Consider the following 70,872-nt stretch of genomic DNA (forward strand, 5'->3'; position numbering starts at 1 on the left):
ATTCCTGCAGTGCCACAATGGCAAGTAGAGGATCCAAGGATAAAGGTCCTGCGGCCACACACGACCAAATTGTTAAACGAGAACCTGTCTCCCCAGGAGACATTGCTAACCGTCTTACCACTTTAGGATCAATCCCTAAACCTAATTATTCATCTGTTCTGGTTTCTGCCTATGACCCTTATGCTTTAACTCCTGTTAACCAGCCTGTCCGAACTATTTACCCAAGAAAACCCAATGCTTCCCAATATGTTAAAAAACAATACTTCCAAAACCTATTTTTTGTTGAACCAAACCGAGCAGCAATTATGAACCCTCTTCAGATTGCAAAAAGCTATTTCACTCTTTTATGTCACTGGGTTCCTGAACATGGTGCTAAAAAGTTAGAATTTTATTATGACATTTTACGCCAAGAAGATGCTACTGTTATTAAAACTATTTTTGATTTAGATGATAAATCCAAAATTATTTACCACAGTGTTTACCTAAAAAATATTGCTACTGAAGCTAGCTGGGGACATTCCCCTACTTCTACAAAAAATCTCCCTAAGCACTCTGTTCCATATTCATACCATGATTATATTGACGCTTGGTTCAAATTTATGCTTCACCAAAATGAGACAATGACTCATTCATGGTTTATTAACTTTGATAAAGAGTTTGACAACAATGCTGATTTGCCTCTTTGGTTCATCCGTTGGTGGAATCAATTTGGTTCTGATATTGAGATCTTCCCCAAACCTCTTGTTGACTGTTTCAATTTTTGGAAGCAAGGTTTTAAGGTAAATGCTCATAATGCCAAATTTCCTGCCCTTCTCCACTTTGTTAAATGTTTTAGGGTCCCCTGGATTCTAAAGTGGCAATATGAGAAAGAAGGTGATATTCTTACTAGACATTGGTATATTAAATGGTGGGACAAATTTGGATATGTTTCACAAATAATGGATATTGTTTACCGGAGACCACCTCCCAAGCATCTAATCTCTAGTGCCTAGTCTACTTCAAAGCCTCCCTCTACTTCACAAGCCTCAAATATTGATAATTTAAGCAAAGATGATTTATATGCCCTTCTCAAGAAAAAGATTGAAGAAGAGAATGAGGCTGAGAACAGAAATTCTGAAGAAGAAGGATCTGTTGCTGAAAGCCCTGTTGCCGAAAGCCCTTACTACCCTTATCCTCAACCTTATCCAAAAGATTGGTTTGCACATGATGAAAATACTCCTGACCTAGGAGCCTAATTTGTTCAAAGACTACTGATGTTACAATATTCACTCAAGAGTAAAAATATTTACTGAAGCTACCATGATTATATTGTTGACCACTTTTGGCACTACCAGCCAAACTACTTTCGGTCTCAAAAGCTGATCTGATTCCTTCCGGATATTGCTCCTAATGCCCCTCATGGGTCTTCCTTCCGGATATTGCTCCTAATGCCCCTCACGGGTCCTGATGTGAATAGTAAAATGTCACTATTTGCTTTGTACTATTTACTGCTTTGTACTATTTACTACTTTATTCACTTATATAAGGGGGGTTGTCCCTTATTGTTAAACTCAGAATCTTTTCTAGGATTTCCCTTAGAACTCTCTCTAGGACTTCCTTAGATCAAGATATCTCACTTATTACACAAAGCTTGTAACTAGGAACCAGGACTAGCTTTCAAGCCTTGTACCGTTTACCCAACCTGTTGATCACTGTAATCTTGTTGCTTCTACTACTGTAAGTATTTTGATGTATATTCAATAAACACTGCTGTTTTCAATATTTTGAATTATTTTGATATAACAACTGCTTGGCTGGTTCTACCGCCTTACTTTCAATTATAATTTACTTTGAATTATTCTATATATCTGCTATCTGTTGTGCTTCCGCCTTCTGTGCTGTCGTCCTTCCCCTAATATTTTTTCTTTGACTGGGTAAATCAATCAAAGGTTTCTCAGGTTTTGAAACAGTAGGTTTTTCAACAATTTTTTCTTCAATACAGTCAAGCTGTTGACCAATAATGTGCAAAGATTCATTAGTAAAATTGTTTTGTTCAATAATGGCAAAAACATGAGTTTTATCATCAGCAATTTTGAAAGGGGAGGCTTTCACCTCAGTGTTTTCTTTATCATTTTTGCAAGTAATCAAAACAGTTTCAAGGGGTGGATGACTGGATTTAACAACAGTTTTGTCATGTTTAACAAAAGCAGATTATTTTATTACGTTCAAGCAATTGGTATGAACCTCATTTCTTGAAACATAATAATTCTCAAGATAATCAAAAAACAAAATATGTTGCTTTAACAAATTCATTTTTTCTCTCCATTTCCTTTTGATTCTGTCTTTTTCAGTCTGAGCAAAAGTACTTTGGTAATACTTTCTTTTATCACGGTTTGCTTTAGAACATAATTCATTACTTAAAGCAACCATATCAATTTGAAAAGCAGGGGTTTCAACATCCATATCCATCAAATTTATCACACGCAGATGCTTAAAAGGAGGAGGAGGTTCAATAGGTGGAAAATCAGATCTAGAAGGAGCCTCAGATTTTGCATCTTCTTCTTCTTCTTGATCATATTTTGGGAGAAATTTAGGTTTAGTTGAATAATAAGTATTGCTAACCTGGGAATTGTTGCTAGCAACTCCTTTTAGCTTTAAATCAAGTGGTTCAAAATTCTTTTTCAAAAATTCGTCAACATCAGCATTTCTTTTAGCAACACTTTCAGACCCAACAAAGGACTTTCTTCCTTCATTGATTCTTAAAGGTTTGTGAGTGGGAAAACATTTGGTATCAAAAAATATTTTAACAATTCCATCAGTGTATTGTGCAATTTTAGTAAGATCAAGTTCATCAAAAACAAGTATAGCAGGTGGTGCTACTTGTTCCAAAGTCCATTCTTTGGGAAGAGTAATATCTTGCCATTGAATCATTTTAGGAATTTGGATCTTAGCATCAGGGGTGGAACATTGAATTAACATAGTTTTTCCAGCAGGATCACGTCCTCTAGACCGAGGAGTTAGCTGGGAATCAAGCAATCTATAAAAAATTCGGTAAATAAGAGTAAAAGGTCTACTACCATCATCCATATCATAACCAGAAGTCAATATATTCAAAGTTAAAGCTTTAATAATATTAGGATCGTCAAGAGCAAGAGCAAGATCAGGATAACAATCAAAGTAAACAGGACCATCATACAAAGAAGCAGTAATCATGCCAAGAATGCTATCATTAAATTTCTTAAATCTAGCATCACATAAACACATAAGCACAGAAGCATCAATTCCTTTTCTTGTTAAAGGTTTAACAGCAACTTGAACCAAACCAATGTGTAAATACTTAAGATTTTTCTTGGATAAAAACTCGTTAATATTTTTCTTGGAAAATAAACAACATTTTTCATGAGTTTTAGAAATAGAAAAGGTATAAATATATATATTATACCGTTCACACTCCCATCCTCCTTTTTCTCTATGAAAAGCATTGAAGTGTTCAAATTTGTTTCAGTCTTTTTCTTCTTTTTTTATGCCACCACTACATGCATTATAGAGAAGATTGACGAAAATAAATGAATGTTGAAACTGAAGATTATTTGAAATTAGATGATTAAGAGTGTGTTTGGCAAAAACTTCTACTTGTCTTGCTCGTTAAGTTTCTTAAAAAAAACTAAACTAGTATTTTTTTTTTCTTAAGTTAGTTTTTAACTTTTTATCACACATTTAACATAAAAACTGTTTGTTTCTCCAAAAAAAAAAACTATATATAAAAAAATGATCTTTTGTGTCATATTTAACAAATAAGCTACTGAATCTAGGAAATGGCCAAACAGATGCTGATATAGATATATGTTTGTCTAATTAGCTTAGGGAAAAACTTTGTGAATAATTGGGATAGCATATTTTTAATTATTGGTTTACTTTGTAAACTTTAAAATATTTTATGTTGTTCAGCATTCAATAACTGCTTTAACTTCAGGATTTAGAACTATCATAGATTTCACACTCATACGAATTATAAAACAAAATTAAATAGCCATGAGACTTACCTGGATCTGTTGATGCAATTCTCGTGCAATCCAATGAATAATAATAATTCTCTGTTGGATTGCTTTCTCTCTCTTTACCCTTTTTGCTTTATACGCTCAATTCAGTCAGATTCAGTCTATGATGGGAAAATTGAATGCCTTAATGGATAGAGAGAGGACAAATTTCCTAGTTTACTTTAATCTCTACTTCACCATCAAAGTTGGAGTCACTCTAGGAAACTACTTCTCTAATTAACCAATCAGATAAGACACTAACGGATATGCCTTTATATCTCCATTAAATCTCTACCTTATCACATGTGCCTTGTCATATGGGCCATCAATTTTTTTTTTTTTTTGATGAACATGTGGGCCACCAAATTAATTAATAAATTAATTTAGTCTTTCATATTTTACCCCACCAATAAGTTTGCAAAAAAAAAAAAAAAAATGCAACTCTACCTAAAGAAAATGAGAATTTAAAATATTTTACATAATTCATCAATGTGTGTGTGTGTGTGTTGGGGGGGGGGGGAGCAAATGTTCCGAAGACATTCAAAAGCCCATAGGCCCTGCCCAAGGAGGATCAAAGGCCCACACGTGTCAACCCAAGTCTGACACGTGGGCTAAGACCGAGGAGGGAAGACGTCAAGACCACTCAAAACCAGATTAAAACTTACAATAAGAGGTCCGAGGAAAGGAGGCCAACTGGTCCGTCGTCCAAGGAGCAAATGCACCTCGGGAGTACCTTATGTAGCTCCCTGCGCCAGTAAGAAAAGCACTGTGGAAGACAGCAGAGTCGTATGAGCAATGAAAAGGGGAAATATTTGGGAAGGTGGCTATCACCTCCACATTTAATGCACTGCACCAACTAAACTGGTCGCATTTATGAGGAAAAGACACTTGAACAATGACTCTACAGCTCACAACTCTCTCTACCACCTTCAGAAGGATCCTAATGGGACAAATATCCAAATTATTCCCTTGAGACGTACAGATGGAGGACTGAGATGCAATGCAAAGGACTATATAAGGAAATGAACCCCTCTAGAAAAAGGGGATGAGAAATTTTACAAAGGAAGGAGAGAGAAAGAGAAAAAAAGACCCTATTGTAAAAATATCAGCTTTGGCTGTTAATGAACAACTTCTCCTCGGGCCTGCCCGATGAACAATTTATGCTGAATTTGTGTATTTGGCTCTCACTTATGTGGTAAAGTGACATTTCTATATGCCTCGCATAGCTTCTCATAAATGTAATAATTTTAAGAATCCACTATGATAAAATTGCCATGCCCTTCAATACTACTAAATTGAGTATATAAGTGTTCATGTTTATCGGTTAGATAGAACATAATATGTCACCAATTTTGAGAAATTGAATCTATCATCATAATGATGCAATGCACCCAATCAGGGGCAGAGGGCGGGGAGAGGTTAGGAGGGTCATGGCCTAACTTTCAAAAATCCTCCCTCCCTTTTGTATCTTTGGTAAAAACAATTTATATATTTAGCTTGGTCCCAATAAGTACATAACTTAATTGAGTTCCTTGTTAGTGTTCATTGAGCTATTGACTTGCGATGTGCTACATGTTTCAAAGTAATTGGAAAAACTATCACACATCCTTGGTGCGATGTTCACTCCATAAGTATAAGTGCTCATGAGGTGTGGAGGGCAAGAAACGGGGTTCAAGTCTCCAAGAGAGAGTTTTACATACATATACATTTAGATTAAGCTAGAGTAGAATTTCTATCTTATATAAAAATAAAAATAAAGTAATTGGAAAAATTAGATCTTTTTAAAATGACGGCTAAAGTACTTGAATTTTATGTCCCATTTTCAATATACAATTAGTAAAATTATGGAGTAATGCTACACACACAACCATCTTGACAACAAATTTCACGTGTTGAATTAGCAGATTCCTTATAAGGCATTTTTTTTTGGGTCTAATGTCATAATTTTTTTTAAAAAAAATTTGGATAAGTTTTTTTTGATTGAAGACATGGATTAGTAAGAAAGTGCTTGGTTTTAAAAACCGGTATGGTCAAAAAACAGAAAAAGTGATTGGTTACTGATTTTTTGGTCCAACCGGGGTCGAACCGATAGTCCGACCGGTGACTTCATAAATATTTATTTTATAATTATAAAATCAAAAATATGATAAGTTTATTACTAATAATATGTAGGTAAAAATTTGCAAAAAAATTATGTGAGTTTTTACATCTTATATTTAGAAAATAAAAATAGCAAAATGTAAAAACATAACATTTAGTGATACTTTTCATTTAGATTTAATTATTTTTCTTCAAAATGGACCATCACATATGGTTAATTGTAATCTTAAAAATAAAATTTTATTATTCATTTGTATGTATGTGTGTGTGTGTGTGTGTATATATATATATTAATGAATTAATGTTAGAGAAAAATTAAGTACTTTTTAAGTTTATTCATTTAATTAATTAAAACTACTATTTTTTCTAATCATAATTATCATAAGAAGAAGAAAAAAAACTAAATTCCATGAATATCAGAAGCTAATTCATAATTATCAAGTAGTAATATATAGGAGTATTATATACAGAGACAAAGCCAGGACTCCGAGTTAAGGGAGGCTAAAGTATAAAAAAAATTATTATGAAACTCCTTTTTTTTTTTTGATTGAATATTATGAAACTCCAATTAGTATTAATAGATCAAGGTAGTCAATTTGACTAAAGAAACAAAATATGTCTATACTAATTAATGCCCGTATGTCGTTTTGGAATTACCATTACTTTAATTTAATATATATATTTATTGCACATTATATAATATCAATATATTAACCTAATACATAGTAATATAAAAATATATTATATTTGAACTAGAATTATATTATCTTTACTTGAGTCTTCCGTTTCCCACCCACTGACCCGCCTACAAGTCAAGCTTTTTGTTTTTGTTTTCATATGATTTATTCTTCTCCACCCGATCCTTATCTTTTAGACATTTCTTTTTCTTTTCTTTTCTTTTTTTTCTACCTTTTCCATATCCACATAATTAATCATTTTTACTTCTCCCCTCTCTTTCTTCAGCTTGTTTCTCTCTCTTTGTTTCATCTTCTTCATTTTTTTTTTAAATTTCATCCACTGTAAACCCTCTCTCTCAAGTGTCCTTCAAAACATCAATTATGCATGTATATGAATGCTCAATCTGTTATTGTGTTGTGTTGTAACGACTCTACCTCTTTGTCTTTCTTTTCAGTTCAATATCTCTCACTCTCTCTGAGTAAGGGATTTTTATTTATTTTTTCCTTTGGGAATTTGATGGAAGGATCAAAACTTTAAATTTGTAGATTAGTTTTGTTTCAAAAATTTTAAAGGGTTGATTTTTTTTTTTTTGTTGGTAAAATTGGTAGATTGGCTTAATTATTTTTGTAACTTTGCTATGGGTGATTTTGTTATTGGGCTTATTTTTTGTGCAGCTTGCTATTTTTAAGGGAGCCTAAGTGTAATTTTGTTGAAAAGAATACTAAATTAGTACCTCTCTCTCTCTCTCTCTCTCTCTCTCTATATAAAGAGTCATGCTAACGAGTGCCCTTAGAGTATTAGTTAACAATTAATTTTAGAAAAATTTTGACATCACTTTTATGAGAAATAAAAAAAATTGTCAAAATATTAATTATTTTTCATTTTTTCTCATAAAAATATTTTTTAAATAGATTATTAAACAATCCACTAAGTCATTCATTAACATTTCTTATATATATATATATATATATACTATTTTTTTTGTCCAAATTCTAGGTAGCTGTTGCCCCAAGCCAAAGCATGGCTCCATCCCGATTATATAATTTAATGTTTTTGAGAAAAATCAAGTCCAAGGTATTGTCAAGTAAAACAAAAACTACAAAAACTAAAAGTCAAGGCTTAAAAGAATATCAAAATTATGTGGCTCTCATTGATTCCAAATTAAAAACTTAAAAACAAAGGTGTGCCTCTCATTGCTTGTCGTGTATACAGCTAGAGCTATCAGGCTAGCAGAGCAAACGGTTTGTAAAAGTAGAAGTTCAGTTGTTTTGTTTATTAATCTCTCTTCCTGTTTCTGAAGAAGCAGCTCATTTCAAGAAATTCAAGCAATACCGTGTTCGCGTTTTGCTTAGTGTCCTCTCCAGCTCTCCTCTCCCAAATCCAAAAAATAATTTTCAACCTCTCTTTCTATGAATATCTGAAAATCTCTCACTCTTTTTGTGTGTGAAGATCTGTGTTTCCAACCATGGTTTGAAATCTTGATTGCTCCAAGAGGCTATGCCATACTTTACTTCAGTCATCACAGACGCAAATCTAAGAAAAAAAGCAACTAGATTTTTCTGCAAAACACACGGGCTCTATGTGAGCGTTTGGATCCGTATGAATTTTGCTGCGTTTTGCGTTTTCTTCTTTTTCTTTTTCCTTTTTTTTTTCTTTTCTGCACTCTTTACGAGCCGTCAATATTGACTTTCTGTGTAAACAGTATACATGTACTGTTTACGGGTCAGTTCACGGGTCCCGAGCCGTGAATATTGACTTTCTCTCTGAAAAGTATATCTATACTGTCCGTCGACAGTCCATAGCTCCATAAATATTATTTTTCAACTAAAAAATTGTCAAGCTATTTATATATTTAAAAATTATTTTATTATAATATTTTTAATTTTCAGGTATCCAAACGGACTTATATATGTTTCATTGATTTAGCAAAACCGGTTCAATCATTCTGATTTTCGATTTAACCGACAGTTATATGCTTTTTCTTATTTTTGGTTTTACTGAATAATCGGACCGGATTAATGTCAAGTTCTCGATTGGACCGGCTGGTTCGAATTTTAAAATAGTGAAAGAATATCTTATTTTATAGGTATTTTAAGATATATTTTTATCCAGTCGTTTAAGATTTTTTATTTATTAAACTTAAGGTTTAGGGCATTTGTGAAGCAAATAAAAGTCAAGATAAATCTTCCTCTTAATAGTATGGAGGATAGACTAACAGCTTGTAATCTTTGTGTGTCTGAAGACTTACTAAAAATTATATATATCCATTTTAACTTCACATATCTAAAAATAGTATTAAAATTTTAAAAAAATATATATATTAGTCATGTTTAATTTGAATAGTTGTTGTAGATTCCGACAAAACAGCCCATATTATATAATAGGACATCCTAATCAGCTGTCATCTCAATTTTGAGTCATCAATCTAATCCAATCAAAGTCCGGATTAGCCGAAGGAGAACTACCTTCAAACAAATATGATCCAAAAATAGATCATCGCTTAGCCATATCCAGCCCCATAATCTTCAACCCCCCTCCCCAACATCTATAAATATCTAATTGGAGAGGTCAAGGGAAACTCGCCCATGCGAAGCTCTGAAACTCAATTACGCCTCTTATCATTTGGTCTGGCTTCCCTTATTCTCTACAGCAGATGAGACATTTGGAGGCTAAAACTCACTGTTAATCCCTCTTGCCTTGTCTCTCCATCTCCAACCATTTAACTTTGAAAGGATGACGATGACGATGGCGGAGGGTAAGGTGCAAGATGTGAAATCGTATAACAGCTATTCTCTTTCCTGTACAATAGTGATCTCTATGATCACTGTTATTTTCGGCTATGGTAAGTTCTCTCTGCACTGTACGTGTGTTTGTTTATGGGGAACCATGAGAAAATAAAAGTCATTGATTAGTGATCTTAATATTAAGTGCTAAGACTGCTTCACATATTCGTGCTTAGATCATAACTATATGCATCTTTTTCTTCACATTAAGATTTTTTTTTTTTTTTTAATTCATATTTCAACTTTACATGATAAGGAGCATGCATGAATGGTGACTTTTACTCAAAATACGACCTTTACGTGCAACGACTTTATCATTTAAAAAAAAAAAAATTCTAATGAATAATAGGGACTGGATATTGCCTCGTCCTTAAATCACTGCCAGCATGATGAGCCTGATAAATACAAGTCGCATCTTGTGTAGCTATAATCTAGCACCTAAAAAAGTGTACTGAAATTTAATCCTTTATAATTTTCAAAAATTAAAAAAATTAATCTCTTTTTTATTATTATTACTAACTTGAAATTTCATCTATATGTATGGATACATTTAAACATATACAATAAAATAAATAAAATAATCTCTATATATATAATTTAAATATTATTGATAGTCATTTTTATATTTTGTTAACTCTTTAAAAAATATGTAAGGATATTATTAGGTATAAAATGTAAATTGTCTATTTTTTTTAAATTATTGCGAAACACAAATTTTTTTATAATTCATTTATTCTAGACTCTTTGATTTTTTGTACATAATAACTCACTTTGATGAATATTTATAATGTGGTCCCACATTTGATTCTAAAATTAAGAAATAAAACTCTTTAAGAATATATAATTTAGGATACATGACGCAAAATTTAAACTTTAATTTAAAATTTTATTTTGAGCTTCAAGCTTCACCTATTATTGTGTGTGTATATATATATATATATATAAATTATTATTATTATTATTATTATTATTATTATTATTATTATGATAAAGTTTAATTAGAAAATTAGTTGTAACCTAAAGTTACAACTTAATTCAATATCTTCTAATTGAATGTGGATTTTAACAAATCTACCATTAAATTAATTTTTTTTCTTATATTCTCCATACTTGCAAAAATTTTGGAAAATAAAAAATCAATATTTATGTCATCAATCAATTATTTAAATTACAAGTTTTTATAGTCTATGGGTCCGTTTGGATAGAACTTATTTTGCTGAAACTGAAAACTGAAAATACTGTAGCAAAATAATTTTTAAATGTGTGAATAGTACTATGAGACCCATTTTTAATGAAAAAGTTGTTGAAAAGTGAAATTTGTGGGACCCGTGAACAGTGCATTTGTGCACTGTTCATCACTGAAAAGTCCATCTATGCGGCTGGGTTAAAAAAAAAAAAAACCAAAAACGTGGACGTAGACGCCAGACTTGGATCCAAACGCCCTCTATATTATGCATAAAAAATAAGTTTATAAATCATATAATAAATAATATCTTATTGACACAAAATTTGATATATATATATGTTAAAAATATAAAGAACATGCAATCTAACAGTCAGCTTTTCAAAATATGTAGCAATATTGATTTTTTTTAAGAAGTTGTAATATTAAACTACAACTAATTTTGTAGTCAAACTTTACCATTATATTATTATTACTATTAGATTTTAATATATATATATATATATACACACACACACAAACACACACATATATTAACTCTTGTCCTTAATTATTCAGATACTGGTGTTATGAGTGGTGCCATGATATTTATCGAAGATGATCTAAAAATCAGTGACTTCCAAGTATCAGTCCTGGCTGGAATCCTCAACATATGTGCTTTGTTTGGCTCTCTTATAGCTGGGAAAATTTCAGATTATATTGGTCGTCGTTATACGATTGTAGTGGCCTCCATTATTTTCTTGATTGGCTCAGTTCTAATGGGTTGGGGCCCAAACTATGCTGTACTTCTTGCCGGAAGGTGCACTGCTGGCGTTGGCGTGGGCTTCGCTCTTATGATTGCACCAGTTTACACTGCGGAGATTTCTCCTGCTGGCCATCGAGGCGCTCTCACTTCTCTACCAGACGTTGCCATAAGCTTTGGCATCTTAATTGGCTATGTATCAAACTACTTCTTTGGCAAATTGAGTTTGAAACTTGGATGGAGGCTGATGCTTGGAATAGCAGCGCTCCCTTCGCTTGCCTTAGCTATAGGCATCCTAAAAATGCCAGAGTCACCAAGGTGGCTTGCATTTCAAGGCCGTCTAGCTGAATCCAAGAAAATGTTGTTGAAAGTTTCTCAAAGCGAAAAAGAAGCCGAAATGAGGTTCCGGGACATCAAAATTGCAGCTGGGATCGATGAAAATTGCACCGACGATGTTGTTAAAATTTCAAAAACTGGTAAAAACGAACAGGTTTGGAAAGAGCTGTTTTTGAAGCCTACCCCTGCTGTACGAAGAATTTTATTCACAGCAATTGGACTCCATTTCTTCGACCATGCAACAGGTATTGAGGCAGTCTTGTTATTTGGTCCAAGAATTTTCAAGAAAGCTGGAGTGCATAAGAAGAGCAAGCTGTTGCTAGCCACTGTTGGGACTGGGATTATAAAGACCGTGTTTATATTTATAGCTACGTTTCTTATTGACAAACGTGGAAGGAGGCCACTCTTGATGATAAGCGCAGTGGGTATGGTTTCAGCCCTAGGAGTAGTAGCAACTGCACTCACCATAGCTGAACAACATGACGAACCGCTGTGGGCACTGGTCGTTAGCCTTGTTGCAGTCTATACATTTGTGGCTTTCTTTTCAATGGGGATGGGTCCTATTGCATGGATCTATCTCTCAGAGATGTTCCCCTTGAGGGTCAGAGGACTTGGTGTTGGAATTGGGGTTGCTGTGAATAGACTTATGAATGCTACAGTTTCTATAAGTTTCATTTCACTCACCAAAGCACTCACGATTGGCGGGGCCTTCTTTCTGTATTGTGGTTTTGGTTTGTTATCTTTGCTGTTCATCTATTTCTGCATGCCCGAGACCAAGGGAAAGACTTTGGAAGAGATTGAGGATCTCTTTAGCAAGAAGAAGAAAAATGTTGATGCAGAAGCTATGCAGCCCAACCCAACCCAAACAAATAGGCAATCGTAGGAGTTGCTTGTGCTTTTCTCTTCTCTTTTCTTTTCTTCTTTTTTGAGGGGGGAGTGGGGAGGGGAGTGTATAAACTTTTGAATACTGTAAATTATACTCGTTTGATAAATAAAGAGTAATAAAATTTATTTAATGTATTATCTGCACTCACTAAGCAAGACAAAGGTTCTTCTTACGCACCTTTTTTTCCTAAATAATTACATTTGTAGAAGGGTGTAAATTATTTTAATCCATCAACCTGACAAATCTAATCCATCACAATTTAGCCCAATTTTTTTTTTTGAGATGAGAATTTAGCCCAATTTGATACCTTGAATTAATTTTTTTATGCAATAACAGAGTCAAAATTTTGTTATTCAAGGACCGAATAAGAATATCATCATCATCATCATCATCATCATCATTATTATTTTAGATTATGTTCCTACTATACATATGTATGGGTTTGGTTAATATATATGCCCTTAATGGGATCTCTTGCACTTAAATTGGATATTAGTAAGGCTTATGACCGAGTTGAGTGGGGCTTTCTAAAAGGCATTATGATTAGATTGGGATTTCCTGAAGTTTGGGTGGATAGGGTCATGTGTTGTGTTACTACAACTTCTTATTTTGTCCTTATAAATGGGAAAACATATGGCCATATCACTCCATCTAGGAGTCTCCGACAAGGAGACCCTCATTCACCTTATTTGTTTCTTTTATGTACAGAAGGATTCACATTATTGCTTCATAAAGCAGAAATAGAGGGACGAATACAAGGTGTGTCTATTTGTAGGAGGGCCCCAAGAATTACCAATATATTGTTTGCAGATGACTCATTGATTTTTTGCCAAGCGAAGCAAAGTGAAGTCCAAGTTATTTCAGAGATCCTGCAAGGGTATGCTGATGCTTCGGGTCAATGTATTAACTTGGATAAATCTTCTATTTACTTTAGTGGCAACACACCACTAGAGCAGAAGAATTGGATCAAAGACTATCTGAGGGTAAAGGAGGTGGACCGGTTTGAAACTTATTTGGGCTTGCCTATGTTGGTGGGGCGAGCAAAATACCACTCATTTGCTTACCTTAAAGATAGGGTATGGAAAAAGCTCCAAGGGTGAAAGGGTAAGATGCTTTCTAGAACTGGGAAGGAAGTACTAATAAAGGCAGTGACCCAATCTATTCCCACTTACTCCATGAGGGTATTTCAATTACCTAAGAAGCTTTGCGATGAACTCAATGCCATGTGTGCCAAGTTTTGGTGGGAACAGGAAGGAGAGGAGAGGAAAATTCATTGGAAGAGGTGGAACAAACTAACGGAAGCCAAGAAGGTGGGAGGCTTGGGATTTAGAGACCTAACATCTTTCAACCTTGCCATGTTGGCAAAACAGGGTTGGAGGTTAATGCAGCAGCAAGATTCTCTGATGTTTAAGTGCTTCAAAGCTAGGTACTTCCCACGGAATCATTTTTTGGAAGCTTCGGCCCCTCCTAATTGCTCTTATGTGTGGAAGAGCATAATGGCAGCTAGTCCAATCCTAAAATTTGGATGTTGTTGGAGGGTGGGTGATGGTTCTAAAATCAGAGTCTCTACGGATAAGTGGATCCCGAATCATCCAACGAATGGAGTTTTGCACCCACCAACCATGGAGGAGAGTGATTGGTATGTTTCGGACCTCATTAACCAAGAACAGAGGGTGTGGAGACATGAAATCATACAGGCAATCTTCCATAAGGACGATGCTGATGTTATCCTCAGAATTCCCCTAAGCCACAGACAAGCATCAGACATAATAATGTGGTTACATACAAAAAAGGGTGTTTATTTGGTCAAGTCGGGCTATCACATGGCAAGACAACTTCAGAAAATAGATAATGGGGCAGAAACATCGTCGGGTCCAGTTGAAGTTCAGGTGTGGTCGAAAATTTGGAAACTTAATGTGCCTAACAAGATTAAGGTGTTTGGGTGGCGAGCCTGTCAGTATATTCTGCCAACCCGTGCTAATCTTAGGCGAAGGAAGATCATTGAAGATGATGGGTGCATCCTCTGTTCTTGTGAGTCCGAAACAGGGGTCCATGCACTGTGGGAGTGTGCTGTAGCGAGGGATGTTTGGGCGGGCAGCTTGGTTCGTTTGCAGAAATGGGGCTCGGGCCAACTGGATGTCCTTCAACTTTTTCATGAGTTGCTATTGAGATTAACCACAGCTGAGTTTGAACTATTTCTGGTTCAATCTTGGCTGATTTGGAACCAAAGAAACACAGTAATTCATGGAGGAAAGGTGAGAGATTCGAGATGGCTGAACAAAAGGGCGTGGGATTATCTCCGTGAGTTCCAACAGTCACAAGACCAGCTGAATTTCCAAGTGCCAAGTTTGAGTGCAAACTCCTGGCATGCCCCGCCGGAACCAGCCTACAAGTTGAATTTTGACGCTGCAATATTTAAGGAGTTGAACTGCTCAGGAGTTGGCGCTATAATTCGAAATGGGAAAGGCGAGGTCATGGCAGCTATGTCTGCAAAAGGGCCCCCAGTTGAGGATAGCGAAGAGGCCGAGATCTTTGCATGTAGAAGGGCGGTGGAATTTGCCATTGATGCAGGTTTTTCTGACTTGGACATCGAGGGAGATAATATAGCGGTCATGAACTCACTCTCGCATTATGGATCTAACATGTCTCGGCTTGGTCATATTGTTCATGATATCCAGTGGCTCGTGACAGGTCTTAGATGGGCACATTTTAGTCATGTGAAGAGAAGTGCTAACTCGGTTGCACACTCACTAGCTAGACACGCCAAAAATGTACCTGAGGATATGATCTGGTTGGAGGAAACTCCCCTACCAATTGTAGAAGCCTTGTGTGGGGGCAAAAAGATCCTGATGAGAATGTGGGCCTTTTGGGCCGTGTTAAGGAAGGTCGACCTGCTACTGGGTTTAGAATTTGTTGGTACTATGGGTCGGCCCATACGCCGAGGTCGAGGATCCGAGGGTGAACTTATCCTCGGACGGACACCGAAGAACTCGGGTTTTGCCAATAAAGATTAGGGGGATGACACGGTTAAGACCAATGGTTAAAGGGGTAAACCAGGCAGAATGCCCAGGAAGCATGGTGTTGAAGAAATGTCAGAAGATAAAGGCTGCTACCTCCACATTAAAGACCTGCCTACCACCCTGGCCGCAATTGATGGGGAAGTGACACGAACGAGTGGAAGAGAACACCGGTTACTATTCAAAGCGGGAAAAGAAATATCTAGGTTAAATGGGAGGTAAAGCAACACGTGTAAAAGGTATTCAAGAGAGTAGTATTTAAGGAGGAATCTAAGGGCAGAAAGGGGGATCTCCTCTTTGTAACCTAAAAGAAAGAGAAAAAGAAAGAGAAAGAAATTATATAAGAACGGTCTCGGCTTACGTCCGAAGAAGGATTGATCGATTCATAGCATTCTTTGTTGTTTTTAAGTGTTTATAATCTTTAGCTTGCTATTTAATCCTCAAACACTTCTAACGGGTTTCAAGCCCACACTCTACAAATTACATTGTTTAAGGCTCGTTGGGCCTAAGGCCCGTAACTGAGAGTGCAATTGTGCACTTACGATTGGCGCCGTCTGTGGAAATCTAGTCTAGAAGAGGTAGGGATATTATGGAGGCTTAGGCTCTCACCATGCGAGTCACAAGGATCACAACGGAAGATCATTTCCAACGTCTTGAACATCGTAGGGATCGTGAGGGGAGTGTCCATCCAGAGTATCCAAGTCTTGGCCATACTCATGGAGGGGGTAGCACTACCCGTGATGAGGGTTCTAAATCCATGCGAGAGGGAAATCGATCGTTTGAAGAGGAAGTTACGCCGCGCTAAACGTAAGGCTTCCCCGTCCTTGTCTAGTTCTTCCTCGAGAGGAGGATAGGGGAGCTGGCCACGAAGCTAAAGGTCGCGCACTCCCACCGGTGCAACATCCTCCGTGAGGAGGGCGGCCAACCAACTCGCGGACGTAAGAAGCCTCGTTCTAGGGGCTTAGGTAACGATACCATGAGTAGGGCGTTGCACCAACTCTCTAAATCTCCGTTTTCGCGGAGGATTGAGAGGGGGAGGCTCCCAGAAGGTTCAGCCCGGCCCAGCCTTCACCATTTATAATGGCCGGACTGATTCGGTGGAGCACGTGAGTCACTTCAACCAGAGGATGGCGGTGCACTCTCACAATGAGACTCTGATGTGTAAAGTCTTCCCCTCCAGCTTGGGACCTGTGGCTATGAGATGGTTTAACGGTCTCAATAGGGTCCGTAGGCTCGTTTGGGAACTGACTAGGGCATTTGCTTCGCGGTTCATTACGTGTCACGTGTAGGAGTCATCGGCCATTGGATTCGCCTATCCATGGCCATGAAGGAAGGGGCAGACCCTGAAAGCATACTCCGACCGATCCTGGGAGATGTTTAACGAGATAGATGGTGACTTTGATGAGGTGGCGCTTAATACCTTTAAAGTAGGTCTTACCGGCCACGACCTAAGAAAGTCTTTGACGAAAAGCCCGTCCGCGGTGTACGACGCCGCCTTATGGATCGTATTGATGAGTACAAGAGGGTAGAAGAAGACCAGGCAAGGGAAGGAAAGGAAAAGGTTATCCCGGAGAGAAGGGATTTCAGGCCGGATAGATACCACAACAACAGGCCGAGGAGGGATTACTTCGGGCGATCGGCTCGGCAGAGGGCACCTGGGGCTGTAAATATTGTGTTCCGAGAGCCGGTGCATCGGTTTACTAGAGAAAGTTCGTAAAGAGCCTTTCTTCGGGTGGCCAAGCAAGATGGCGGGGACCCCTGCGAGAGAAAACCAAAATCTCATTTGCAGGTACCATCAGGATGTAGGCCACACTACAGGAAGCCGTCGGACATTGTGGAACCATCTAGAGCGGCTCGTCGTTGAGGGAAAGTTGAAGCAACACTTGTGACCATTTCGGCCAGGCCGATCAAGTTGGTTCAAACAACCCGAAGGAACAATATATCTCGGCCGGCCTTGGGAACAATTAATGTTATCTTCGGCTGCCCCTGGCCGGGGACCGGCTCAAGGTCCCGCTAGGGTGATGGCGGTTTCCCATCAACAGACCGAGGACATGGGTCAGGGCCGAAGAGGTTGAAGGGCACTTTGCCCGTCCTAGATTTCTCGGAGGAGGATAAGGTAGGGACCATCCGGCCCGTGACGATGCTCTTGTGGTTACCCCTCGAAATTGGGAACTATGACGTGAGAAGGGTGATGATAGATCGAGGCGGCGGTGCGGATATCATGTACCACGATCTGTTTAAGGGGTTAAGATTGAAGTTGGAAGACCTTACTCCTTATGACTCGCCACTTATAAGCTTCGAAGGGAGAGCCGTTGTGCCGAAGGGACAGATCCGTTTGCCCGTTCAGTCCGGCTCAGAAACGGTGGAGGTGGACTTCATCGTCGTTGATGCGTACTCTCCATACACGGCCATCCTTGCCAGGCCTTGGTTGCATGCGCTTGGAGCCGTCTCCTCTACCTTACATGTTAAAGTTAAATTCCCCTCGGGGGAATGTGTTGAAGAAATCCTCGGCAGCCGTCGAGTGGGCGGTGCAGTATCGCTGCGGTACTGCATCAGGCGAAAGCCGAGTCTTCGGCTTTGATCAACAAGGGCTTATAGCAGTTAACGGCTCCTGACTCATCTGGAGAGGTGACAGGAGATGAGACACAGTGCGAGGGATTAGAGAAGTTTCCAGTGGCCGATGACCCGGAGAGATTCTTCCAAGTCGGTGTACTTTTACCACACCGAGAAAGTGGAGTTGTTAGAGTTCTTGAGGGATAATGTTGATGTTTTTGCGTGGGATCCTTATGAAGCTCAGGCCTGGATCCGGGCTTCATTTGTCATCACCTAAATGTCAACCCGGCTATCATTCCGAGAAGGCAGCCACCTCGGCGATCTTCAGGGAACATTCCGAAATTTGTGAAGGAAGAGGTGCTCGAAACTCAAAGAGTGGGGCTATCAAAGAAGTTTTCTACCCGAGTGGTTAGCCCATACGGTTGTCGTTAAAAAGAAAAATGGAACGTGGAGGGTATGTGTGGACTTTCTTCGATCTGAACAAGGCCTGTCCCAAAGATTCGTTCCCAATGCCACGCATTGATCAACCCTGGTGGATGCCACTTTCGGTCATCCTCGGATGAGTTTCTTAGACGCCTTCAGGGGTTATCACAGATTCACTTGGCACTTGGAGGATGGAGAAGACCGCATTCATTACGCCAACGGGGAATTACCATTATAAGGTCATGCCGTTCGGTCGAAGAATGTTGGGGCTACTTATCAAGGATGATGACCAGAATGTTCGAACGGCAGGATGGGGAAAACCATTGAGGTATACGTTGACGATATGGTGGTGAAAAGCAAAACAATCCCTCACATGTGAAAGATTTGGCCGACACTTTTCAGATGCGAGAAGGTACAAGTTGCGCCTCAACGCCTCGAAATGTTCTTTCGGCGTGGGTTCTCGGGAAGTTCTTGGGATTCATGATTACACATAGAGGCATAGAGAGGTAAGCCGGTAAGGTTAAGGCTATTCAGACTTGGACCTCCTCGGAACCTGAAAAGAAATTCAAAAGTTGACGGGAATGATTGCCGCTTTGAACAGGTTCATATCTCGGTCGGCTGGCCGGTGTCGTCCTTTCTTCCAACTGCTGAATAAGTGGAAAGGGTTTCCATTGGACCGAGGAGGCGAGTTAGCCTTTCAACGGCTTCAGCAATATCTATCTCGGCCACCCATCCTTTCTCGTCCGAGGAAGCACATGTGAGATTTTGTTTGCTTATTCTGCCGTGGCCGTCCACGCGGTCGGCCTTGTCCGATAAGAGATGATAGCGGGGTGCAAAGACCGGTATATTATGTTAGTAAGTCTTTGGGTGATGCCGAGGTACGTTATCAACCTTTAGAGAAGCGCTCCGGCCGTGGTTCATGCCACGCGAAAGCTTCCCCATTATTTCAGGTCCCACACAGTGGTTGTCTCCGACCCAATTGCCCCTCGGGCGGTTCGCGTAGCGCCGACTACTCAGGAAGGATAGCAAAGTGGGGGACCATCCTGAGGGCTTTTGATGTAAAGTATAAGCCTCGCACCTCGGTGAAGGGTTAGATCCTCGCTGACTTGGTGGCGGAATTTGCCGAGCCATTCTTGGAAGAAAAATCGAGTTGGTGTGATTACAACTGCCGTTCCTCCGATTTGGAAAATGTATGTGGATGGGGCGGCTAATCAGAGAGGATCTGGTGTTGGACTTGTTCTTATGTCCCCAGAGGGAATTGTCTTCGAAAAATCTTTGAGATTGGCGTTCTCGGCTACTAACAATGAGGCCGAATACGAAGCGGTCTTGGTAGGCATGAAAATGGTGCATAGGATGGGTGGAAGGGAAATCCACATCTTCTCGGATTCTAGCGGTGGTGGGACAGGTCACGGGGACCATGGAGGCTAGAGATCCAAGGATGCAGGAATATTTGGCCAAGGTTAAGCGTCAGCAAACTCAATTTGGCTCCTTCGCCTTAACTCATATCTCTCGGAGCGGAAACACCCATGCAGACTCCTTAGCCACATTGGCAACGTCCTCGGCTCAAGGTTTACCTAGGGTTATCCTCGTTGAAGATTTGCTAGAGCCCTCTCTAGTCATTACCAACGCGCCTCGTATCCACCTAATAAGGCCTGGACCTAGTTGGATCGACCTGGTCGTATCTTTTCTTAGGGATGATGTCCTTCCTAAGGACAAATCCGAAGCAGATAAGATACGCCGAAAGGCGCCACGATTCTGGCTGTCCGAGGATCAAAAATTGTACAAACGATCCTTTTCAGGACCGTACTTGTTGTGTGTACACCTTTGATTTAACGGAGGGGCTTCTAGAAGAATTGCATGAAGGGATTTGTGGCAGCCACACTTGGGGGAAGGTCCTTGGCTCAGCGAGCTCGACTCGGGTTATTGGTGGCCCAATATGCAAAGGGAGGCCCAAGACTATGTCGGGAAATGTGATCGGTGTCGAGATTTGCTCCTAATATTCACCAACCTGGAGGGTTCTTAACCCTCTCCGACCCTTGGGCCTTTTGCACAATGGGGCTTGGACATTGTAGGGCCGTTCCAGAGCCGTTGGCAATAAAGATGGCTTCTTGTGGGAACGACTATTTCACTAAATGGGTAAGGCGAGCCCTTGGCAAATATAAGAGATATTGACTCCAAGAAGTTTGTACGGGAAAAACATCGTTACCGAGATTCGGTATACCACACACGCTCATCTCGGACAATGGTGCTCATTTGACAGTAAGGCTTTTAGGAAGTATTGTGGTGACATGGGTATTATAAATAGGTATTCCACCCCGGCTTATCCTCGAGGAAACGGGCGAGGCCGAGGCCGTTAACAAAGTCATTGTCGGTGGGCTAAAGAAAATGTTGGATGATGCGAAAGGTAGATGGGTAGAAGAGCTCCCTCATGTTCTATGGACGTATCGGACCACACGCGCAGTCCAGCTGGAGAAACTCCATTTTCTATGACTTACGGAGCCGAGGCGGTGATACCTCTGGAATCTACGGTTTTCCCACCTTAAAGACCAGCTCCTTTAGTCCTGAGAATAACAATGGACTCTGGAAAAGGGCCTAGATTTGCTTGAGGAACGGCGCGAGGCGGCGATGGTCCAGATGGCTTATTACCAACGAAGCTAAAACGAGGATATGATGCCCATGTGAAGCTAAGACCACTTGCACTGGTGATCTTGTGTTAAGGAAGGTTGTAGGCATTTCTAAGAACCCAAGCTTGGGGCAAGCCGGGACCAAACGCTGGGAAGGCCCCTATCGCATTGTTTCAGTAGCAGGCATAGGGTCATATAGGCTAGCTGATCTAGACGAACGAATAGTACCACGTCCATGGAATGTAAATAATCTTAGAAGGTATTATTATTAATGAAATGAGCTTTTGTCAGTGTGTATTTCGAAATTATGAGTAGCTCTGACATTTGAAGTTATCAACTTTTAAGAATCAAACAGAAACTTGGTTAAGTGCAGTCCTCGGACCACAAACCTTGTGGAAATTGATGTCTTGTCATTTGTTAAACAGAACCTTAGTTATGCTGGGTCTTCGGACCTCCTACTTTGGGAAAATTAACATTTGAAGTTATCAATTTTTAAGAATCAAACAGAAACTTGGTTAAGTGCAGTCCTCGGACCATAAACCTTGTGGAAATTGATGTCTTGTCATTTGTTAAACAGAACCTTAGTTATGTTGGGTCTTCGGACCTCCTACTTTGGGAAAATTAACATTTGAAGTTATCACTCTTAAGAATCAAACAGAAACTTGGTTAAGTGCAGTCCTCGGACCACAAACCTTGTGGAAATTGATGTCTTGTCATTTGTTAAACAGAACCTTAGTTATGCCGGGTCTTCGGACCTCCTACTTTGGGAAAATTAACATTTGAAGTTATCAACTTTTAAGAATCAAACAGAAACTTGGTTAAGTGCAGTCCTCGGACCACAAACCTTGTGGAAATTGATGTCTTGTCATTTGTTAAACAGAACCTTAGTTATGCCGGGTCTTCGGACCTCCTACTTTGGGAAAATTAACATTTGAAGTTATCAATTTTTAAGAATCAAACAGAAACTTGGTTAAGTGCAGTCCTCGGACCATAAACCTTGTGGAAATTGATGTCTTGTCATTTGTTAAACAGAACCTTAGTTATGTTGGGTCTTCGGACCTCCTACTTTGGGAAAATTAACATTTGAAGTTATAATTTTTAAGAATCAAACGTAAAATTGGTGAAGTCTTATCGTCGGACCACAATTTTGATCAAGGCTATCTCCTTATTATGTCTGGATGTTAATGCGTTACTGTTTATGTGAAAGTTATGATTGTGCAATCCTTGGAGTTAGATTTGTTTACTCTGAGAAATTTTGGTTATGTGCTAATGGTAATATTTATAACAAATACAAGAAAAAGTAAAGTAAAGTATAACAGATACAACCCAAGTGAAAAGCAAATGAAATTGTTCTTCATTAATCAGTTAAATATGCATACATAGATAATTCAAAAATGGAAAAAGAGAAGCCCTAAGCTAAGTCCTAAGCTTTTGGAGGAAGCTCATGCTGAGAGGTACTAGTGCCCTCGGTCTTTCTCAACTCTAGCTCAAAGGGAGTCAAGATCTGCTTTCCCTTATCTGCTGTCTTCGTTGGCGGGACGTTGGGTTCAACTGTTTGGCTTAAGTCCTTCTCTGCATCCCCTCCTCCTTCCTTCTCTTTGTTGGAACCGAAGGTTCGTAGGATCGGGGAATTTGCTTGTGGGACCACGGAGGTAGGGCGGAAGAATTGTCTCGAGGTAGGAGTAGCAGCAGGAGCCTCTTCAATCTCCTGTATTTCTAGGGGAAGCCAAACGTTCTCGGACTTCCTCAAATCCGAAGATTGGGGAACTCCTGCTGCGTTTAAAGCTTCCCCCCATACTTTTTGACAGTATTCGCGGCATAAAGCCGCGAACTCCTCTGTCAGCTGCTCCTCGGTGGTTGCTACCCCTTCATCAAAACTTGCCTGCTTGGCAGCTTGAAGAGAGAGTTGGAAGGAGCTGGCTTCTTCCTTCATCAGCGCCAGCTGCTTCTTCAGATCCGAGCACTCCCTTTGAGCTTGGGAGAGCTCTTCATCTCTTTCACGAAGGAGTTTGCGCTGTCCTTCTATCTAGGTCTTCATAGTCTTCAAGTTTGACTCGACCCCATTTTTCTCTCTCCTCAGATCAGCCACCTCTGAGGTCAACTTCTCATTCTCAGCAAGGGCTGTGCCCAAAGACTTCTCAGTCTCCATCCTGATTTCGAGCTCAGTTCTGGCTACTTTCCGAGTGTCTTCAATAAGCTTTTCAGCTACAAAGACCTCCTGAATAGCCTGTAACAAAGTATGATGGAGTTAGGAATAATAAAAAAACAAACTTACCTATAAATATTATTAAAAGTGGAATCTTCCTAAAAAAGGAGAAAAACTTACCAGCGCTAAGTCTCTTTTTAGTGAAAGGAATAGTTGTGGCTGGCCCATCTTTTCCAAGGTCTCCATGTCCTTGGGCAGCAAAAGAGGGCGTTCCAAGACCTCGGCCAGGTGGTGGGCGTGGCCTTGTTGAACCGCCCTTATTGAGCCCGCGGGAGATGGGTACGCCGTCCAGGCTTTAGATCGGGGGACCGGGTGGTCGGTGCTCGGCGCACTTCAGCCTCGTCCCCGAATTCCCCGATTTCAACCGAGCAGACTTACCCTTGCCCCTTGTCCAGCTTCTGCTGCTGGGCCGATGGGAGTTGTTGGCGTGGTTTCTTGGGGTCTTTATTAATTGTCCCCTCATTATCCCCCTTCCTCTTCTTCTTGGGATCCTCGGCTGGCAGTTTTGGCTCAGCTGGAGGAGGAGGAGGAGGTAAAGCTGGGGGAACTTGGGACGTCCCCGTTTTCTTTTCCTGACCTTAGCAGCCCTATTCGTGAGGAGACCCTCCATTCTTCCCATGTCTTCTTCAAATTCGTCCTCGGGAAGGGCAACTACAAACCCTGCAATTCTAAGGCCTCGGTGGCTTCTTCCTCCTCGTCGGAAAGTACCACTGGCGGTTCCCGCCGAGGTCTCTAGAATGTCTTCGAGATGGAATTGATCTATCTCGTCGTCAAGAGTGTGTGAAGAAGACACTTTGCTCTTTGGAATGACGGTTGTTTGCGGAATGCACAAGGGGGATTGTGCTATAGGTCGGTTGTACAAAACGGTGTTGGGAGCGTCCTAGGGAGTTCGCGGTCGTCCAGAAAGTGGGGCCGAGCTACGTTTATCCTCTTTCGTCTTCGGTCGCCCGCAATTATGGCGTTCTCTATCTCCTGAAAGTCCGAGGAAAGGGGATTGTACCCTAGAATGAGGTGAGCAGCCCGGAGTTGTAAGTCTTCACTAACGAACACTTTGGAGCGAAGTACTCGGTTTAGATCGGCTATGTTGCGGTGACTCGAACGAGGACGCACGTCTTTGCTATCTCTGCAAAAAGACGTCAAAACAAAACAAATCTGGTCAGATTCACACAAATATTTAACAAATTTAAGTAAATATGAATACGCATTTCTGTGTGTGTTAGGAGAAGTTGTGTTGTGGGGAGATTAATCCTACGGCGTCGCACCTGGATCCCCCCACTCAACTGGGCAGTGGAGGCCGTCGTGCCAGTTCCCAGACACGATCAAGTAGTCGTCCTTCATGCCTTTGTTTGATTTGGGCAGACAGGAGATTAGCCTAACGGTGCTGGACCGAGATTTAATATAATAACCTACCTTAGAAAGTTTATGGGACTCATATAGGAACACGACATCGTGCCATGTGAGGTCTAAACCCATCTGCTCGTTGAGAGCACTACGCTACCTAGAACTCTAAAAACGTTTGGGAGGCATTGATCGGGACACAACCGGTGGTTGCGAAGGTATTCCCTCATTACGGGTTTCATTGGAAGGGTCATCCCACCCTCTATAAAGGCTATCATAGGGATGATAACCTCTTCCTCTTTCCTAGAACCTGCCACGGCTTCTGCCGGGCAATATTTTAGTCCTACATCGCTGGGAATACGGTATTTAGCCCTAAAACCCTCCATCCCAGCGACGGAATCGACTAGACACTTAAACCTACCCATTAGAAGAGAACGAAAGGCTAAACTTTAAAGGAAAAAAATGTTTAGGAAGACAGCCGAGGACTGTATCCGAGGAGAAAAGGTTAAGAACAGAGAGAGCAAGAACTTACAAAGTTGGAGGTACGGGTTTCCACGGTTTTCTGCTGGTAAAGAATGATTGTAGGTGTTTTGATGGGATTGATCCCTGATGAATTAAATGAAGGCGCAGGTTCCCGAAGCGTCACGACGTGCGAAAAGGCGGCCTCGAAATTATATTTGTCCCGCCTAAAATTTCGTGGAGTAATGAGGGCCGTTGGATGCCCATCTCACCGTTGAACGTGAGGGACAAAGTGTAACTGGCAATATTAAATACGCGCGTTGTTCAAAATAAAACCGCCAAATGGCATCTCCTGGGACGCGAAACGATTTCCACACGTACCATTACTAACAAAGTGAGTGGAGTAGGTTCTCGTCGGATCAAAACCCTATTTTTCTCCTCGGACGTTGAAAATTAGAGTTTTGAGGGGCTATTGTGGGGGGCAAAAAGATCCTGATGAGAATGTGGGCCTTTTGGGCCGTGTTAAGGAAGGCCGACCTGCTACTGGGTTTAGAATTTGTTGGTACTATGGGTCGGCCCATACGCCGAGGGTCCGAGGATCCAGCCGAGGGTGAACTTATCCTCGGACGGACACCAAAGAACTCGGAGTTTCGCAATAAAGATTAGGGGATGACACGGTTAAGACCAATGGTTAAAAGGGGTAAACCCTAAAATGCCCCAAAAGCACTGGTGTTGAAGAAATGTCAAAGATAAAGGCTGCTACCTCCACATTAAAGACCCTGCACCTACCACCCTGGCCGCATTGATGGGGAAGTAACACCTGAACAGTGGAAGAGAAACTTCTGGTTACTATTCAAAGGCACTGGGAAAAAGAAATATCTAGGTTAAAGGGGAGGTAAAGCAACACGTGTAAAAGGTATTCAAGAGAGTAGTATTTAAGGAGGAATCTAAGAAAGAAGGGGATCTCCCTCTTTGTAACCTAAAAGAAAGAGAAAGAAAGAGAAAGAAATTATATAAGAACAGTTCTCGGCTTACGTCCGAGCAGATTGATTCATAGCATTCTTTGTTGTTTTTAAGTGTTTATAATCTTTAGCTTGCTATTTAATCCTCAAACACTTCTAACCTGGGTTTCAAGCCCACACTCTACAAATTACATTGTTTAAGGCTCGTTGGGCCTGAGCCCGTAACTGTTCTTGGGGCCAGGTGCAATTGTGCACTTACACCTTGTACTTTGATTCCATGCATTTATCTGAATGAATGACAAGGCCACTTCCCAAAAAATATATATATATGCCCTTAATCATTTATTTTAAGAAATTATTTATGGAAAATTAAAAATGCTGTTAAAAAAGTTAACAACTTGTTTATTTTCTCATAATAATTTCCTTAAAATAATTAATAATTTTATTTATAGAAAATGGAGTGATTTGTGAGAGAGGGGGAATTAGCCCGGGGCCTAAGCCCTTACTAAGTCCAACAGACTAATACTCAGCCCAAAGAGGGTATGGTTTAGTTGGAAAGAGAGTAAAATCTGAGTGGATGGTTGTTTGGCACGTCCCTTGGTCATTGTGTTTGTTCAGGATTTGGTGACATCTCACAAGATCTAGTGAGACCTCTACTGGATGTTGCAACTTGCAATTGCTAAATTCGATGAAATCTTAGTTGGATCTGGTGAGTTTTTGGGCCTACCTCTTTTGTTATTGCTTTCAACCAAAACGACTGCCACCAAACAAGAATCCAATTCACCTAACCCTACCCTTGTCTATCAATGACGAGTCTAATTTTTCACCACAAACTCAACTTGAGTTGACCCATGGACACCCCTAAAAGAGATTGATACAAGGTTTGAGTATAGTCAAAAGGAAAAAGAAAAGAGTATAACAGAAAGAAGAAATTAAAGAGAGAGATTGAAGCTAAGAATTGTTCCTTGCATTTTATTACAAATAACATAGTTTATAATTACCCAATTACAACAATATCTAATTGACTTAAATTACTAATCCTAACTAATTCTAATATGTTATAGCAGACCAAGCCATCTCAGAGGTGGTATACACAACATGTGGCTTTATTACCATTGTGGGAGACAAATTAAGGCACCTTTAGTATGTTGTAATAGATATATATTGTAATTTTTTTTGAGAAACAAATATTAATTAAATGGTTATTCAAACTATTCAGTTATTTGATTACATCTTTATTATAGAGAATAATTATTTCTTAATAATAGTTATTTTTTAAATTAAGGAATAGGTATTCCTTAATACATGGAACAACTATTAAAACTAATACATTTTCAAAAAAAAAATACAAAATTTTCATATGCATCATTTTTTACAAACTTTTTATACATAAGAATCAAACTTATGAATAGGAACAGTTATTACATTACAACATTTTTATTCCTAACAATAAAAATTAATGCAATCTCCATTTAATATACCAAACAAAGTTCTCTTTATGAATGACAAGTCGTTGTGTGATTTCTTTCATAAAATGGCTTGTCATACATTGTGTCATGTTGATTGCTTGAAGTGGATTATCAAATGACTTGAGCTCCAAGCTATCTAACTTCCCCCTTAAACGAATGAGGGAGAGAGATGTCATAAATAAATAAATAGAGTTCATTTGCATTGTTTTGTTTATTTAACAGAATACAAGGTGCAAATCATAGCTTAATTATACAAAAGCATAATAATAAGGAGATAGTGCCCAAATAGATATATAATAAATATACATTTTAAAGCGTTATTAACTATGTGTGTGAGTGAATATATGAAAATAGACATTGCTTTTATGGAAATACATGTCATTGTGCTTTGCTTGTTAAAAGTATTATATTTAGTCATTCATGGATTCATTTATCAATTTTTTGGGGCATTCCATCTTGTTTTGTAATGATCATTTGCTTTGTTTCTTATTATAAAAACAAATAAATAAATAAATTTGCATTGTTTTGTTTATTTAACAGAGAACAAGGTGCATTCTTACAACAGAAATGTTGTTTATTCTCAACCTGTTTTGGAACATACTGTGAGCTAGTTTTTTTTGCCTCTCGTTTTTGTTTGTTTCTCTTGTTAAAGTAAACTTTTGAGTCTTTAGCCAGTCCAGCAAAGACTGAGTGCAAAAATAACTTGTTATCTGTTGGGCTTGGACCTGTAGAATAGAAGCTTAACCAATCAAATCCTTGCATAAATTTTACCCACACGACACCTACGACCAAGGAGACCCTCTCATTCCCATTTACCTTCTTAGCACCTCTTTTTTTTTTTTTCTTCTTTTTTTATTCCCTGAAGACAAAGACGTTTAATCCTCTCTCTCTCTCCTTCTTGGCTCTCTAACCTAACCATCTTCTTTCCATTTTCCACATCTCTTTCTCTCTGTGGGACTAAATTACATGAGGAGACTTTGTCCGAATATTGATAGAGAAGATGGCCTTGAGACAGTTCTTGAGGTCCCTATACCAGAAGAAATGTTCACAAGCATGGGGAGTAATGTAACAATACGATGGGAAAACATGCAAGCATGGATGAAAGCTCAAACAAACAACAAATGGTCATCATCTCCAATCATTGCTGGTCGCTTTAACGAGCTACGTTTCCTGCTTTACCTGGTTGGATCCCCACTTATTCCCCTTCAGGTCCAATTGGGTCACTCTATCCACCGTCCTGTCAAAGATTGTTCCATTGTACGTAGCATTTTCATTATATACATCACAACCCCATATATATATATATATATTCTATCACTTTGTCCTGCTCATTGCTTAAAGAAAAGAATTGATTTTTAATCTTCTATACAAGGATTTTAGAGTGGTCTTCTCTTTAAATTCAAAGAATTTTCTTTTCATTGGGCTGATCAGGATACAAGGGGAAATTTGCTGCACTGTTTTTTTTTTTCTTGGCATGGGATGCTAGTACAAGGACAAAACTTAATAAAGTTTTTTTTATGCATTGTAATTTAGGTTCTCCAATTTAATTTAATTTATTTACTTGTTCTAAGTATTTGTATTAATCAATGGAATACATAGTTGAACTTAACAATTTTTTTTTTTTTGAAAATTCGATAGTTACAACGGAAGAAGGGGAATTTGAACTCTAGACGTCTCAGTTGGAAACACCAACAGGTGACAATTGAGCTATAATGCAATAAAATGATAACAAACAAATTCATTGATATAATTTTTTAATTGGAAAACTTTAGGATTCATAATGTGTATAGGACTAATTAAATGTGCCACATATATAAAAGACTAAATGCCACCATCTTTATTTTAAATGCTTCAAATTAATTTGAGATATATATTTAATGTTATTATTCTTTGCTGATGATAATCGATCATGAAAACTGATAAGTAATGGTTACTAGAAGCTATTTGAATTTCATGTCATTTGTTTCAGGAAGCTTCAACAGCGAAATATATAGTGCAACAGTACACAGCAGCAACGGGAGGGCAACCGGCATTAAACTCAGTGCAAAGCATGTGTGTGACCGGGCATGTGAGGATTAGAGCCTCGGATTTTCAACAAGGAGGAGGGGAGGACGAGTGTGTAGAGTTGAAAACGAGTAGAGAAGAGGTTGGTGGATTTGTGCTCTGGCAAAAAAATCCTGACTTGTGGTGCTTAGAGCTTCTTGTACCTGGGTGCAAGGTCATCTGCGGCAGCAATGGTAAGGTTTCATGGCGGCATTCCTCTAATCAACAGACACCCATTTCAAATGGTCCTCCCAGACCCTTGCGCCGTTTCCTACAGGTCTCTCTCTCACAAAACTTATGTACATGTTTCAATTTGAAACATTTCTTGACATCCATTATTATTCTAACAGGTAGAAAACATAGAAAAAAAAAATAGAGGGGAAGGTGTTGATAAAACTTTGTCTCAAAACTTTCTTCTTCTAAACAAAACTTTCTCTTTATAAATAGAGCTTTCTCTATGTACCATGCATCTTAATTTGTTCATTGTTGTCAAATCAATTTATGAATAATTCCTAGGTGAAACAAATTAAAGAGTTTTTATCTATAGTTTCTCATTTTTGTTTTCTACTTTATTACTTCCAAGAATCACAAAAATTAAATAACGAGGATGGAAAGAGACTTTAAATTGAAACGTTTTTATAAATTTGAAACTGCACTAGATAAAATTAAAAATGTAGGATTAATCTGAAACATTGGGTAAACTCTACTCTAGGCCTTCTTATTATAATTTTCTTTACCTTTTAACACACACATTCCCTGTAATAATATTGTGACAAAAATTTGGGACAATCATCATAAATCAGCTCTCTTTCTGTTGTTGAGCTCTCCTCTTAGTTAAGAAATTCGCACCCTTTTTCGGCTTTTGGTAGATGTACTTAATTGTGACTTGCCACAGGTATTCCAGCATTTTTCTACAATCATACGCAAGATTCAAAATCAGATATGATGAGTTGTTTTTATTAGTTAGCCACATTGTGGTCAGTAAAGATTCAGTTTCTTCTACTAACACTTTCTTAAATTCCCTATTCCAAGCGAGTACCAACCCAAATTTATTAGCCCTTACTTCAAGTTATACTTCTAGTCCATCCTAGAGCACCTATTAGTACATATTTAATTTCACTGTATGAAAGAGCTAAATTGATGATTTTCGATGGAAGCACAAATTCATAAATTTATTTGCATTGTTTTGACTTGTAAGTTAGCACTTGTAATATGAGAATTTTTGTTTTTTGGCAGGGTTTAGACCCAAGAGCCACAGCCAACTTATTTATGGATGCAATGTGCATCGGAGAAAAAATCATAAATGATGAGGACTGCTTCATACTAAAGATAGATACAGGGGCAGCAATTCGCGAGGCTCAAAGCGGTCCAAACTATGAGATCATCCACCACACAATATGGGGATACTTCAGCCAACGTTCAGGCCTTTTGATTCAATTTGAAGACTCGAGGCTGCTTAGGATGAAAACTCAAGCTGAAGAGGACGTGTTCTGGGAAACCAGCACTGAATCAGTCATGGAGGATTATAGGTACGTTGATGGTGTAAACATTGCACACAGTGGCAAGACTCACATCACGATTTATAGATATGGAGAGCAATCTGCTAACCACAAGAGGGAGTTGGAAGAGAAATGGAAAATTGATGAGGTTGATTTCAACATATGGGGCTTGACAATGGAAAGCTTTCTGCCTCCAGCTGAACTAGGAAAAAAATAATCCAGCAAAAAAAAAAAATATATATATATATATACACACACACACACTTGTAGGTGAGTCCACTGCCCCAGCTCAATTAATGGAGCTTGCTTGTGCTCGAACTCTCAATCTTAGACTCATTGGATAATGCATACTATAAATGATTAGTATTAAGTTAAAAAAACAAAATTTAGATACTAGCAAAAGCATGCTAGTGCTCGAACTTTCAATCTTGGACCCGTTAGATAGTTTATACTGTAATTAATGAGTATTAAGTTTTTTTTTTTTAAGTGTAGATACTAGCAAATTGGAAGGCAATGCTTTGATAGTTGATACCACCCAAAAAAACAATCAAAGGAGCAAAGAACATTTCTTATTTAGCTGCTTAAGAGTTTTGTTTTATCATTTATGTTGCATTGCTTATGATGTACATGTATGATATTGTGAGGCTTTTGCGTAACATTTCTTAAGATGAGTGTTAATTTTTTAAATCTCATGTCCATGTCCAAGTGGTGTTACGGGTTACAACTTATATTTCAAACAGTTATTAGACCTAAAACAAAAGGTACATTTTATCGGTGGCCTGTAATTGATCGATTAAGGTTTAAGGATGCTTTTGAAGTTATACAGATTACAGAGAGGAGAATTGTATTCAGAATCGTGAAGCATTATTTTCAAGCACCAGATCTAAGGATTTGATTTTTCTCACCCGTTTTAGCTTTAACGTTATGTAATCAAAGCGCTTTCATATCTTTCAAGTCAAGCTGCAAAATAATCTTATAATAGAAATGTTTTCACTTTTCATATTAAAAAAAAATGTTGTATTAAAATTTACATTAAGTGCTAATCATACCCATAATTAAAATTTTAAAACTCAATCAACTTGTTTTTCTAATTACCAGATGAAATTGTAAAGTTTTTGCTAGTAATAACAAGTGTATATATTCTTGTCACATGATTAAATTGAAGAAAGCTTGTCTCGATGAAGCACATAAAGTCTTGTACCCTTTACTAAATCTGTTTGCTCTAGTTAGTCAACTTTGGGAGACTCGGTTTTTCCCTTAAAAAATTCAAGAATTTCGCTATAAATAATAAGTAATGATAGAGATTTTTTTCTTCAATAAATCTATTTATTTTTCCATCCAAAAAAAGAAGAAGAAGTAATGTTAGTAGAGATAATAAAAATTCTACTACATCACAAACTTAGTTCCTCAACATTATGGCACCTATCACATTTATCTATCACATTAGTTTATAAACATTTTGTAGGAGAATAAATAGCATTTTTTTTAAGTATAAAAGAGTAATAAAAGACAATGGCAGCTAAATTATAGGCAATTTAGGTATAACCTCCTAATGGATCGTACAAATTGAACTCTAATTGATCAACCTTAGATAATCCTGGTAATGCAAGTCAAGAGGGTTTGATTAGAGATCATCATGGAGATTGGGTTAAAGGATATGCTAGACCTCTTGGTATCACTAATAGTTTTATTGTAGGAATCTGGACTTCACTAATAGTTTTATTGCAGAACTCTGGACTTTGAGGGATGGTCTAATCCTTACTAAAGATATCAGAATTAAGTGTCTCATTGTTAAGGTAGATGCCTTGAGTGTAGTTCAAGCAATGAATAGTGACAAAACAACTTGCTAGTGGAACTTCTACTATCTTATTGCAATAGCCTATTGAAAGCTATCTCCAACAAGCGGATTGAACATATTTACTAGGGAAACTAACCAATGTTTTGATACATTTTGAAGTTTGGATCAAAATCTATTATTCATTTTGTATCTTTTAATGAACAATCACATGTAATGGAGAAATTACTAGCTTTTGACAAGACTAAACTATTTTATAATAGACTTATTAATTCTTAATCCATTCACACAAAAAAAAAACTCTTAATTTATGCATATTCTCTTTTAACCCTAAAATAAAATAAAAACAATAAATAATAAGCAATTTATAAAGCTTTAGACTTCATTTGGAAGTTCATAAAAAAATAGAATGAAATGAAATAAAATGATCATAAGAAAATGAAATGAAATGTATTTATTAATAAATTATTTTTAAAAAATTTTGATATCACTTTTATAGAAAAATATTAAAAACAGTAAAAAAAATTAAAACTTCTTTCAAAAAAAATTTAAAAGTATTTCTTAAATTAATAATCGCATCTATTAATTTTTCCCCTTTTTTAATTAAACTGCCGGACGATCCTGTTAGGTACAACCCTTCGATGGAAATCAATAATTTAAGAGTGCAAATGGCAAAGTACCATTAATCAATGAATTGTATATTTAATGACACAAATTGCATAGCTAATTGCGTGCACGTAAAATTGATCAATACAATATATAAAAAAAAAAACATTAAAACGATGTAGCTTTGTGTCGGTTGTCTCTTACAAGTTATAACATACACCAACGCCTATAGAAAAAAGTGTACATCTCCGTGAGATAAACGGCTAATATCATCCCACCAAGAGCCCATCAAGCCATAATCAACCTTAGAAAAACTAGCCAACAGAAAGTCAACTCAATAAGCACTTAATAAAAATGTGGTGGCCCACGTAAATATATATATATATAAATATACACACACATACACAATTAAAAAAGAAAGTGATTTTGACTCCCCTCTTCCCACACCCTTGCCCAAAAGAGCAAAATCTGTATCAGATCGACCCCGCTACCCAACCTACCCTCTCTTTTTTGTTTTTGTTTTTCCTCCTTCCAAATCCAATAGTCCACCTCAGACTGAAAACAAAAAAAAAAAAAAAAAAAAACAGAACAGCATAGTAACTACATTAGAAGAAAAAATTTTACATATTTATTATCGAATCGAACCCTCCAAAAAAAATCCTCGTATCTCTCTTTTTTGTTTTTGTTTTTGTTTTTGATCAAAATGAAGGATGAAGATGGGCTTATTCCAACAACGACAGCGAAGAAAGAAACCTCGGATTCGAGTTTCTTCGGTAAAGGTCGGTACAAGTTCTGGGCATTGGCGGCGATTTTGTTGCTCGCATTTTGGTCCATGTTTACGGGAACCGTTACTCTTCGTTGGTCCGCTGGAAATCTCAACCGGTTCACTGAAGACCTCGATAATTACATCCATGACGATCTCGATGTCCTCGTAAGCCTTCTCTCTGTCTTTTTTGTTTGGAATTGGATCTTGGGTTTGATTTTGGTTGATGAAATGTGGGATGGGGGTTTGGTTTTTGGGTTTGTTTTTGTTTTTGTTTTTGTTATAGGAAATGGAGGAGAGAGAGAAGGTGGTGAAGCACATGTGGGATGTGTACACGAATAGCCGTCGAATCAGATTACCGAGGTTCTGGGAGGAAGCGTTTGAGGCTGCCTATGAGGATTTGACCAGTGATGTCGTTGGTGTTAGAGAAGATGCTATTGCTGAGATCGCTAAGATGTCTGTGCGCTCCATTGATCTTGATCCCACTCCCGTCCAATCAACGGTTCGTATTCCTTCTTTGATCTACTTCTTTTTTTGTATATTTGTTATTGGAATTTGTAATGCTTGCTTTAGAGCTTGATTTTTAACTGACTTTAGATTCCACATTGGGGTTCTAATAGATTTTGCTGCTTTCCATGTTTCGAAACTTGATTGAATTGCAATGTGTTAGTTTTTGTTTGACTGTTCTACATCTTGATTCTTGAGAGGTAGGGGATGGTTTTGGACTCTCAATGACATTATTTAGTTTTGCAATGAAAGGGGTGAAGAGTGGGATTAGGAAGTAAGCTTAGTCGACTCAAGACCCGCCTGCTCTAATACCATGATAAATTTATCTCTTATCCCAAAAGGTCATGTTGTTAAGAAATGGTGATTTAATCATTGAACTGTTCTAACAAGTACTTGTGGCCTACTCTTTAGTGTCTACACTACCATGAAAGTGTTCGAAAAAGCATTTCCAATAACCTTACCTTGCGTAATTTAATCAGGGTAATCTTTGCCACATGATTCGAATTTCATCTAGTTTTGGATTTGATGCATATGCAATTACCCTGAGGATATTGTTGATACTATTTTGCCTAATTGGTTTAATCTCAATGTGAAAACTTCTTTTGAACCTGTTGTTAGGTATGGAAACTTTCATTTTTGTGATTGATTATGTTATTTAATTAATTGACAGTTTATTGTTTCTATGGAACTTTGATTTTATGTCAATGCTGTATGTGCTTTATCTTGAATGCTTGAAGATGTTTTCTCCTTTCTCTCTCCTTTTTTCCTGATGGACTCCATCATTTACGTAGAATATCCATCTAATCTAAATTGTACTATTTTCTTTCAAGACTATGTATATGTATTTTTATGAAAAGTTTACTTAGCAACATAACAATCATGATTTTTTTTCCCCAATCAGCATTTTTATCCCTGTTTTTCTGGGTGGGGCAGGAGCATTGTTTTAAGGTTAGTGGGTAACACAAGCTATGAAACTTGACATACTTGTTCTATTTGATAACTAAAGTGGTTTATACCCTTTTGGTGTAGGACTCTAAGAGAATAGAAGTTGTATAGGCACTTGGAATGCAGGATCTTTTACTGGGAAACTAATGGAAACAGTAGATACCATGACTAGGAGAAGAATAAACATATTGTGGTACACAAGAGACTAAGTGGGTGGATGAGAAGAAATTATATATATGCGGTGTAAGGGAAGAGATCAAAAATAGAAGTAGGGAAGTGCATCAAGAGTATTGTGTGATCATAGAATACATATTAAGTTAAAATTTTATAGGACCGCGCCAACTATGCTCTATAGTGCTGAATGTTGGGATGTTAAGATGCAACATATTTATAAAATGCGTGTAGTTTAAATGAGAATGTTTTTTTGATAAGTAGTTTAAATGAGAATGTTAATATGGATAAGTGAAAATATACAAAAGGATAGGGGTCGAAATGATGAAATTTACTTATAGATAGGGGTGGCCCCTATTGATAAAAGATGAGAGAGTCATTTTGTAATGTTCATAGGAGAGTGATTAATACATCAATGAAAGAGAGTTAGTTGGTTCAAGTTGGGGGAACGAAAAAAGGTGGAGAAAGACCAAAAATAACATTAGTTGTAGTAAAAAAGTGATACTTCAATCAAGGAAGTAACAGAGAATATAACTTAGGATAAAATAGAATGGCAGAAAAGTATACTTGTAGCCCCAATAAATTTGGGACTAATATTGTTTCTTTATAAGATAAGTATTCATTACAGTGAAAAAGAAAGGGGCACAAATGTAGCATAGTGGATGTATACAAAGAGAAACATCAACAAAAAAAAGTACAAGTTCAATGAATGTGAGAATTTTACTAAGAATGTTAAAACAATCAGTTGCTGGCATCCAATCAAAAAGCGATCTTAAGAACAATAACTCAAACACTGTACTTGAAGTGGATGTTGGATATGGTGGGTATCAGACCAATCCGTAACATTTATACACCTAACTAAATTAGTACTGAGAAGAAAGTTAGAATTGTTGGCATGTGGATGAGCACCTGTGTATCTGTTCTCTACAATAATCCATTTTAAACATCATTGATACATTGGACCCCTAGATTTGTTACTCTCAAATGGATCCATAACATGCTCACCAGGCTAGAATAAGGCCCTGATACAAATTCCTAAAATCAACATTAATTTCTACAATCTTCAGGTAGGAACTGTCTATGATTTATCATTTATTTTCTCTTTCCCTCTAACTACCAGTTTTATCTGCTCTCTATAATAATTCATTTTAAACATCATTGATAGGCTGGGCCAGAAAATCCTAAATTTGTTAATCTCATATGGATCCATAACATGTTCACTGGGCTAGAGTAAGGCCCTGGTACAAGGTCCTAAAATCAACTTTAGTTTTCTACAATCTTCAAGTAAGAAACATTCTATAATTTATCTTCTCTTCCCCTCTAAATAATGCACAGGCTCCTACCACAACAGAAATAGTTTGTTGTTTTCCGTTGTTTTCAATTTTCATGAATAAGGTACAAAAAAAATTGGTATATATGAGTAACCAGTGTTTGGGGCCATCTTCTCTTCAATGCCTACAACATTCCTCCCCTCCCCCCCCCCCCTGCCTTTTTTTTGGGCAGAAAGTTATGATGTGGACCTAACAGGACTTGGTCACACCTCTGTAGTTTTTAATAGTTAAAGAAAAATTTATGTTTCAAGGAATTGAGTGGGACAAGTTATCTGCCTATGTCAGTAAATCTACAGACCTTGCTGTTCAGTATGTAAGAGACTGATCACTGATGAACACATTGTATGAGTTTAAGATCCTATCTGGGGTAATATAGGTTGGAGGAAGTGGCATACTGGCAATTGTTTTGGTCGATCTGTATCTCTTCTTTACTTTTCCCTGGGTGTACAACGATCATATTGACCGTCACAAAATTGAGGTAATTGATAAGGTGGGACATTCATCGACCAAAGATTCAAGATGGAGATAGATGAGTCCTTCGGTTTTAAACTTTTTTTCTGTTGGGCATTTCTCAATGCTCTTGTTTTGTCTGTCTTAAATTTTCATTTCATAGTTTCAAAAACTCAGGGATAAGTCATGCAATTCAATTTGAAATCTCAGGTGGTAAATGTGGTATGAAAGCCAAAGAAAAACTCTCTGCTTTGTTAAAATTCAAGGTGCTCTGATCTCTTTACCACTATGAATTACTAAAATGAAAACATAGGATTGGCCTTATGGACCATTGTGTATTGGAGTTTATTTGGACTATAATGCAAGTAGGTACTTGCTTGCTTTCTGCAGTATGATGTGACTGCTAGAATAGAAGGCCTCAAAACATTTTCCCGTCTTGACAATATTTGGTGATCTCAATCTTAAGCACAATTGTTATCCTCATGCAAAGCACAGCTATAGATTCTATGAGGATCTTGATTATTTACCATTTACTTGATTTCAATACATGTTGGGGTCTATTCTCTGCACTTGTTTGCCACATTTCTGCAAGTCACTCCAACAGCAGTGTGCTTTAATGATTGCCTCTAGAATTATCCTCAGATATCAATTATCAAACCTGATAAATGGCATCTATTTTGTGCAAATTTAGTTGCCACTGATAATCAAATTTAATGGCAGTCAAATTAGCGGTGTTCATATTATGGTCTTTGATTATTTCTTGTATACTTCCAAATCTGTTGGAGTTTTTATGTAAGAATGGCAATTTGTAGAGATGTGCAGTATCCCTCAAACTGTTTCTAAGATTGTTATAGGAAAGGGGTTCATTGATGAGGGTATCATTTTTATATTTAATTACTTCAGAATTCGTTCTTTTCATGAAACTCATAAATGTAAAAAAAAATTACTATGAAAACTAGATTGGAAATGATTATACTTTCACATCTTCATCTGTTCTATTTATCTGAGCCTGTGCTTCCTTCTCTCTTGCTGTGCATTATGTATTGGAGCCAAACATGTACAGATTTATTAACGTGCCTTTGTCCTGTGTCTTTTCCTGTCTATATTGCCAGACTGCACGAGAATTGCGTAAGAGTCTGAAGCGGGCAGAGAAAGGCAGGGAAGTAGTGACCTTGAAAGGTGGTCATGGATGATGTGAAGGACGTTGAGGGTACAAGGATTCAGTCATTCAGATTACTCACAATTGATCATGTGCTGCCCAATGTTTGTGAAGGGTAGTGACAGGTGAAATCATACTCGGTTCTTCTATGTATTTAATTAGGTTATTGTTCTTCCAAATTTTTGTAGTCACTATATTTTCATGCGGGTAGTAAACTGAAACAACCTTTCCAGTAGATCAATCAAGTGAAGGGAATTTTTTATGAGATTTATTTATATAAATTCTAGTGAAAGAATTTTTGAAAATTTGTCTTGAGTAGGAGTTCGTTACCAGCATGGACAAGTATATATATTCAAGCTCTATGTCTTGAACCAAAATTATTCTAGATTGTGTCTCTGCTAGCTTCAATTGAATATATTCCTCCATGTTAAGAGAAATTTTTGTTGGAACTTGGAACAGATTCATTCCTCTTCTCTTGTATAAGTCCTAATCAGTGGAGCAGTGGTTGCTGCAGCAGTATAATCTTGTATATTTTTTTTAGTTCAGTTTCCCAGCATTGAAGTAAAAATCATAGGAAGCTGTGTTTTACAGTGGAGGACCTGTTTGTCTTATACATGCGCATGTCAGGTTCCAACTTACAAGTAAAATGAACTCATAGGGTCTATTTGGGATCCATTTATTTTACTGAAATTGAAAACTTTTTACTGAAAGTACTGTAGATAAAAGTAAAAATTAACTGAAATAGTACAGTGAAACTCATGAATAGTTGTAAAAATAAACTGAATAGTAAAATAAGTTAGAAAAAATTATACAGATACATAGACAAGACAAACATATACTTTCCCTTGTTAAGGTACTTACAAACTTGCCAATTCAATGTCATTTTACGGTGCAAAATGAGCTCTCCATATTTAGGATTTTGTTTTTCCATATGTGAAGAGTAATTCAAAATATCAGGCAATGAGAGTATATAGACCGATACCAAACAAATCCATCATCCATTGTGGACCATGGACTGGCTGAAACTTGATTCTCAGGGGAAAAGAAAACCCTAAAACCTCAATGCAAATGATTTACAACATTAAAGTTCCTTGGCTTATCACATCATTTGTTTCTTTTTCTTTTTTTAAAAACAATTTGCATATGACACATCTAATTTCCAAAGTAAAAAATAAGTATTATATCATATGGGCGTCTATTTGGTTACCTTTTATTTGGGATGCGTGTTTAATCTTTTAAAGTATTCTGGATGATTTTTAATCAATAAACAAAATAAATAACTATAGTGGGTAAAAATATGGTGGTGTTGACTTTCCTACAATAAATTTTGTTATTTGAAGGAAATTCTACTGAAATTAAGTATATCATGAAACATCAAGAGTGTGTGCTCAATAGAAAATACCTGAAAGGATTAGAATGTGTTCTTAATAGAATCAAAGAAAGTGTACGTAAGAATGTCAAATATGGTCCTTAGTCTAGTGTACCTCTACCAAGTCAGAGGGGTACCTAGGAAGGTCTAAGAGAATGTTCTAGAAAATCTCCTCGGTCAAAGGGAGTAATCGGCTTAATGTGCCTCGGTCAAGTTAGAAGGGGTACCTGAGAGGGTCTGAGAGAGTGCTCCGAAAAGTCTCCTCGGCCAAGGGAGTCCTCGATCTAATGCACCTCGGCCAACTCAGAGGGACTATCTAGGAAAGTCTAGGAGAGTGCTCCGAAAAATCTCATCGGCCATAGAGAGATAATCCCTCAAAGGATTAGAGCTCTATGAGAATTAAAAAGAATGAGAGAGAGAGAGACCCATTTTCCAAATGGTCTCTCCTCCTTTTATAATGAAGATCTTTGCATGGCTAGCCATGTTGTCAATTTAGACTTAATATACAGAACATGTGTCACCATGCATAACTCTTTGGTATTACATATGCCTAATTTTAATAGGTTGCATATGCTTAGAGAAAATTGTAGTTGCATTCACTTTATTTAAAGATGGGACCCCACATATATGTGTTTGTGTGGACGTCACATGCATTAACAGGTATAAAATTTCATCCACAAGATCATTCAAAGTTCAAACGCAACTTTAGACTATAAGATCATTATCTTTCTTTTCTTTTTTTGAGAAGAATAAGATCATTCCTTTAAACGGGTTTAATATTTCTTTTACAAAATCGTGAATTCTATCCAATATTTGTTACATCTTTCCCAAACTATATGCATTTTATATAGTTGTGGGACCCGCATATTGTAACAGGGAGGTTGTATAGTTGCATGCATAATATATATCATAATTATTGTGTTTGAAGGGTTGTTATTTGTTAGGATTGTGGGACTCATATATTGCGATAGGGAATCATAGTGTTTGATAGGTTGTTATTTGTTAGAGTTGTTAAAACTTCAATACGGCTCCTTCTGGTGCTTTAGAAAATATATCAAGATCCAAATAATCTCTTAATAATGCTAGTGCCACAACAAGTGAGTGAAGTGACACAATTTTTGCTACAACTCACCTACATGATGAGTTATGAGTGGTAGAATTTTAAACCCACATGGATTCATCATTTTCTTTCAATCACTCAACTTAATATTTAAAAGTTGTGGCAAAAGATGTGTCACTTGTTGCTAGGACTATATACAAACCCAACCGAGTCGAGTATTGAAAGTTCATGCTTGTTCATTTAATTTTATTTCGAACACGAGTCAAGTTCGAGCTCATCAACAAACAAAATTACAAGTTCAAGCTAAGTTCATTTACTTGTTGAGTAAACTCGAGCTTATTCACGAGTTACTTGATTAACTTGTTTTTTTTCCTATATATAGTAAAATCATGACTTAAATGTTTTACTTCTTCACAAATCTATTAATTTTTACCACAAATGTAATGTTTATATTATGGATAAACTACAAATAATAAATTTTTTTTTTTTGGTAAGCAGGAAATGCATTAAAGAAACTAAGGAGGAATAACAAAGTCAAGACAAACCCTTTTATGATACACACCACTATTGTCCAAGCTCATAAGCTCTAAGATGTCCACAGATGGATCATCATACAAAATAAAATCCCTATCCTAATTAGTCCCTATCTTAGCTAGGAAATCAGCACAATTGTTGGCTTCACGGTAGCAGTGACCAATCCGGACTTGGGATAGCTGGGAAATCATCTCCCTGTAGTCATCAACAAGTGGAATGACAACATTGTTAGAATCAGATGGGTTAGACAGAAGATCAACAATAGCTTTAGCATCAATTTCTATATCAGTAGATAGAAGGTTGAGATTTTTGCAAAAGTTAAGCCCATCTCTAAGGGCCCACAACTTAGCTATGAAGTTGGATGCAATGCCAATGTTCATGGAGAAGCCAACAATCCACTCTTCATGTTCATTCATGATAATACCACCTCCCCCTACTATACTCAAGGTTCCAATTGAGAAGCCTTCTGTATTCAATCGAACCCAACCTGGTTAAGGTCTCTCCTAGCAGACTCTCTGAATCTTCCCGTTGCTAGTGTTTTTTGGGATTGAGAATGCAGTGTTGGTACTCAGCAGCACTAAAAATGATATCTTTATGAAAATTGAGTTGAACAGGTCGATTCTTGAACACCACACCATTTCTATGCTTCCATATCAACCATATGGTGAAGGGGAAGGTGACTTTCCATGGCGAGTAGCTATGAGCGTGGTTCACTTAGCATATGCAATTATTATGCAGCCACTGATGGATGCTGCCCTCATAGAAACTACTTGCAGGACTTATACAAATAATATTTTATATCATATAAAACAATTTACAAACTTATACAACCAAATTTCAATTCTACATAAATATATAGTATTATATATAGTTAATTCGAGCACTCTTAATTATGAACACATTATTATATTTGAGTTAATTCGCTTAATAATCAAACATAAAGTTGGAGTTGAGCTTGACTTAGGGGTGTTTAGTAGAGTAGTTTGAGATGAGATTTTTGTAATTTTTTGAAATACATGTAGGTGAAAAAAGTGTATGAAAATATGTGTAATGTTGTTTAAAATGTAAAAATTTGAGTTTGAAACCGTATAACAAACCCTTAATTACTAAAAAAAATGAACATGAACAAACATTTTCTTGAACTGAGCTCCAGCTAAACAGATCGACATCAAGCGGGTCATTGATTGGGTCAGGGGCGACTCACTGGTCAGTACCTGACCCGATTAGCAGGTAGCCAAATCGGCCCCATAGCCGGGCCCCCATCCCTCCCGGGTCATTTTGGAGTTCCCCAAAACCCAAACCCAAACCCAAACAAACCTCACTCATCACTTCCAAAAATGAAGTGCCCATACTGTCCGTCGGCGCAGGGGCGGTGCGCCACCACGAGCTCAGGCCGGTCGATAACGGAGTGCGCCTCGTGCGGCCACGTCATCGAGGAGCGTCAATCCCAGCCTCACCACCTCTTTCACCTCCGCTCCCAAGACAACCCTCTCTGCCTCGTCACCTCCGACCTCCCTTCCCATCTCGAGAACGACGAGAACGACCCGTTCGAGCCCACCGGGTTCATCACCGCCTTCTCAACCTGGTCCATCGAGCCCAGCCCTCTCTTCCTCCGCTCCTCTCTCTCCTTCTCCGGCCACCTCGCCGAGCTCGAGCGAACTCTCGAATCTTCTTCTTCGTCCTCTTCGTCGTCGACCGTCGTGGTCGATAATCTCAGGGCGTACATGCAGATTATCGACGTGGCGTCGATTCTGGGGTTGGAGTACGAGATATCGGACCACGCGTTTCAGCTATTTAGGGATTGTTGCTCCGCTACTTGTTTGAGGAATCGGAGCGTGGAGGCACTCGCCACTGCTGCGCTTGTCCAAGCCATTAGGGAGGCCCAAGAGCCAAGAACTCTCCAGGTCTCTATTTTTCTCTCAGTTATTACAATTTCTCTGTTTAATCATGAGATATTCGATGAATCAAAGTCAAATTAATTATGTTTTAAGATTCTCACTGTTTCAATGTTTTGCCCTTTTTTTACACTTATTTATTTAAATGCGTTTTCTTTTTGATAATTTGATGGTTACAATTTGAACCTAGACGTCTTCGATTAAATAGTTTTCTTAATTAAGTGACATAATAACACACAATGTGCCTCGAGAAAACATTTCTAAGCGAAGCGTTTCTCACTGCGGGATTAATGTTATTCCTCATTAGAATTGTCAGTACCACAGTAGCTACTACTATTTTGTTGCCTTGAAGAGAGAAACAGTGATAAGCAGGCTGTTATTATAAGTGCAGGCGCTCTGCAATCTGCATGACCAGTGATATAGCTGATTGCTCTGCTTCCATTATTCATCACAAGCAATGAGATTATTTTCTTTCTAGACGCGGGATTCGATTTTATTGTATGGTCATCATTTTGGACCTAAATTGAAGTCATTTCCCAGCAAATTACTAATGGTGTTTAGACACGGTGGTTTCAAACCTACATGATAGTCTAGGAATTAAAGTTGAAATGATTTAAGTTGAGGGAACGTAAAAAGGTAGAGGAAGGCAAAAGATATAAGTAGAAGTAGTTAAAAAAGATACGTCAATTAAAGAAGCAACAGAGGCTATGACTTCAAATAAAATAGAATGGAGGAAAAGAATATATGTGGCCGGCCTTTACTAATCTTGTTGAGGATCTATAGCCAGACCCAAAGAATTTGGCACTAAGCGTGCGTTTGTGTGCTGCATTTTGCAGCGTTTTGCATTTTAAGCGTGGGACCCAGCACTGTTCACGCGTTAGGTAGATTATTTGCTATACAGTGCATTTTAAGTTTTCAGTTTTAACTCTTTATTTGCTACAATATTTTCAGTTTTCAGCAAAATAAACGGTATCCAAACAGACCCTACTCTAAGGCTTTGTTGGTGGTATTGATAGTCTAGGAATTACATTTCCAAATCAGGTAATGATCAACATTACTCTAGATGATTCATTTCTTTGAAGTAAAAATCTAGAAGCTGTTTCCAAACTTCTTTCCAGCATGCACTATATAGTTTTTGTTGTCACTTTTAGCCAATACTTGTATTTTGTCACATGGGAAATGATTTATATTGTGGCTGATGTTTTTCAATGGCAATAGAGAACAGTTTCCTTCTCAAAATATAGCAACACAGTACCCAAAGCAGCATTACAAATATACTCCTAGACTCTCATTTTCTTTAATCATATGCGTTTTTTGGTGCTGACTGTGGGATTTTTAATGCTTTTCAGTCATTTTTTTATTAATAAAATTTTTAAAGTTCTCAGATGACGATTTTTCTTGCAATGGCTAATCTTTTGTCCCTTGAGATTAGTGCGAAAGGTTGCTAATAGAGATTCATCCTCTATGTGTTGCATTTGTTAATTGTATTAATTATTACCAATTCTTTCTAGTTTAGAGCTTCTCTAATTTGGCATCTGACTTTATGCATGCCAGGAAATTTCAATTGCAGCCAATGTACCTCAGAAGGAGATTGGGAAGTACATCAAGATACTTGGTGAAGCGCTACAACTAAGTCAGCCCATTAACAGCAATTCCATATCAGTCCATATGCCACGGTTTTGCACACTTCTCCAACTCAACAAATCTGCTCAGGTACATGGGTTTGAGTGCAGATTACCTTCTTGATCCTGAGCAGTAACTTTGAATGAATTGGAAAGGCTAAAAATCATGCACCATATCCTTGATAATCAAGTGGGTATGTGGTAATCATGCAATAGGAAGATGACAGGGATATGCAGCTGAAAAATGTTGGGAAAACAAATCAAGTTGGAGAAAAGAAAATTGTGTTAGAATGGATGGAGGAGTTGGAGGACTATGAAAGGAGAAAAAAAAATAGTAATACCAAAAGAGGAATATTGCAAAAACTTTTTAATCCACGTGGTTGCAAGATTCTAAATCTATCTTGTTAGTTTCTTCTTGGCTATTACATGGTGCATAATGTTATTTCTAAAAAATAAATCCTGACATTTTTGGATGATAGGAGGGCATTTTTGGTTGCAGACCACCTTTAGTTCACATTTGGAAAGTTTTTAATTGCTGCACTGGCATTTCTGCATTTTTCTCTAATCATCTACTCGTGTTTATTGTGATGTGAAGTTTCCTTACAGGAAATGGTCTGTGATTCATATTGGTAGTGTTGAAATTTGATGTGATAAAAAACTGCCAACTGCTTTGAATATAAGTTCACTCTAGGGAGAATTTTATGTCCCTCTTTTTCTCTTGATCAAATTTGACTGTGGTCCTGCATATTATTGTAGGAGCTTGCAACTCACATTGGAGAAGTTGTTATTAATAAGTGCTTCTGCACTCGGAGGAACCCCATAAGCATATCTGCTGCCGCTATTTATTTGGCCTGCCAACTAGAAGACAAACGCAAAACCCAGGCAGAGATTTGTAAGGTGACAGGCCTCACTGAGGTCACCCTCCGTAAGGTCTACAAGGAGTTGTTAGAGAATTGGGATGACTTACTCCCATCTAATTATACTCCAGCTGTTCCTCCAGAGAGAGCATTTCCCACAACTGTGATTGCTTCGGGCCGTTCTTCAGCACCTAAAGGTGATTTAGTTGAAGGGAATTCTTCATTCGAGAGAGAAAAGCTGCAGGAAATTAAAGTTAATAAACCAGACGAGGTTCCAGACATGGGTCATCAGGCCAGAGTAAAAGAGGAAGCTGAAAGTAGAGTTAACTCTCAAGGGCCCTCTAATCCAGTGTTGAACAAACCACCTGCATTTTGGCAAGCTCAGGCTACAATTGGAGCTTCTGGTCCTAGGGGAGACAACAATCAGAATATCACTCAAGGAACAGACATCAATGAACTGCACTCTAACAGTCAAGAGTTAGAGCAAAAAGTAGATAAGGATGCAAATGGTGCTACTAATTCCCTAAAGCCTAACCAGCTTTCAAGTCCCCCAACTTCAAGTGGGGGTTCAGTCATGCATGTTTGGTCTCCTTATATGTCTCAGCCTCCCAATATTCCAGTTGTTAAGCCACCAAATGTAGAGCGAGACTCCAATCAGAATATCACTCGAGGAACAGACATCAATCGACTGCACTCTAACCATCAAGAGTTAGAGCACAGGGTAGATAAGGATGCAAGTGGTACTGATTCCCTAAAGCCAAACCAGCTTTCAAGTCCCCCAACTTCAAGTGCAAGTTCTGTCACGCAGGTTTGGTCTTCATATATGTCTCTGCCTCTAAATATTCCAGTTGTTAAGCCACCAAATGTAGAGGGAGACAACAATCAGAATATCACTCGAGGAACAGACATCAATCGACTGCACTCTAACCGTCAAGAGTTAGAGCACAGGGTGGATAAGGGCGCAAATGGTGCTACTAATTCCCTGAAGCCAATCCAGCTTTCAAGTCCCCCAACTTCAAGTGCGAGTTCAGTCATGCAGGCTTGGTCCTCATATATGTCTGAGCCCCTAAATATTCCACCAAATGTAGTGCGAGACAACCATCAAGGAACAGACATCAATCGACTGCACTCTAACCATCAAGTGCTAGAGCACAAGGTTGTTAAGGGTGCAAATGGTGCTAGTAATTCCCGAAAGCCAAACCAGCTTTCAAGTTCCCCAACATTAAATGTGAGTTCAATCCGTCATCAGTATTGGTCCCCGTATATGCCTAAGCCTCAAAGCATTCCTTGTCAGAATATCACCGGAGGAACAGACATCAATGAACTGCACTCTATTCATCAAGAGTTAGGGCACAATGTAGTAGATGAGGATGCAAATGGTGCTACTAATTCCTTAAAGCCAAACCAGCTTTCAAGTTCCGCAATTTCAAGTGAGAATTCGGTCATGCAGGTTTGGTCCTCATATATGTCTCAGCCTCTAAATATTCCAGTTGTTAATGTAGTGCGAGACAACAATCAGAACATCACTCGAGGAACAAACATCAATCAAATGCACTCTAACCGTCAAGAGTTAGAGCACAAGGTAGATAAGGGAGGAAATGGTGCTACTAATTCCCTAAAGCCAAACCAGCTTTCAAGTCCCCCAACTTCAAGTTCGAGTTCGGTCGGGCAGTATTGGTCCCCGTATATGTCTAGGCCCCTAAATGTTCCAGTTGTTCAGACACCAAATGTAGGGTCAGGTTATGCTGAACCTAAAAGATCAGGGAGTCTAAATGGAAGCAGAAGTGCCAATCAGTGTGGGGATAAATAGTGGCATAAGTGGATTCTGTCTTGCCCCTATGGTGTATATATCTGTATAATATGGAGAGTAAAGTTTCTTATGAGTATTTTTATTTAATTGTTCAGTTCTCATAGCAGTTCATTGCCAAATTGAGAATGTTTCATTGCCAAATTGAGAATGTTTCATGTTTTGGAAAAAAATTTGTTGTTTATGATTGCTTGTCTCACCTATATCTGTTTGATTAATAGCTTCAGTGCACTAATTTGTTATCTTCAACAAAAACCACCTGTTAAACACTAGTTGCATTCTTGTCGAGGTAATTTATTTTAAATTTGGAGAAAATCATGGTGTAATCTTGCAATATTATTATGGACTGTCTATTCCTGCTCGGCTAATCGAGAAACATTTGAAGCGAACAATTCGTACTGTGCGTCAGTATTCATGCTTGTTTGAATTAGTGAGAGTTCACACTTGTTTGAAGCCTTGCTTAGTCAAGCATAACAGATGTTTATAAAATGAACTGTCAGATTTGTTTTTGGGGGAATCCTGTGCATTTTTCTCCGATTGTGTTAATTTTTTTTTTATGGGTGAAGTTCACTCTATCAACTTCTGGTTTTATACATGAGGGGAAAACCTGGTCCTTTTTTATCGTACCATTATTGAACCACCTATTGTTTAATTGAACTTGGGCCTTCACTCAGTCACACCAGTCACAAAAAACATGGAATCTGCAACTGGTCTTTTCAGATCTTCCCACTCATATTTTGGTTAAGCTCTAATCAATTCAATACCCCTCCATTTTTATAAAATCGGTTTTACTGGGTTTATTCTAAAACTGGTGAAATTACTGTTAAATCTGCTACTTTCACCTCAACTGAACTATTCCAACGTATCACCTCTCTCCCTTGGATAGATATAGTGGATTTCATCCATTTGGCACCCCGAGATTGGAATTTCTTATGGCTCTTAGTCAAAACTCAAAGCATCCACTAATCAGACTTCTAGTAAATTCAAAACTCAGAGCATGCACCTCGCGGTGTTAAATCATGTCCATGTCCCGAAACAATTTAGAACATTTTTCAAATACCATCTCACATTTCAGACCATCACCTTACCTTGTACATGAAAGCTCCCAATAAACATCATCATCACTCTTAAAATCAGTCCCAAAAATTTGGGATTGACTGTAGATAATTAACAAACTAATTATGATCGGTCACATGTATTTTCTCACTTTGTAACGTAGCCCTCGCTGATGGACGGGATAAATAATTGGTTAAATGACAAATTACTCCATTGTGGTCATGAGATAGGAAAAATAAGAATTGCAGTAAGGATTCCAACTGAGGCAAAGGGTCGGGTGTGTGAATGATCACAAGCAGGTAGCTTAAAAAAGAAAAAGTGGCAGACTAATCTAACTTTTTGATGGAAATTTTTTGGCCAGGGGCACAACAAAGGTTAAGTAAGTGAGAGGGGGAAAAATCAGAGTGTAGCCTTATCTAACTTTTTGATGGAAATTTTTTGTTGAATGTATCATAAATATAAAAGTTAAATAAAATAAATAAGTGACTTACGTGAAACTCGCAAATAGTAAAAAAAAAAAAAGAGTACTAAATTAGCTTATAATAAGTGCATCATAAACGGACAATTAAGTCCACCAAAATGACACTGTTTTATTTTTGGTTTTTTTCCCAATATAGAATACGACACATTTTATTTTGATTAATTCTCCTAATTTCTCTTATATAAGAAATCAAATATAATGATTTACAAATAATATGTGAGTTCCAATTAGTTTAATTACTAAAATCTTTAATAGTTGAATAAAAGATCTGAGGTTGTTTGTCTCAAAAAAAGATCTGAGATTGTCTCATATTCAATTTAAACAAGAAAAAGCAGAAAAATAACAAAGATGTGTTTTTATGTAAGATATAAATGGAATGTGGGTTTGGTCTATTGCCATCACCATTCCTCCATATCTCCGTGATTTCACAAAATTGATTGCATATGCTACAAATACATTTCTAATTGACTTGTTTAGTTAAATTTTATTGGATAAGTGGTGATAAAAAAAAATACTAATAGAATCTATATGAAGTTTTTAATGAATATACTTTATATACTTATACTTTTCTATAAAGTATATTTATTTATCACATAACACACAATATGATATATGCATAAAAATAACAAATTGGTGCACAATATGATTCACCTTTCCACAATTTATTTTAATATTTAAGATATTATTCTCATGTTAGTTGTTGTAGAAGTGGAAATTTTGCAACCAATCACAAGCGCCATATGCTATTTGGTGGGTCCCATTGACATTATTTAGAGACCAATGAAAATATTCCAAGTGTTTTTAAATAAAAATTGTAAAGATCTTTCAATCCACTTTCCAATCTAAGTGAAGGACATCTTGTGTCCGAGTCAAGACTGTATTGACGCAATACTTGAATTGAAAACTTATCTAAAGAGATCGAATCAAAGAATTATTTTATTGTATTAGAATCTAAATATAAAGAATTGTACCTACAAATTCATCAATACAAATTTACACTTGTAAAACATATTCAATTGTTTGATTTTTAAACTTGAGATTTTGTGTTTACAATTGTAATGTGTGTTATTTGACTTGAATAGTTGAGAATTATTATAAATATATTACATACTAATTATGATATTTTATATTTTATTAATTTTCACATTAGTCAACTAGTTTATTTTTATTGTTTAGGAGGAAAAAATAAAAAGGGAAAGGACTTGCAAATTGACTTGAACTTGTGTTAACCCGTCACAAGTTTAAAAATAGGGCTTGTTTAAACATGTGTAATTATGACTTAAACTCAACCCAATCTAAATTAGCAAGTATACTCGGGATCACCTTATCAAACCATTGAAGTATGGCTTAAGGGAGTGACTATCACCATTGCTCCTCCATGGTGATATATCCAATAATTGAGAGAGGGGGAGAAAAATGGGAGACATATTGGGTAGAGAAGGAAAACTATGGTGAGAAATACGAAGAACTTAAAAAGGAATAAAATAAAATTTAGAATTGAATAGAAATAATTTTTTTTGCTTTACTTATATTTAAGGTCTGTTTGGATACCGCTTATTTTACTGAAATTGAAAATTTATTATTGAATAATACTAAAAAGTACAGTTAAGTCTATGAATAATAACAAAAATAAATTAAATAATAAAATATTTTTTATTTTTTATTTTTATCCAAACACTAGTGACAAAGTTTAGAAAAAGTTGGACGAAAAAACAACATTGAAACTGTAGAAAAAGACAAAAATGAGAACATATCAAACTTAAGTAGTAATTTTTAGTTTTGTTTTTTTTTGTTTTGTGAGAATCAGTTTAACTTTATTTATTTATTGGAAGCATAAAAATTGCACACTATTTAGCCCCCAACAACTGAAAAAATTCCATACAAGCGCTACTCGCTTGTACATCATGGTAGATGCGTAATTTATCAAACAAAGGAGGGTATATCTCCAACTGTTCCGATATTTACATCCAAGGAGACGTGTCGGACATGGCGAGGCTTTAGCACTCTCTCTCTCTCTATCTCTACCTACATCCTTCTCGAAAACAAACACACTTACCCCCAATCTCCACCGTCTATTTCCTCCACGTCATCGATCCTCGTCTCTCGAATCCAACGGTTCCACACGCCTCCAATAATTCTAAAAATCAAAAACCCCTTTCAACTACAACAACAGCTCAGGTTTAGCCTCACACTCACACACCCTTCGAACCCTAGTCACGAACCGCGAGCCCCTCCTCTCGAGGTTTATCCCGACTCGCCCATTCCAACCAATAGCAAAGAGAGAGAAAATAAAAAGAGCGAGAGAGAGAGAGAGAAACACACACACAGGTCTATTTGTGCTTTTTGAAGCATTTTGAACTTGCAGAAGAGAGAGTCCGTACATCTGAAACCCCTCCAAAACCAAAACCAAAACCAAAAAAATAAAAAAATTTAGGGTTTTATACGTTGCCAAAGAAATAGCTATTCGGGTACTAGGGGTTAGAGTTCTGTGGCTTTGCTTTTGAAATTCTGGTATTCATGACCTGAAACGATTCGTTTTGTTTGTGTGAAGTGATTTTTTTTTTTTTTTTTTGGGTGTGTGTATGAGATATAGGGTTTCGTATTTAATGGATGAGATCTGGGAGCGAGCCGTGGAGACAGCGCTAGACGGCCAAACGGACCACGCCTCGGCTCGAACCCTAACCCTAGACGGCGCCGTGAAGTGCGTCCAAGGTCGGTTACCGCCGCCGAGCCTTTTGGAGAGGTTCCAGAACCTTCAGCATCTCTCTATTGCTAACATCGGCGTTTCTTCGCTCGAGCAATTTCCTAGGCTCCGGAATCTTCAGAGGTTGATTCTCTCCGATAATCGGATCGCTGGAGGCCTTGAGTTTCTCGTCGAAGCCGGGCTCGACTCGCTTCGGGACCTTGACTTGTCCAACAATCGGATTCAGTACATCGAGGATCTCGCGCCGCTTGCTCAGCTTAAGCTCGTTTCGCTTGATCTGTATGAGTGTCCGGTTACGCGTGTGAAGGATTATCGATCTAGGGTTTTTGGATTGATCAAATCGTTGAAGTATTTGGATAAGATGGATGCGGAGGAGAACGAGCGGCCTGAGAGTGATGATGAGGAGGAAGATGAAGAGGACGAGGAGGATGACCCCGGGAGCGGTGAAATCGACGGGGAGGATCGACCGTTTGGAATGAATAATGGGCACAGTGAAGGGGTTGATGGAGTGGTCGATGTGGATGAGGATGAAGAGAGCGATGCTGATGAGGAGGAGACGGAGACTGCTAGGAGAGTGAATGGCTCGAATCATCAGGCGAACGGGTTTAGGGTTGAGCGTGTGGAGGGAGGGGAAGGTGGAGAGGACGAAGACGAGGGGGACGATGATGAAGACAATGAGTCAGGGGAGGAAATCGATGATGACGATGACGTGGTTGAGGTGCATGAGATTGATGATAGTGATGATGAGGAAGATGGGGTTGAGTATGAGGAGGAGGACGATGAGGATGATGATGATGATGAGGAGGATGAAGAAGAGGAAGTGGACAATGATGAGGGGGATTTAGCAGAGCCCGAGAGTACGGGGCGGTTGACAAGCACGGAAGGTGAGATTGATGGGCATGAGCAGGGCGAGGATGATGAGGACGATAATGGTGAGACTGGGGAGGAGGTGCAGGGTGTTGAAGAAGACGGGGAGTTTGAAGAGGAAGAAGAGGGTGAGGAGGAGGTGAGATTCGCCTTCTACTTGCATAAACACGGGTCTTAAATCTGCATATTTATTGCTATTTTATGCCATTTATTTCTAGTTATTAATGGTTGTTTGAATCTACTATGTTTTTTTAGATTATTGATTCATTTGAACTATATTATCTGTGTACTGATTGGTTTTGTTGTAACTTTCTGTCGTTCTCATACAATATTCTGCATCTGCTTTAGGGATTGTTTTTGTCTTTAGTAGCTCCTTTTATGTTATGTTGCTTTGCTACCTTAAAAGTATTAAAGAAGATAAATTGATACTTGCATGTCTAATGTGGTTTCAGCCTTGCCTAATCGGTAGTGTATTCATCACTTGATCTTGAGATTATAAAATGGTACTTTGGGTGCAAATTTCTGTGATACTATCTAATAGGTAAAAAGGTTTTTAGGCACTCACTCTTCTTAGTGTTTTTTTTTCCCCATAATGTCTATCTTATTTTTTTGCATAATGTTTTCTTGTTAAAATTCAGGTGATCTTAGGGAAATTTTGGTTTTTGATATCATACATTTCTAGAATTCTGTTTTTTTAACTCTTTATCTGCTGTTTTAAGCGAGATTTGGAGATTCAATAAAGAAAATGCTGAAAATAACTTTCTTGGTTTTGGAAAAAGTAGTTTTTGAATTCACTGCCATTTTCATTTTCACAAGGTTAACTGACTTCTTTGATGAAAACCAGTTTTACGTTTTCCCCAATGGATCTGGGTTTTTTCATGATATTTCAAGTTCTTCCCTTACCCCCCACCACCCATCAAAAAAGGAAAAATGAAAATTTATGAGTCAGGTGTTTTTCTGGCCCTTAAAAAAAAATTATTATTGTTATAATTTTGGTAAACTTCTTTATTGTACATTTCTATAGTATTCCAGTATCGACACTATTTCTATGACCCCTGCTTTTCCAGGATTTCAATGTTTTAGTAGGTTTTTGGTCAAACATAGCATGCACTATATTTGAGTTGTTTAATAACCCAATAGTCAGATGTATTGTAATGCTTTGCGGTAGAATTTGTTTTGTTTGAAATTGATAAAATATTATACTCATGGTTATGCTTTGAAGTGAATTTTGTTGAGTGTAAACTGATGGGCTGCATTAGAACTTTTTAATTGATTACGGTGATGTTCTTGTGCACTATAGTATGGGTAGATGCTCTTGATCTTTATGGGGATTTTAGTCATTACTGTCCCACTGATCTTTTACTTTTTATACTCTGTTGTATTTCTTGGTCCCAAGCAGTTTTTTAACTGTAGATTTTTACTCTGATTTTTTTATCTTAATGGATCTATTAGATATTTAGAATATTGTTCAAATGTCTGATACAAACTTATTTATGTTGTGTGTACAACCTTGTTTAGTTTTCGGGTACTTGGTTTGTATAATTTGGCATCTTTGATGATTTTTGTTTTTATAGAGAAATTTCTGCAGTATATTTTGGTTCCATTTTTCACTCAATATGATGAGTTTTCCTTTCAATTGGCAGCATAAACCTGTATTGACTTCCTTTTCTTCATGCAATTTTGATTTTTGTGTTTTGTTGCATGGAAGTTTTGTTATTCCTGTTAGTTATTTATTTATTTATTTTTATATATATAAAGGTTCCGTTATTCTTGGTGATTTTTAACTTTTTTTTCTTCAAGGATTTAAGGTTTGCTCAATTACTGAAATTATTTCTTTAGATTTTCTGTTATGGATCTGATTTACCTTATATAATATTTGTTCAAATATGGATTCTACTGTTGACTGTATCCAATGATTTCTTTTATTAGTTTGAGCTCTCCAAATTTCTTTAGATTTTTTGTTATCAATTTTAATGACTTAGATATTCTGTTTTGTAATCTGTTAACGATACCCTCTTATGTTTGATTTATCCACTCAGAGGTTTTTTCCTTGAATGACAGGAAGAAGACTATGGTGGAGGCTACTTAGTTCAACCAGTGCCACAGGCTGAGGAACATGATGCTGGAGGTAGTGACCTGGAACCAGTAAATGAAGATACTGCTGATGTTGAGGAGGAAGAAGAAGTTGAAGACGACGATGAAGTTCAGGTTCTGCCTCCCTCTTCTTCACACCTTAAGAGGAAAAGAGATGAAGATGTAGAAGAGGATGATAATGGTGAGGATGATGACGAGGATGATGATGTTGTTGAGTACAGCAAGTCATCGAAGAAGCATCATTAGCCCTCTCTCTCTCTTTCTCTCACTTTCAAATTGCGTATGTTAATGTTATCAATGTCTTTCAAATATGGAAACAGGGGAACCTCACATTAGATGATAGATTGGTTGGTAGTATGGTAGTGATTTTGGTCATCTTCTTGTTTTGGACAAATATATATTAGGGGAAGGAAATGTAACTTGGGTGGCATATGCTTAGTTCAAAAAGTCGTTAGTCCTTTGTCCCCGCCAGTTAGTCTTATATAGCCGTTGCTCTCTGTTTTTCAAATGGCAGTTATGAGCTATTTACCGCCTTTGGTCCCGTTTCAAAAGTGAATTTTTAAGGGGACTAGTAGGAGGTGGAAAAAAAAGAAAAGGAAAATCCTGGATTTTGTTTTTTTTTTTTAAATTTATTTTGTTTGTCGGTCTAAGCAGATTTTGTTTCCTAAAAGGGGGTTGTAAAACGCTTGTAGATAGTTTCCATCCTTGGATGTTTTTATTGATCAATCAAGTGGGCTTTGGCAGTCTTTATGACGTGTTCAGTACTGTGTATTATCTCACATTTGACGTGTAATGTTGTAGGTTGCTTTTGTATTTATTATTATTGTCGCAGGTTAGTAGGCCAGGTGGCAATAGAAATTGGGGTTTGATTGGGAAGGAAAGGAAAGGAAAGGAAAGGATGAGGTGAAAATGTTCCTGGCCAAGCTATAGAAATGTACAGATGTTAAGATCGTGTGAAATGCGTCCTGGAAACTTGGTGTATATCTATGATCCAACGGTTTAACCTTCATGGATGAAACAGCTGCCTGAAATGTTTTGTCATTCCATTGGATGGTTTAGAAGTCCTAGTGCATGTGATGTGCTAGTCTAAGTCTATGTGGCATTCGATTAATAATATAATTTTTAATTTTGTTTAAGCCAGGCTGGGTGTTCGACTCACTTAGCCAGGTGAAGCTCCAGCTCGACTCTCATGCGGCTTTACCTTTATTTGCTTACGAGCCTTTTTACAAGCCCATCGAGCTGATGTTGCATGCAATAGCAATACGTTGTTATTCTCTATATTTTTGTTCAGGGACCCTGGGCGGCGGCTAAACTCAACTGCTTTATTGTTGGTGGCTGTTGTGCTCCAAGAGCCAACAGCGGAAGCTTTGCTTGGCCAAGCCTAACAATTAAAAGCTTCCCAATACAATGGCTATTGGCTACTCTACTCCCCTGTCTTCCTTCCCAACTCCCCCTCTTTTTCTTTTTTTTCTTTTTTCTTTTTTTTTCTTCTTTTTTTTTTTTCTTTATCTGAGTCCACTCTTCATGTAATAATTTATCAAAAACTCATTGTAATAATTTATAATAATAAAAAAATACTAATAAATGAAAGGTAATTGGGCAAAATTTTACTATTTTTAAATATGTTTTAATTTTCATGGTCTCTCAATAATAAATGGAGGCTAACATAAAATGTGTGGAGCATGGTTGAATATATCCGTGTGCCCTATATTTACATGAGTCCTACATGTCAACGAATGAAGTCCACACGTGTGACTGAACACGTTTTAACAGTTTTGAATTTAATTTAATAGACTGCTTTATGTAAGACTGGAAGCACAATATTACAGTATTACCTTTTTTTTTTAAAAAGAAAAAAAGAAAAAGAAGAAAAGACTAAGGCCTACTGAAAACAAATGAAAATGATAAACCGTGTGGGTGGATAAGGGAAAGGTGCTATGAGAAGCACTATACTAATGAATTGGAAGTAGTAGTCTAGCACCTCTCTCTCTCTCTTTCTCTCTCTCTCTACAGGAGTAGGCCGAATTAATTTATTCCAGCCTCAAAGATGTTGCTATTATCACCACCATCAACTTCTCTGCTATCACCACCGCGTAACTCATTCAGCTTCAAAGATGGAAGAGCAAGATCGCACACTCCTCTCAAACTCGTGGGCATGGCAAAGGAGAGCAGCGATAGCAACAACGACATTATAGAGAAAGTAGCAATAGCTGGTGGGTTGGTCTCAACCCCAGTAATAGGCTGGTCCCTCTACACTCTCAAAACAACAGGATGTGGCCTCCCCCCAGGTCCTGGGGGCTCAATAGGTGCGCTAGAGGGCGTGAGCTATTTAGCCGTTGTGGGAATTGTAGCTTGGTCCTTGTACACCAAAAACAAAACTGGTTCGGGTTTGCCTAATGGTCCTTTTGGGTTATTAGGAGCTGTTGAAGGCCTATCATATCTAACATTACTTGCCATCCTCGTTGTGTTCGGGTTGCAGTATTTTCAACAAGGTTATATTCCCGGTCCTCTCCCAGCTGACCAGTGCTTTGGCTGAGCAGAGCTCTCTTTCTTTCTCTCTCTCCAAACATAGGGTAAGAGAATAATTTGATATGGGCCACTACAATTCTATCTTGTTTCTGTGGCTACATTTCGTCCAAGTTGTCATGTTAATTTCGTTTAACGATTTATAATATTTTGCGTATGGGGTTCTTAAAGAGAATCACCATGATTACACATCTTTCCTGTTCTTGTGGTCTTTTATCTAATTTAATTGCTCCCCAAGTTGTTTTGCATATTTGCTAGACTATCATTATCATGTTTATGTGGGTAATATTTCTCTTGCGAGTTGAATCATCTAAACTATAGAACTTAAATTGTTAAATGGATTTACACATCTAAGCATAGAGTAAAGCTCAACCAATGGGCTATTTGCTATAGTTCAAAGCCCTGTCCCAACCTCCCTCCAAAGACAACCTCTTTATGAAGCACAAAGAATACGAACTCTGCAACACTCGAAGAGAGAGATGAGGCAGTGAAAAAATCTCCCACTAGACATCTTGGCTTGAAAAACCTGTGATGCTTGTTGATCACAAGCACAATATATGCTACACTTTATGCGTTTTCTGATTTACTAGATGAAGTCAAAATTCAATAATTTTTATTTTCATCATTCAATCGCTAAGGCCAAATCTTCTCAACTTACTCCAGAAAAACCGTTAATAACCAATATAATATTACTATATGCTACAGTTGATGTGTTTTATGATATACCTATTGAGGCCAAACTTCAATAATTTTATTTTCATCATTGGAACTCTGAGTGCACGGTCCCCTCAACTCTTTCAAAATGTTGACGAAGCTTGCCAAATATTCCTGAAGCATACCCAAGTATATATTCTTGGTGCTTGTTGGCCTATTTGGTACAGAACATATTCAAGAATCACACCACTGGCTGCCTATCGTGTGTCATGACAGAACTCTATCCACAGCTAATTGAAAGGGATCAAGTCAAACACTAGTCCGATCATCAAACCATACTAAATTTTTACAACATGTTAAAGAGAGGAAGCCCCAAAAAAATCAAATTAGATCTTAATTGCACTCTAATTTCATATTTGGGTATAGTACAAAAATCACCCTCAGGATTAGGTTAATTCTAGGTGCCATCAACATTTTTCAAAAATAGTCGATTTGCTTTCTAAGCACAAATAACATAAACAATTGTTGGCAGTTTTCTGCTTCCTTCCATCAGTTTCTCTTAACTGCATAGGTCTCAAATTGAATGCATTAAGCCAATTAATGTGTGGGGGAGTGTTTTAATTACGGCTATAATCGGTTCGGTTCGGTTCGGTTGGTTTTTTTTATCTGGCCAACCGAATCTGAAATTTTTGGTTTGCAAAGTTCTTAACCCAAACTGACTGAAACAGTTGGATCTCAATCGGTGTCGGTTTATTTTGGTTTCGGTCAGTTTTCAGATTTTGTGACTTGAGTTTGGGCCAGTTGGTCCTTTGGTTTTTTTTTTTCCCAAAAATTTTTGTTTGGGCTTTTTTTTTTTTTTTTTTTTTTTTTGTTGAGAAAAGGATAAGCGAATTTTTATTAACTCAAATCATGGTGGAGTACATCATCCAAGTCTGCAGGTAGCTCTTCTACGCAAATATCAGTATCTGCAGTTAGAACTGCTCTTTTAGCTAACGCGTGGGCCAAGGAATTGCCCTCCCTACGGGTATGTTTAAACTGGCATCTCACTAAGGATGAGCTAAGACCGCGAATCTCCTCAATAATGTGGCCAAACAGAGTGTTGCATGCTCCAGAAGAATTAATAGCTGTGATAACCCGTAAGCTATCACCTTCAAAAATAACATTAAAAAGGCAAAGCTCCATTGCTAACTTCACTGTACGGCTCGCTGCTAAGGCTTCTGCATGCTCGACAGACTGGGTCAGTGGGATCTAAGCCCGTTGTTTTATGGCCCTTTTAGCTTTTATGCTCTTTGTAATTAAGCCTTTTTTAGAAACCTATTTTAGGCCCAGATTTGGGACTTCTCTATTTTGGCCAATGGCCTTTTTTGGCAATCTGTTTTGACCCTTTTGGCCCAGATTCAGGCCTCTACTATTTGGGCCTTTTTTAGGAATCTGTTTTGGCCCTTTTTGGGCCTTTTTGCACATCCATAAAGACTTTTACAAAGAAGAAAAATCACAACCTGCTTTGCATTTTACATTTTTCATAACCTGTTGTGCTTTTGCTCAACAACATAAATCCAAAAATACACATTATAGCCGATTCATCAAAAAAAAAAAAAAATCACAACCTGTTACAGATTCATAAATCCAAAAATACAACACATATAGCAGATTCATAAATCACAACCTATCATAGATTCATAACCTACTTTAGAGCTTCTATTATTCTCATTAAAATACACATATCACATATTCTTAAATCCAAAAATAACTTGTCAACAATAGATTTGCACAAGCACAACCTGTCAAACACGGATTTGTAAATCCAGAAATAATCTAGAGCAAAATATTGCTCTAGTGCTCAAACTATTTGTTGAGGTCTAAAAAGCCACAATGTTGCACCAAGGCCCAAAATGGCAAAGAGAATTGAACTCCACCAAAAAAAAAAAAAAAAAAAAATTGAGCCTGCGATAAAGAAAACAGATGGTAAGCCCAAATCCACTAAAGGTTTTAAGGAGGAACCCAAACCTACGAATGGGAAGGCTTTAGAACTCACAAAACAAAGGAGAGAAGAAAAGCCCAGCTTGCCAAGGTCAGAAAATTGCTAGGGAGCCCCATGGTAAGAAATGGGCTGGGATATTTGGGAACTGCCAAGAGCTTAGGATCCTCGGGACGTGCAGCAAAGCTAGGATTGGATTAAGACAGTTCAAAGGGGAGGCCAAGAAGCGCAAAGAATAAGAACAAATGTGTCCTTATCAACCACCCAATGATGCAAAAATGAATCAGAAAGCTTGGGCACCAACAATCCATGAACAAGGGGTTGGTACCTTGGGGAACCCAGAAAAAAGAACCATGAAAGGAAGTGGCTGGGAAACTTTCAAACTGGCAGGAATGAATCAACTCACTTGGAAAAAATGACAAAGGGAAAGGTAGCCAAAAGCTGAGTTTGAAAATGTGGGAACTAGAAACCTTGAAAGGAGAAAAACCCAAGGTCAGTCCTTCAAGACATACCAAAACGGAATGGCAGCAGGAGACTTTTGAGGAAGAAACTCCAAAAGGAGATGATAATGAGGAATGAGGAAGGGGCCAGCCACCAATGTTGCTGATACAACATTGGCTCTAGAACCTAGGGGAGCAAATGGAAGGAATTAGTGGTACCCCGAGGACCCTAGGATGACACTATAAAAAGGGGAAGCAGCCAACAGCGAAGGGCATTCAGCAATAGTGAATTAGGGTAGAATCATTGAGAAAACTCTGTTAGAACTCAAGAAAGTAAGAAAAAAGAAGGAAATACCGCCCAGTATCCTCAAATAGCCACTAGAGAACACACTTGGATATAAGGGGATTCAAACTTTGCAAGTCTTAGAGGCCTGAAGAGCCGTCTAAGTCTGTAATTTTTGAACTTATTTGGACCTTGTAACACGTACTAGTGAGCATAATATATTACACAGTTGGAAAAGTAATGAAATATTTCACATTATCTTAAGGACCTTTAACGTTTATTTTGTATCTTTCTCTATCACATTGCCCTTTATTGTTTCTTACTGTTCAATACATATATTTCAGTTTGCTAGCATGTATGTGTTGTAGGATTCGTGCTTTGTGCACCATTTGGTTCGTAATTAGCCCATTTAGCTACGGTGAAACAAGCCCAGTCTCTTAAAATAATAACTAAAAGGCCCGGGGTCCTTGCTCTTACTTGGTCGTGGGCACCATCCAAAAAGGGACCTACACATTTTGGCGACTTCACTAGGGATTGGGTAAAGAAGAAGGAAGAAGCAGTCCCTTCACAGAGCATGGCTCTAAAACCAAGAAACAGTAAAGGTACTAATGTGCCACCTGCAACATCTGAGCCCGTAGGAAAAAACGAAGTAGCTTTCAAATAGAGAAACGAGGTACCTCTGGTGGAGCAAGAAGTAGTCTCCGGACAGAAGCGCTCAGGGCAGGAGCTAGACCCCGTGGCTCGAATGGTTGAAATGCTAAAAGATTTGCAACAGGGTATACACCTACTTAAAGAAGGAAGGACCAAGAAATCAGGGATAATGCCCCCCCCTCTTGTCAACCAAGACAGAGCCCAACCAGAGGGAGAGTCAGCAGTAGGAGAAGGAGCTAACTCTTAGTATCTCACGCTAGTAGATATCAATGCCTTTTTGGAACAAGAAATGGAAAAGTTCTTGGGGATCCTCAAGCAATTTTCTCGGGATCCCCCATTCCCGCCAAAACTTCTTGGAAAACCTTATCACAAGGGATATGACCCCCAAAGTTCCATCCTTTTGATGGAAGAAACGAAAGTGCTGTGAAGCACGTGAGTAGGTTCATTCACACCATGGGCCCCTACGCAGGAGAGAAGGTGCTGTGCCTATGAGAGTTTGCTAAGTCCCTAGTTGATAGAGCATATATGTGGTACACCACTCTCAGGCCTGGGTCCATCAAGATATGGGATGAGATGATGTAGAGGTTTTGTGTAAAGTACTATCCAGGTGAAGACAAGGTCACCTCCCAAAGCCTTCAGATGACAAGGCAAAGGCCTGGAGAGGATTCTGTTCAGTTCATCAAAAGGTTTGAGGACATTTCTCTGGATTGCTATGGAGATCATGAAGAAAAAAAGCTTGTGGAAACCTGCATATCCAACATGCTCTTTGATTATAGGCTTAATCTTGAAAAACTATGCATAACCCAGTTTGCTGACCTACTACAAAGAACCAGGAGGACTGCATTAACCATGAGGACAAATAGTGCTAGTACTCTAGGTCATGCGAGCGTTAGTAGGAGAAAAAAGGAAGAGACCTGAAGGAAAGATGGCCGAGGAACCACCTGTAATCCCTTGTACTGCAGAAGAACTGAATCATGTTTTGGATAAATGGATTGGAGATGGAATTTTTAGGCCATTCATTGTATTCAGGCCACCTACTGAAGAAGAAAGGAAGAATCCTTTGTTTTGCAGGACTCATAACTATGTCAAGCACTCTACCAAGGATTGTTGGACTCTCCGTAGACTTTTCCACAAAAAGCTTAGGGAGGGGACCCTTGAGCTCACTCTAAAGGAACTCGAGGTGCAAAGGAACCCTTTACCCAATCACAAAGGGAAGGGGGTGGTAGCTGTAGTAATCCATGGGAACCCAGTAGAGGTAGAGGAATCTGAAGGATCCTTCCATCCAAACACAGTCAGGACTCTTTAGAAGAACCCCAAGTTCAGGTCATTATTCAATCAATTGGGATTTGGGCCAGAAGCAAGAAGGTTGGCCACAAAATCCCTCATGAGTATAGCAGCAGATTCAAGAATGGAATATTTCACAGCAGAATCCCATGCCAGCCAAGCTTCTTGGAAACTACCAATGCAATAACGTTCACAGATGAAGACATGAAAGTGGAACATATAGACCATCGCAAACTCCTTTATCTAATGGCCACCATAAACGGTGACCAAGTCAGGAAAGCACTGGTAGACACGGGGGCATCACTTAACATCATAGTTCTAAGTACCTTGGAAGTCATGGGCTTGACTGGCAGGAGGATCCTGGGGGCTCCCATGAAGATAACAGGATTTGGAGGATTAGCATAATCGACTGAAGGGTATATGCAATTGGCCTTAAGGGTAGACCTAATAATAGCCCTGACCAAGTTTCATGTAATTAACTTAAAGGTTTCTTACCATGTTCTATTGGGACGCCCTTAGCTCCATAAGCATCGCCTTATTCCCTCCACATAACATCAATGTGTCTAAGGGAGATTGAATGGGAGGCCAATAAGGAATTCTATCAATCTGAACCCCTTTAGCCAAGGAGAAGTGAATTTTGTGGAGACAATGTTTTATGACGAGTTAGAACCAGATGATGAGAGCCTCGCGCTAGGGACCCCAGGGGCACCTATTTTGGAAGAAGAAGAAGGGGGAGGCATTCATGACCTAAGAAACCTCCTGGACAAAAAAAGGCAAAAGATGGAGACTAGCTCCTCAAGATCCCAAGAGTGTGTAGTAGTACGGGAGCTTGGAGGGAGGCTAATATATCATTTATGAAAGTGTGTGGGACCTGAGTGCTTTGTGCAGGAGGGTCCCGCACTACCAGATTGTATGATGGCTCAAGAAGAAATCTTGGAGGATTCAGTCAAAGAAGCACAAATCCAGCCTAAGGAGGAGTTAGAAGAGGTAAACTTGGGGGCTGGTCTAGGAACCCTGAAGCCTGTCTTCATTAGCAGTCAGTTGATAGCACAGGAAAAGAAACAGTTAGTAGTTTTACTCTAGAGATATGTGGATGTGTTCGCATGGACATGCGACAAGATGCCTGGTCTGGATCCAAGATTGGTAGTCCATGCTCTCAATGTGGACCAGGGAGTCAAGCTAATGGTTCAACCAGCCAGAGTCTTTAACACTGACATTAAGGCATAAATAACTCAGGAAGTTAAGAAACTACTAGCAGTTGGGTTCATCAAGCCAATTCAACATCCCAAATGGCTTTCCAACATAGTACCCGTGAAGAAAAAGAATGGCCAAATCCAGTGTTGAGTGGACTTTCGTGATCTGAATAAGGCATGTCCAAAAGATGAGTTCCCCTGCCTAATATTGACCTCCTTGTAGATTCAACTGCAAGAAACTCTATGTTTTCATTTATGGATGGATATAGTGCGTATAACCAAATTCGCATGGCTGCCAAGGATGCAGAGAAGACCGCATTCAAGACCCTGATCGGAAATTTCTATTATACCGTGATGCCCTTTGGCCTTAAAAATGCAGGGGTCACGTACCAACGAACCATGACAACTATCTTTCATGATATGATGCATAAGGAAATGGAAGATTATGTGGATGATATTGTGGTAAAGTCAAAAACTAGGGTAAGACACTTCTAGCTACTTGAACAAGTTTTTGAAAGGTTTAGTAAGTACAAACTACGCATAAACCTCGTGAGTGTGCCTTTGGAGTATCTGCTAGAAAATTTCTTAGGTTCCTGGTACATCACAGAGGTATAAACGTGGACCTAGCTAAGGCCACAACCAGTGCAACCATGAAAAGGCTTACAACGGTGAGAGAGCTTAAAAGCTTCCTGGGAAGGGTCTCTTACATCAGGAGATTTGTGCCAGGATTAGCTTATGTCACAAGTGGTTACTGTTGAAAAAGGGGGCTGAATTCGTGTGGAGAACTGAACAGCAAGAAGTCTTTCAAAGGATCCAGTAGATCATGAATCATCTTCCTACTTTACAAGCACCAATACGTGGGCGACCCCTGCTGCTATATTTAGCATCAAATTCCCAGGCTATAGGGGCCCTACTAGCACAAGAAGATGATGATGGGAATGAGTAATCCATTTATTATGTGAGCATGACACTTAAAGACACATAAACCAATTTCCCTAGGATAGAAAGAGCATGTCTAGTGGTGATCTACGCATCTCAAAGGCTAAAACGATACTTCTCAGCCTATCAGAACCTCCTAATAACCAAGTCACATCCCATAAATGCACTCCTTCATCAGCCTCTCCTAACAGGAAGAATAACACAATGGCTAGTCTTGCTCTCTCAATATGACATTGGCTTCAAGACCCCTAAGGTTGTCAAAAGCCAAGCCATAGCAGATTTGCTAGCCCAGTTCCTAGGGGAAGAAAAGTGTTCGCTAAGCGATGAGATCCTTGGAGAGGTGGCAGTGGCAGAACTTCCAGGAAAAAAAGTGGACAATGAAGTTTGATGGGTCGTCAACAACAACTTTGAATGGCCTGGGAATTGTACTAAGTTGCGAAGATAGGGATACCACACCGTTATCTTTCAAGCTTGGGTTTTCCTGCTCAAATAACACAGCTGAGTACGAGGCATACCTAACTAGGCTGGCCATAGCACTCAGCATGAGATTGAAACATATGAGGGTCTTAGGAGACTCCAACCTCGTGGTTTCCCAAGTAAAGGGTGATTTTACACTTAGAGAGCAAAGTTTGGTAGCTTATAGAACGTGGGTGCAAAAGCTAGAGCAGAAATTCCAAACCTTCAGTGTGGAATACGCCCAAAGGAGTGAGAATAAGTTCATTGATGCACTAGCCACCTTGGGATCCCAGATGCCATTTAAAGGAAAAGATACTTTGATAAGAGTAAGTAAGTAGGAGCATTCCATCACAGGGATCCTCAAAAAGAGATGTTCCCTGAAGAGCCAGAGCAGGAAGATTGGAGAGGAAAAATAGAAAAGTGGGGACATAAAGGAAGTATCAAAGAACAGGTTCGCTGATAGAATGAGAGCTGTACAGGAGGCTGCTCGGAGGGATCCTGTCCAGATGCATCAATGATAAAGAGCGGAAGTTGAGTTTAGAAGAACTACACGGCCAAATTTGTGGAATTGTAGAGAAAATTAGTCTATACAGAAGGATGTAGCGCATGGGGTACTACTGGCCGAATATGAACAAAGAAGCTGCAATTGTACAGGAGGAATGTCATAGGTGCATACTTTCAGTGAACAAAGAGGAAAGTTATGCTGTGTTTGTAACAGAAGATTAGAGAACTCCATTCATGGAATACTTGGCTTAAGGGATCCTGCCAGCTGACAGGACATTGGCACACCAGCTAGGGAAACTTGCCATCAGATACTTCTTGTAAAACGAAATCCTATTTAAAAAGGGGTACATTGGGGATCCCTAAGATGCTTGGGGCCTAGGGAGGCTAGAGAAGTAGTTAGGAAAGTCCACTCCGATGACTGTGGAAGTCACCTAGGGAAAAGAAGGCTCTACAGGCAGTTGCTGCAATTGGGATAATATTGGCCCACCATAAAAAGGGACTTCGAGGAGTTGATTAAAACGTGCCATGCATGCCAAGTACTTGGGGACGCAATCAATACTCATCCAAATATGCTACAAGATATGACAACACCTTATCCTTTCCACACTTAGGGGCTTAACTTTATAGGGCTCATAAACCCTCCTTCTAATGGCTATATATGGATCTTGGTAGTCACCGAGTATTTTACAAAGTGGGTGAAGGCCATCCCTTTGAAAAAGGCCACTGGAGCAGTTGTGGCAAACTTCATTCGAGAACACATCATCACACGGTTCGGGATCCATAAAAGGCTGATCAGTGACAATGGAACTCCGTTCATAAACAAGGACATGAAGAACCTAACCGAGGCATATTACATCAAACATGGAAGGTCCATGCCATATTATCCACAAGGAAATGGTCAAGCATAAGCTACTAACAAGGATGCTAAAAATCCTCAAGAAAATGAAGCATGAATATAGAGGAAAATGGAGTGATCACCTGACAGATGTACTCTGGACATGTAGGAGTTCCTTGAAGACAGCCACATGATTCTTACCATTTTCCCTAGTTTATGAGACAGAAGCCATCAGCCCCGTAGAACTAGCCATCCCTACGCTAAGAGTAGTACTTGTAGAAATTCAAGAAGGCACAAATAGCGAAAGAAGGTTGGAAGACCTGGAAGGACTAAAGGAAGAACGAGAGGTGGCCAGAAGGAGGAGTCAAAGGTACCAGTTGAGGATGGCTAAGGCATATGGACAGGCAGTACACCCAAGAGCCTTCACAGAAGGGCAGCTGGTGTAAAGAGCAGCAGAGCACGTGAGGAAGAATGTCCTAGGACCCTCTAAGTTTGCTCCAAAATGGGAAGGGCCCTATATCATTAGGGAAGCCTATGATAGCGGATATTACTACCTCACAAAGGAAGATGGGACCATCTTGACGGACCCTATAAATGGGAAGTGGCTAAAATAGTACTACGCTTGAAAATGGGGGGAGCTTTCAGTACACTGAGACCCCTTTCCTTTTCGAACTCTCCAATCCGCTAAGTGTTTCATCATTCTTTGCTTTTGAGCTTTATTTAGTTTATGTTTTTAGTTCCTTTTCTTGTTGTTTAGGAGCCTATGGTAGAAGAACATTCTATGATCCTTACTATCTTTGTCAAATTCTCCTATGTTCCTTGGTATGGCGATTATGCTATGATTCAATGAAATTTCTTATTATTTTTTGTTTTAAAAAAAATGAGTTATGATCAAAGTACACAATTGTGTAGTATTACGTAACTCGAATATAGGAAAATTTGGGAGGGGTACCTGGGCCAGCGTAACAAAAAAAAAAAAAACTTAGCACATGACCTAGGACTCATGCCACAATTAGTTCAAGTACATAACCTGGGACCACGGGTAGAAGTAAGCATCTGGGACACCCAGCCCAGTACTTGTCCAAAAGGAGTCCACTTGGTTCATGACCTGAGATTTGGAAAAAAAATCCAATGTACCCAGTTCAATACCTGCGCCATCACTCAACTACCAGAGTACCTGGTCCAAGACCTACTGCAAGACTTGTAGGGACCATGGCCCAGGACTCAGTTAAAAAAAAAAAAAAAGAGAAGCCACAAAAATAAGAAGAACAGAATACACATTCTAAGAAAACCCATGTACTACTAAAGTTAGAAGTAGTCTTAAAAGGAAAACAGATCAACATTGGAGGGAAAAGTCAGGAGTAGAGTTCAAAAGCGAGAAATAGAGATAAACTTATACAGCCTCAATTGTAAAAGAAAAAAAAAAAGCTTATACATCTAAACTATTGAAGAAAGAAAGTAAGAAGCTAAGGTATAAGGCCAGCCAGCAAAGAGCCTCCTGAGGGAATTGCAGGCACAGGTGATGAAGAAAGAAATCACTGCTTCTTAACTTTCAAATCTTGTAGAACCTTATGAGCACGAGCCAGGGCCTCCTCAGTAGCAGTAATCTCGGCATCAAGGTCCTTAGAAACCTTCCTCAGAAACAGCACGTGGGCTAAGGACCACAGGTACTCCAGCAGGAAAGATAGGTTGAACTTGGCCTCCACAAGATCCTGTACCACCCCTCTCTACTCCAAAAAACTTTCCTCAGATAGGGAATCAAGAGAGGAGTCCCTTAAAGAAATCAATACGGCACACAAGAGCTCCATCAGAATTTTGCCCAAGAATATGCCTCCCCTGAACCCACTGGTGAAGTCCCCATGAGCTTTGAACAGCCCCTCTAATAATGGCAGACCCTCAACGGGGCATAGAGAATCTTAGGAAGTTGCCAAAAGGAGGCCCGAAACTATGAAAACGGCTCGTAGGGAGGCTATTGAACTCCAAGGAATCAAAGCGGGACAAGAAAGCAGGGAGCCCCAAGCCAAGATCTGAGACAGTCACCCCTAGAGCCTCCTCCATTGTTATGTCTCCACTCTCAGAAATTAGGGAACTCTCGACCCTTTGGATGATTTGGGGAACCCCTGCCTGAAGTTCAATAACCAGGATATTGGGAGTAGGTTCCATAACTACCTCAGTGCCTACGGGTTCAAAATCCATAGCACCTATGTTTGCACCTGCAGAAGTAGACAAAGTCAAAAAGGGAAAAGAAGAAAAGAAAAATATATAAAGTAGGGAAAGTGAGAGAAAGTTAAAGAACCAATATCAACTCCCTATGGCAGAGCCTCCTCCTCTTGCCCTTCTGACTTTCTAGAGGACTCTGTGAAAGAACACACAGCACGTTGGAGAAAAGGCGAGGAAAATTTAACAAAATTGCTAAAGGAAGGGAAGGATACAGGGGGCTTCGCCATAAAAGGAAAAGGCAAGGGAGAAGTATGGAAGAGATGGGGGAAAGATGTGAACCAAAAAAAAAAAAAGGAGGAGGGAGAAGGGGGGTATAACGATGGTAAGCAGTACGCACCTTCAGAACCCTCTGATTCCAAAGAAGGGGTAGTCTTAGGAACAGATTGAGCACTGGTTTAACCTAAAAGAGAAAAAGAAAACGAGAACTCTTAGGAAGAAAGCATAAGGGAGATAAGAACGAACATTAATAAAGAATGGATGAGGCTCACCTGCTTGTATGGATGGAGACGCACCCCCCAAAGACTCTTTGCCCAACGAAGGCTTAGTTATGGGTCAAGTGGCATAGTCTTGGTAGGACTGGGAGTCTGCACAGGCTTGGGATCTTAGGGAACAGGAGGTTGGAAAGCTTTGGGGTCCTGAATAGCCAGGGGAGTAGAAGGCAGAGTGGGCTGGATGTCCTTCACTGCCTGCCCGACTTCCATGGCCACGTCTCCACTAGGGTGCTCCTCTTCCACGCTTAAATGAGGAGCAGATTGAGCTGTCATCACTTCTTTCGCTAGAATCCCACTAGTCGAGGGAGGGGGTACCTTAACCTACAAAAGGAAAAGAAAAATATGTGCAGAACATCACAAAATGCATATGTACACAGCACCAGAAAAGGAAAGAAAGCAAGCAGTAAAAAGCATAAGTGGAGGAAAACCATACCATATCATCACTAGATGACTGACTCTCACCCCTCTTAGGACCTGACTTGCGTTTGGACTATAAAATAGGAGTGGCCATTCATCAGTTAAAAAAGAAAAAGAAGAGAAACACATCACGAACAATGAACTAGTATGGGTAGATGTCGAAAAAAAAAAGAAAAAGAAGGAAAGAAGCCTTGCCCTTCTCTCTCTTTATAGGTTCTTCGATGGTCTTTTGCCTATTACGGGTATGCCCAGAGGGTCCTAAGGGAGACTAAGGTATGAAATCAAAGGACCCTAAAGAACCCTGGGCCGAAGAACTCACAGGAACCTGGGAGAAAGAAGACTCTACCTTGGTCTTCACTCGGATCTTTGGGATTAAAGGATGACCAACTTCCTTTCCAACTGCAGAAGGGTCCACTCTTTCAGGTTCCTCGAAAATGACTAATTGTTTCTAGGATTTAGTAGTTTTCCTTTACTTAGTTTCAGGGCCAATCTTAGTACCTTCCACGCTCTCTTCAAGCTCAGCCCTCTTGACAGCTTCTTGTTTAATCTTTTTCTCCTTACCTTTACCAACAGGGGCTGCACCACCAATTGCCTCCATCACACCTCTCTTG

General features: G+C 38.6%; 7 protein-coding genes across 7 annotated transcripts; all 7 read left to right on the plus strand.

Moving 5' to 3' along the window:
* The first annotated feature begins 9,244 nt into the window (after window positions 1-9,244).
* LOC142624721 (putative polyol transporter 6) lies at window positions 9,245-12,896 on the plus strand. Its single transcript, XM_075798444.1, has 2 exons — window positions 9,245-9,636; window positions 11,319-12,896. The coding sequence occupies exons 1-2, from the start codon at window positions 9,528-9,530 to the stop codon at window positions 12,719-12,721; spliced, it is 1,512 nt and encodes a 503-aa protein (XP_075654559.1). The 5' UTR covers window positions 9,245-9,527; the 3' UTR covers window positions 12,722-12,896.
* Window positions 12,897-13,188: 292 nt separating this feature from the next.
* LOC142625438 (putative mitochondrial protein AtMg01250) lies at window positions 13,189-13,824 on the plus strand. Its single transcript, XM_075799095.1, has one exon. The coding sequence runs from the start codon at window positions 13,189-13,191 to the stop codon at window positions 13,822-13,824; it is 636 nt and encodes a 211-aa protein (XP_075655210.1).
* A 14,917-nt stretch (window positions 13,825-28,741) lies between these two features.
* Window positions 28,742-31,534, plus strand: LOC142624723 (uncharacterized). The gene is made up of 3 exons (XM_075798446.1): window positions 28,742-29,032; window positions 29,745-30,095; window positions 31,055-31,534. The coding sequence occupies exons 1-3, from the start codon at window positions 28,742-28,744 to the stop codon at window positions 31,532-31,534; spliced, it is 1,122 nt and encodes a 373-aa protein (XP_075654561.1).
* A 2,580-nt stretch (window positions 31,535-34,114) lies between these two features.
* Window positions 34,115-39,349, plus strand: LOC142624724 (uncharacterized). Its single transcript, XM_075798447.1, has 3 exons — window positions 34,115-34,649; window positions 34,768-34,983; window positions 38,998-39,349. The coding sequence occupies exons 1-3, from the start codon at window positions 34,422-34,424 to the stop codon at window positions 39,076-39,078; spliced, it is 525 nt and encodes a 174-aa protein (XP_075654562.1). The 5' UTR covers window positions 34,115-34,421; the 3' UTR covers window positions 39,079-39,349.
* Window positions 39,350-43,197: 3,848 nt separating this feature from the next.
* LOC142625706 (uncharacterized) lies at window positions 43,198-48,375 on the plus strand. The gene is made up of 3 exons (XM_075799400.1): window positions 43,198-43,911; window positions 45,457-45,615; window positions 46,281-48,375. The coding sequence occupies exons 1-3, from the start codon at window positions 43,345-43,347 to the stop codon at window positions 48,189-48,191; spliced, it is 2,637 nt and encodes an 878-aa protein (XP_075655515.1). The 5' UTR covers window positions 43,198-43,344; the 3' UTR covers window positions 48,192-48,375.
* A 3,527-nt stretch (window positions 48,376-51,902) lies between these two features.
* LOC142626343 (acidic leucine-rich nuclear phosphoprotein 32-related protein) lies at window positions 51,903-56,151 on the plus strand. The gene is made up of 2 exons (XM_075800166.1): window positions 51,903-53,435; window positions 55,358-56,151. The coding sequence occupies exons 1-2, from the start codon at window positions 52,308-52,310 to the stop codon at window positions 55,634-55,636; spliced, it is 1,407 nt and encodes a 468-aa protein (XP_075656281.1). The 5' UTR covers window positions 51,903-52,307; the 3' UTR covers window positions 55,637-56,151.
* Window positions 56,152-57,312: 1,161 nt separating this feature from the next.
* LOC142626344 (uncharacterized) lies at window positions 57,313-58,109 on the plus strand. Its single transcript, XM_075800167.1, has one exon. The coding sequence runs from the start codon at window positions 57,438-57,440 to the stop codon at window positions 57,924-57,926; it is 489 nt and encodes a 162-aa protein (XP_075656282.1). The 5' UTR covers window positions 57,313-57,437; the 3' UTR covers window positions 57,927-58,109.
* Window positions 58,110-70,872: the final 12,763 nt, after the last annotated feature.

This window comes from Castanea sativa, chromosome 2 (assembly GCF_040712315.1).
Source record: "Castanea sativa cultivar Marrone di Chiusa Pesio chromosome 2, ASM4071231v1".
Classification (NCBI taxonomy): domain Eukaryota; kingdom Viridiplantae; phylum Streptophyta; class Magnoliopsida; order Fagales; family Fagaceae; genus Castanea; species Castanea sativa.

Excerpts from the sequence above, each read along its gene's own strand:
- LOC142624724 (XM_075798447.1), top strand. The coding sequence starts at position 34,422 with ATGAAGGATGAAGATGGGCTTATTCCAACAACGACAGCGAAGAAAGAA. Across the intron at positions 34,650-34,767 it reads ATGACGATCTCGATGTCCTC|GAAATGGAGGAGAGAGAGAA; the intron begins GTAAGCCTTCTC and ends TTTTTGTTATAG. Across the intron at positions 34,984-38,997 it reads CCACTCCCGTCCAATCAACG|ACTGCACGAGAATTGCGTAA; the intron begins GTTCGTATTCCT and ends CTATATTGCCAG.
- LOC142624721 (XM_075798444.1), top strand. The coding sequence starts at position 9,528 with ATGACGATGACGATGGCGGAGGGTAAGGTGCAAGATGTGAAATCGTAT. Across the intron at positions 9,637-11,318 it reads CACTGTTATTTTCGGCTATG|ATACTGGTGTTATGAGTGGT; the intron begins GTAAGTTCTCTC and ends TTAATTATTCAG.
- LOC142624723 (XM_075798446.1), top strand. The coding sequence starts at position 28,742 with ATGAGGAGACTTTGTCCGAATATTGATAGAGAAGATGGCCTTGAGACA. Across the intron at positions 29,033-29,744 it reads CTGTCAAAGATTGTTCCATT|GAAGCTTCAACAGCGAAATA; the intron begins GTACGTAGCATT and ends CATTTGTTTCAG. Across the intron at positions 30,096-31,054 it reads CCTTGCGCCGTTTCCTACAG|GGTTTAGACCCAAGAGCCAC; the intron begins GTCTCTCTCTCA and ends GTTTTTTGGCAG.
- LOC142625438 (XM_075799095.1), top strand. The coding sequence starts at position 13,189 with ATGGGATCTCTTGCACTTAAATTGGATATTAGTAAGGCTTATGACCGA.
- LOC142626343 (XM_075800166.1), top strand. The coding sequence starts at position 52,308 with ATGAGATATAGGGTTTCGTATTTAATGGATGAGATCTGGGAGCGAGCC. Across the intron at positions 53,436-55,357 it reads AAGAAGAGGGTGAGGAGGAG|GAAGAAGACTATGGTGGAGG; the intron begins GTGAGATTCGCC and ends CTTGAATGACAG.
- LOC142626344 (XM_075800167.1), top strand. The coding sequence starts at position 57,438 with ATGTTGCTATTATCACCACCATCAACTTCTCTGCTATCACCACCGCGT.
- LOC142625706 (XM_075799400.1), top strand. The coding sequence starts at position 43,345 with ATGAAGTGCCCATACTGTCCGTCGGCGCAGGGGCGGTGCGCCACCACG. Across the intron at positions 43,912-45,456 it reads AAGAGCCAAGAACTCTCCAG|GAAATTTCAATTGCAGCCAA; the intron begins GTCTCTATTTTT and ends TATGCATGCCAG. Across the intron at positions 45,616-46,280 it reads AACTCAACAAATCTGCTCAG|GAGCTTGCAACTCACATTGG; the intron begins GTACATGGGTTT and ends ATATTATTGTAG.